The sequence below is a fragment of the Anabrus simplex genome, chromosome 1, assembly GCF_040414725.1.
Source record: "Anabrus simplex isolate iqAnaSimp1 chromosome 1, ASM4041472v1, whole genome shotgun sequence".
Lineage (NCBI taxonomy): Eukaryota > Metazoa > Arthropoda > Insecta > Orthoptera > Tettigoniidae > Anabrus > Anabrus simplex.
Genome location: NC_090265.1, coordinates 61,561,142 through 61,633,230, shown reverse-complemented (window position 1 = coordinate 61,633,230; position 72,089 = coordinate 61,561,142). Strand labels below are relative to the sequence as shown.

Sequence of the window (72,089 nt, the reverse complement as noted above, 5' to 3'; positions counted from 1 at the left end):
TAACTGTCTGTATGTGTGTGTGTGTGTGTGTGTCTGTGTGTGTGTGTATGTGTGGTACGTCTGAGTGGTAATGTTGTAATTGTGTTGGTTGCCTGGCAAATCTCTCATTCAGTGATCATGGCTAGCACAGTTATTGTGTGTACGATGTTGCTCACCCTATTAGTTTAGGGCTTGCGTAGCTGGTGTTGCTTTCGGAGATTTGCAACGCTACATCGTGTTTACGTTCGTAGCGTACTATTTTGTATAATAAAATAGTAGCTATTGCGGATGTTAAGTGAAGAACAGCATCTGGGTGTTAAATTTTGAAAAGTAATTAGCATCTGATATGTGCAGTTATTGGCACACCGCCTCGGCTGTACCCGAGTTCCAGTGCTTAGGAAGTGAGGACTAGTACTTGGCTGGTTCTTCTTGGCGGGAGGGGGGGGGTTAGTTAACGATGAGCTGTCTAGTGGGCATGGGATTTGTAATCTGGTTCTGGGTTGTAAGGAGTTTGAGAAGTAAAAGGCTGATTAAGGTTGAGATGTCCTGGTTTGACTGGATGGGTTGTTGGGTCCTGGGTTCGAGGGAGGAGGGTCTGGTGTGCTGTGAGTGAGTAAGTGTCGTGAGTGTCTGTGGTGTGCCTTAACTGCCCTTTTGATGAAGGGGCATCCAGGGAATGAGGCGGCGTGGCTGCCTTGGCAGTTTGCACACCCCGCCTGGTCCCGTGGTACCGTGCAAGTAGTGTGGCGGTGAGAACCACCACATCTATTACAGCGGGCAGGTTCAGTGCAATTGGCAGCTGAGTGGTGAAGTTTAAGGCAGTTAAAACACCGAGTTACAAGTGTGGGTCTGGGGGGGGGGGGTGACGGGTTCGAGTTCCTGTAGTTGAGTGAGGTGTTGGTGTTTGATTGGACTTGGGAGCAGGTTTTTTACGCCTGTTTCATGTTTGAGTATATCTGTTACTTAAATAGGTACACACTCGCGGTTAAATGCTTAGAATCTACCACTAAGATTCACAATTTGGCACATATAATTCACGTATAGGTAATATTCCACTGATTTAAATTTACTTCAACAAATACTACTAATATTTTAATATAGGAAGCTTATCTCATATCTCGTCTCGCCTCCGGCAGCTGCTGGCTTCTGCTTGCGTGCTATGCAATCTATGTGTAGTTAGATTGCACCTCCGGACACGTCACGGCTTGTTTCTCGTTGTTATAGTATTGGTTCTCGTTATGGTGGCCTGGGCAATATTCCTCCCATCAGTTTAGGCGGCTCTCATCATATTGCAGGTGTCCATGAAAGAAGAAAACGATATTATATGGGCAGAATAAATAACGGATTCCTTCATCTTAAGCCTTTTAACAGATATGAACAAATGCTAGTGTTTTCTCTTATATCTCGAAACTGCGCCTTTATATGTATTCAAACACTGCTTCTTATTATTAAATATATCCTTTTCTTCAGGTTGACTGCTGCTTCTAGTAATTATTTCAGATATTCTTGACTATAATCAGTCACTTATAGTACAAGAATTCGCCCTTTCTTGTTTTCTTGCAACGGCCCGTATATTCCTTTTCTTCAATATTTTTAAATTGAAAGGTACTCGATTATATTTTTACTTTGCAGTTTTCTTCCTGTTCGCTGAATAACAATCTCTTTTTGGTTCCAAGTGGATTATTTTTTTAAAAGCGATATTCTTTCTCAAGGTATTAAGAATTAAATGATTTCAATTATTTTTCAAAACAATAGTTGTTCCATCTTGAAACTCCTTTTCGATAGTCTTTTATGAATCTCGTCTTCTATCTGGAATTGATTTGCACCTTGGTGATACTTCCTATGTGTTTGTGCCGCGCGCCATTTTGTCCGCTACTTTTGTGTGCGTACGATCGCCTCGACTGTAACGTAATTGTACAGTACGCATCGACAATCGAAAAATTTCGTGATAAGTTTATTTTTTACCAGTGTGCGCAACAATCGCCTGTTAATGCGTGCGAATTACCCTTCATCCTGCTCGCGGATCTGTGCAACCCCCTCCCGCTAGCGATGTTATAAATACAGATGCTCGTCACAGTTACACTTGGTCGCCTCTAGAGAGGCGGCCGTGCCCCTGACATCTTAACCGGAGCAATTTTTGGTAGAGGACTCATCGCCAAGGCGGTGGACCTCTAGGGAGAGCACATCTCTCACTCACCCATCCCCTATTTTTGGTAAGGGGAGCCGGGAAAAGAAGAATACCTCTCTACCATATTCCCCGAATTCAACAAAGCAAAAAAATCTCTGAGGGTTGCCTTGCACTCTTGCACACCTCAGCACCCGAGTATGTCCGGTCAAGATAATGGGATGTAAGGATAGCTTCGTCCATTTATTCACATTCCGCGCCTCTCACATGTTAAAAAGAATGTGGCTGGGCCTTGTCAAGATGGCAGCAGTAATGTTATCCAAACGTACTTGCTCAAAATCATCCCTAAGACAAGTGCACGAGGTTAGGACCTGTCAAGATGGTAGCAGTGAGGTTAGGATCGCCCACTTGTTCAAATTCCGCGCCAAAACAAGTGCACGAGGTTAGGATCTGTCAAGATAGCAGCAGTGAAGTTAGCTGCGCCGAAGTGCTCAAAAATGTGAGGTTAGGACCCGTAAAGATGACAGCTGTCAAGATGAGAGTTGTCAAGATGACAGCTGTCATGACCACGTGGTCATGTTTGTAACAATAGCACGTGGTCGGTGATGGGGTCTGTACCGGGAGGTACACCCCTACGTCGCACTTTTAAATCATGCGCCAATGAAACCTCCTCTACAGGAGAGACACCGAACTTGGAACTTGACTTACTAAAACTTTTCCTCAGAAGATGTCACTACTGTAAGTTTTTTATGGTGAAGTTTCCTGAACTGTGTGCATTTCAAATTGTTTTGTTTTCCGTTTTTCTAGAAGTGTGGAGATTCTCTCCTAGATGTCTCTGCTAAAAGAACTATGATCATGCACCCTGGTGCGAAGTGAAGGAACTTTTTTGAAGAAATTTTAATGCCTAAGTTTGTTCTTTACTAAATTTCGTTCAGTCATTGGTGGGTTGGCAATATTTAACTTTTCATTCCGCCAGTTTTGAATTTAGCCAATCCAGAATTTCTGTAATTAATTTCCTACCAATCACAGGCTTCTTCTTCGATTTGGTGTGTAACTTTAAGGTAGCCAATAAACGTGAGGGGGTGTGGCTGTTTTATTCATGAAAGGTCTCGAACTTTCCCCGAGGGTTTATAAATTGCTGATTTTCACGTCTCTTCGCCACTTGATCAACATCTAACCTATTGTGTGGACGTGTAGCAGGAGGCGGGAGGTGCATCTTTCTTCAGGCAGCAGGTCTTCAGTAAGGTAATGGCCGTTTAACATCTTTATTTCTTGCTAGCTCAGCAGTTTAACCCGCGGAAAATGTCCGAAACCTTTAAAATATAACCTACCTTTCTATACATGTAATTTTCTGCCGTTTATGTAAAAACTTCATAAATCTGTTACTGTAATTCGGGTATAGAGAGTGATTTACCCTCGCGAGCTCCCCTACATTTTTGTTTGAGGTGACTACGTTATGGTATCTGATTTTCTTCTCTTCCTTATTGTTTTAAAATTTCTTGTACGTGTCAGCTCCATAGTTTGGGAATAGCCTCTGTGTCATCGGCCTAGTGCCTTTTAGGTTTTAAGAATGCAGGTGTAGGAGTGCAAATACACGCCTCCATTCCTTTTGATATTTCGGACAATTTACTTAACCTGTTCTTTTTCTGCTAAGGCCCAATAGGTTGAGTACGAGATACCCCCGTTTCCTTTTGTAAGTTGTGCCTTGATGGCAATTGCCTTGAAGAGGCTTGAAAACTGAGAGTGTGTCAGCTCTTTTCTTGTATTGTAAAAGTGCCTCTGGGAGGCTTAATATTGTAACTGAGAGCAAGTGCGCCATATATTAGAGGTTTTCTGCCCTTTTGAACAAATTGTTGCTTGATTAAAGTTGAACTAGGAGCTCCGAATTGTAAAAGAGGGCTTAAAGGTTGAAATCTTGGATCCTTTCAAGTCTTGGTTCTAAATTGCCATTCCGTTGTTATATCACCTAGTGAAAAGTTGTTAAAATTTTGTTATTCTTGCTTGTTAAAACTCAGAAAATATAACCTTGTTGAAGTTTTATATTAACTTTGATTTGATGGTTAGACCCATTCACCCCGGCACCTTCTTTCACCTCTGCGTTCCACAGATAATCCCGGAACAGGGTCAATGACATTGGCCGGGGTGATTGACCTTGGGTGCTGACTCAGCACAAAATATGTTGACAAGGTGTTTTAGAACATACATTGCTCATACTACTCTGGAGCATGTTCAATTCAAGTTAGAAACTGACAATCAGGCTTTAAGTTGTGTCTTAGCTAGCCCCGTCGTACTGGACGTTTCGCCCAGTGGACTATTCGTATTTCAGCTTTTCAATTCAACGTGCGGGATTAGAGAATGTGGTCACAGATGGGTTAAGTCGTATGTTTTCCGGTGACGCCGAGTCCATAGAACAGGAGGACAGTTCTTCTCCTTACATTTCCGAACCTGCTTGTGTTAGTGCCATGTTGTTTCGCGATATCGAAAAATATCAACGGGAAGATCCAGTGCTGACTCCTATAACGGAAATACTTTCTTCTGGGGAACGTGCTGTCCCTTGTGTGCTGAGGAATGGGGTTTTGTGTTGCCCTTCGAGGCATAATCAGGAGATTAAGGTAGTTGTTCCAGCTGTTCTTTTGCCTATGATCTTTAAGTACTATCATGAGACCCCATTAAGGGGATATTTAGGCATCTTCAAAACCAGAGAGAAAATCAGAGAAATGTTCATCTGGAAGAGTATGGACGGTGAAATCAAGGTAATGGCGAAAGCCTGTAAAACTTGCATGCTTAGTAAGCCCACCTCGTCTACTCGTCATCTCATCAAGCATCTCGCCCTATCGAGAGTTTGTATATAGATTACTTCGGAACCTTTCCTCAATCTAAGGGGGACGGGAACAATTCATCCTTGTATATGTAGATGGTTTCATCCAATTTTCGTGGTTATTTCCGACTAAGTTGGCTACCGCTCAGTCGACCATTTCTTGCCTTAATACTATTTTTGCTTCTTTAGGTCCTTGTCAGGATAAGTCTCCGATAACGCTAAGGCATTCATACCTAATTTATTCCGAAAATGCTGTTTTGATATATCTAAATCCCATATCACTACTTCTGCTTATTATTCACATCCATCTCTGGTTGAGCGTGTTAATCGTAATCTCCGATCTGCTTTGATAGCCTTTCATCATGAAGATCATACTAAGTGGGATACGTCTCTGCATAGGTTATCTTTTGCTCTAAATTCGGCTGTTCATTGAATTACACAAATTTACTCCTGCCTCCCTCGTGTGTAAGTTTGTTACCAACACGTCATTTTCCAATCTTTGGTTCATCAATGAGATATTGCCGGAGACAATAGATCCTGATAGTATTAGGGACCTGTGGAAGAAGGCTAAAAGTAACCTTAAAGCTTCTCATGAGAAGATTAAAGAAAGATACGATCGTTGACGGAGACCCACCAATTTAAAGGTCGGAGATCAGGTTATTTATTTATTTATTTATTTATTATGCCTTGGTAGGGGGCGAAGTTAGGGCTCTTGGCCCTCTCTTACACTTAATCAATGTAGTGATACATCATTGGGAGCAGAGTTTGAGTACATCATATTATATAGTAATTAATAACCTACACAAAAATGCATTACACTTTTATGATTATGGTGAAAAATTTCGTACCTGCAGGCAAGCTTGCCACAGATTTCACGGGCCGTGTATTATTTTGGATTTATTAACACCGGTCACGCTTTTGATGAACAATCCAGCTACTGAAAGAAATTTTAGGGTTGATTTGTCACAAGTAAAACCCGTATGAAGTCTCAGCGTAGGCTGCTAAGTCATTGCAGTGAGAAAATAGTCATTTTTCTTTCTTGAACAGTTTAGAATCTTATAGTTCATATTGAAAATTGTAAATTGGTAAGTGGAGGTATTCTGTCCCGCTAAGATACATCTAGAGTATTTTCTGTTCATGTAATACTTGTGTAAAAACCTTCCGCTCTAGAGAAATATTGCTTTTCCTCCTTTGGCCTTCCACCATTACATATCTTGCCTCCAAAACCGAGCCTGCATTTCACACACACATATCCTGGATTTCGCCCGTCTTATCTGCACCTTCAACATAAATTTAAAGAAAATTCTATCTCCATAAAAACAGTCACAGTCGCCCAGGTGGCAGATACCCTGTCAGTTATTTTCCTAGACTTTTTTTAAATGATTGCAAAGAAATTGGAAATTTATTGATTATCTCCCTTGGTAAGTTATTCCAGTCACTAAGCCCCTTTCCCATAAACGAATATTTGGCCCTATTTGTCCTCTTGGATTCCAACTTTATCTTCATATTTTGATCTTTCCTACTTTCAAAGACACCACTCAAATTTATTCTTCCACTGATATCATTCCACGCATCACTCCACTGACAGCTCGGAACATACCACTTAGTCGAGCAGCTCGTCTCCTTTCTCCTAAGTCTTCCCAGTCCAAACTTTGCAACATTATTGTAACTCTACTCATTTGTCGGAAATCACCCAGAACAAATCGAGCTGCTTTCATTTGGATTTTTTCCACTTCTTCAATCAAGTAATCGTGGTGAGGGTCCCATACATTGGAACCTTACTCTAATTGGGGTCTTACCAGAGACTTAATTGCATTCTCCTTTACATCCTTACTACAACCCCTAAATACCCTCATAACCATGTGCAGAGATCTGTACCCTTATTTACAATCCCATTTATGTGATTACCCCAATGGAGATCTTTCCTTATATGAACACCTATGTACTTACAATGATCCCCAAAAGGAACTTTCACCCCATCAACGTAGTAATTGAAACTGACAGGACTTTTCCTACTTGTGAAACTCACGACGTGACTTTTTACCCCTTTTGTCAGTAAACCATTGCGCACTGTCCATCTCACAACGTAATAGAGGTCTTTTTCAGATGCTCACAATTATGCAACTTATTTATTACTCTGTAGAGAATAACATCATCCGAAAAAGCCTTATCTCTGATTCCACTTCTTTACACATATCATTCATATATAGGAGAAAATATAGAGGTCCAATAATACTGCCTTGAGGAATTCCCCTCTTAATAATTACAGGAACAGAAAAAACTTCGCCTACTTTAATTCTCTGTGTTCTATTTTCTAGAAACATAGACACCCATTTAGTCACTCTTCTGACAATTCCAATTGCACTTTATTTTGCCAATAGTCTCCCATGATCTACCCTATCAAATGCCTTAGTTAGGCCAATCGCGGTACAGTCCAATTGACCTCCTAATCCAGGATATCTGCTATATCTTGCCGGAATCGTACATGGTGAGCTTCAGTGGAATAACCTTTCCTAAAAACAAACTGCCTTCTATCAAACCTGTTATTAATTTCGCAAACATGTCTAATATAATCCGGAAGGAAGTTTTCCCAAAGCTTACATGCAATGCGTGTCAATCTGACCGGTCTGCAATTTTCAGCTTTATGTCTATCACCCTTTCCTTTATACACAGGGGCTACTATAGCGACTCTCCATTCATTTGGTATAACTCCTCCATGCAAACAATAATCATATAAGTACTTCAGATATGGTACTATAACCCAACCCATTGTCTTTAGTACACCCCCTGCAACCTTATCAATTCCAGCTGCTTGTTTAGATTTCAACTTTTTATCTTACTCTAAATGCCGTTGTTTTCAAAGGTAAATTTTAATACTCCTTTAGTATCAGTTATCTCCTCTATCTGGACATTATCCTTGTATTCAACAATCTTTACATACTTCTGACTGAATACTTCTGCGTTTTGAACTTCCTCGCATGCACACTCCCCTTGTTCATTAATGATTCCTGGAATGTTCTCCTTGGAACCTGTTTCTACCTTGAAGTACCTATACATACTCTTAAAGTTTTCACTAAAATTTGTATGACCGTCGGTTATGCTTGCATTCATGTTATACTTATCTGCCTTCTTTGCAAGATTCAGTTTCCTAAAAGTTCCTTCAATTTCTCCTTACTTCCACAGCAATTTCTACCTCTATTTCCTTCCAACCCGCGCCTCCTTCTTAGTCTCTTTACTTCTCTGTTATAATAAAGTGTATCTTTATCATTCCTTACCACCTTTAAAGGTACAAACTTATTTTCACATTCCTCATCAGTTGCTTTAAACTCATACCGGGGTCTGTTTACATTTTTATTTGCCGTTTTCCACCGATCATAGTTACTTTTTCTGAATCAGTTGCCCTTCCCATATAAAGTTATTTGCCATTAGTTGGTCATGCTTTCTGTCGTTCGCATCACCTTCCCAATTGACGTTTGATAAATCGAGATCACCCGCTACACTCACGTTCCTTTCCTTATCGTTTCCCACATAGCTGATTATTTCATCAAATAATTCTGAATCAGCGTCAGCGCTACCTTTTCCCGGTCTGTACACTCCAAAGACATCAAGTTGCCTATTATATTTAGAGATGAGCCTTACAGCTAGTATTTCATGTTGTCATCTTTAACTTTTTCGTAGCTTACAAATTCTTCTTTCACTAGAATGATTACTGACCCCACTACCATTCTTATCCTATCTCTACGATACACACTCCAGTTCCGCGAGAACATTTCTGCATCCATTATATCATATATCAGCCATGATTCAACTCTTATTACAATATCTTGTATGTATATATCTATTACATTAATTAATTCTATTCCTTTATTTACAATACTTCTACAGTTCAGTGCTAACATTTTATGTCATCCCTATTTGACTTTCAGTTCCCTGTCCCCTTATCACAGCTCCATAGGCCTCCCCGTTTCCCTGAATGTACCTCCCTATAACCCTTGTAAACAAATTTCCTAACTTATATGTACTACTGAGGTTTAAGTGACGGTCATCTGAGAGCAGATCCCTATCACCTATCCGGCCATTAGGATCTAGAAATCCCTCTCCCAGTTTCCCACATACCCACTCCATAGTCTCATTTAAATCCACAATCACCTTGCAGTCAGTATCCCTCCGACACAGTAGAACGTTAAATTATCCCTAAAGGTAATTTTGCAGTTACCCACGGATACACCTGATGCTGCTCTGTATTCTAATTTAAGATTCAAAGGCCTCGGAATTTTACAGCATCCTGGGAAGTGCATCTGCAACAGATAAACGCATTTAACGCTCTTCAACGCGCTAGCAATAGCTACGTTTTAAAGATGCGTGACCTGTCATCAAAACGACGCATTGTTTACAGACCCTAAACATCACAGATATTAACAGTTCTTCTGAAATGGCACGACCTTCCACAAACAAGAAAAATCCGCCAAGAACTAAGAAGTCGTGAAATGATCATTTGATGCTCTTTGCTCAGTAAGGGATCGGTGTAGAGCTCTATAAAGAGTACACTCTGGCCAAGAATTGGATTAATAATCACCAAGAACTTTCTTGTTGCGCAGGGGTTCCCAATTAGTACGGGCTCCAGGGCCACATTAGAAACCTCGGCATGATCGCGGGGCGCATTTTAATAATACTCCAATTTTTGCAAATTCCGAAATCAGAACAGAGATACCAGTATAAAATAATGTGCTTTGTTCAACTGAAATTAAAGGTTGATTATTTTAATTGCTTTAAACACTATTTTACAATTGCATGAACGAGCGAAATATGGATTTTACATTCTTTAAATAAGTAGTATGTATTCAGATCAAGTGAATACTTAAACATACATACATACATACATACATACATACATACATACATACATACATACATACATACATACATACATACATTTTCATTATAGACTGTTATGCCTTTCAGCGTTCAGTCTGCAAGCCTCTGTGAATTTATTAAACGTCGCCACAATCCTCGATCTGCAACTAGTATTGTGGCCTCATTTAGTTCCATACCTCTTATCTTTAAATTGTTACAAACCGAGTCTAACCATCGTCGTCTTGGTCTGCCTCTACTTCTCTTACCCTCCACAGCAGAGTCCATTATTCTCCTAGGTAACCTATCCTCCTCCATTCGTCTCACATGGCCCCACCACCGAAGCCGGTTTATGCGTACAGCTTCATCCATCAAGTTCATTCCTAATTTATCCTTTATCTCCTCATTCCGAGTACCCATCTGCCATTGTTCCCACCTGTTTGTACCAGCAATCATTCTTGCTACTTCCATGTCTGTTACTTCTAACTTATGAGTAAGATATCCTGAGTCCACCCAGCTTTCGCTCCAGTAAAGCAAAGTTGGTCTGAAAACAGACCGATGTAAAGATAGTTTCGTCTGCGAGCTCACTTCCTTCTTACAGAATACTGTTGATCGCAACTGCGAGCTCACTGCATTAGCTTTACTACACCTTGTTTCAATCTCACTATATTACCATCCTGGGAGAACACATAACCTAAATACTTGAAATTATCGACCTGTTCTAGCTTTGTATCACCAATCTGACTTTCAATTCTGTTCAATTTCTTACCTACTGACATCAATTTGGTCTTTGAGAGGCTAATTTTCATACCACACTCATTGCACCTCTTTTCAAGTTCCAGGACATTAGACTGGAGGCTTTCGGCACAATCTGCCATTAAGACCAAGTCGTCAGCATAGGCCAGACTGCTTACTACATTACCACCTAACTGAATCCCTCCCTGACATTTTATACCTTTCAGCAGATGATCCATGTAAACTACGAACAGCAAAGGTGAAAGATTACAGCCATGTCTAACCCCTGTAAGTACCCTGAACAAAGAACTCATTCTACCATCAATTCTCACTGAAGCCCAATTGTCAACATAAATGCCTTTGATTGCTCTTAATAATCTACCTTTAATTCTATAGTCCCCCAGTATGGCGAACATCTTTTCCCTCGGTACCCTGTCATAGGCTTTCTCTAGATCTACGAAACACAAACACAACTGCCTATTCCTCTCGTAGCATTTTTCAATTACCTGGCGCATACTGAAAATCTGATCCTGACAGCCTCTCTGTGGTCTGAAACCACCCTGGTTTTCATCCAACTTCCTCTCAACGACTGATCGCACCCTCCCTTCCAAGATGCCAGTGAATACTTTGCCTGGTATACTAATCAATGAGATACCTCGATAGTTGTTGCAATCCTTCCTGTTTCCTTGCTTATAGATAGGTGCAATTACTGCTTTTGCCCAATCTGAAGGTATCTTACCAACACTCCACGCTAATTTTACTACTGTATGAAGCCATTTCATCCCTGCCTTCCCACTATATTTCACTATTTCAGGTCTAATATCATCTATTCCTGCTGCCTTATGACAATGGAGTTTATTTACTATCCTTTACATTTCCTCAAGCATAATTTCACCAACATAATTTTCCTCCTCCCCATGAGCTTGGTTGTTCACAACACCACCAGGATGATTTCCTTTTACATTGAGAAGATGTTCAAAATATTCCCTCCACCTCTCCAGTGATTCCCTAGGATCTATTATGAGTTCACCTGAATTACTCAAAACACTGTTCATTTCCTTTCTCCCTCCCTTCCTAAGATTCCTTATTACTGTCCAGAAAGGTTTCCCTGCTGCTTGACCTAGCCTTTCCAGGTTGTTACCAAAATCTTCCCATGACTTCCTTTTTGGATTCAACAACTATTTGTTTCGCTCTGTTTCTTTCATTTACATACAAATCCCTGTCTGCCTCGACCCTTGTTTGGAGCCATTTCTTATAAGCCTTCTTTTTACGTTTACAAGCTGCTCTCACTTCATCATTCCACCAAGATGTTCGCCTTTTTCCATCTTTACACACAGTTGTTCCTAGGCATTCCCTTGCTGTTTCTACTACAGCATCCCTGTATGCCACCCATTCACTTTCTACATCCTAAAACTGCTTACTGTCTACTGTTCGAAACTTCTCATTAATCATATCCATGTACTTCTGTCTAATTTCCTCGTCCTGGAGATTTTCTACCCTTATTCGTTTGCAGACAGATTTCACTTTCTCTACCCTAGGCCTAGAGATACTTAGTTCACTACAGATCAGATAGTGGTCTGTATCATCGAAAAATCCGCGGAAAACTCGTACATTCCTAACAGATTTCCTGAATTCGAAGTCTGTTAAGATATAGTCTATTATGGATCTGGTACCCCTAGCCTCCCATGTGTAGCGGTGAATAGCCTTATGCTTGAAGAATGTATTCGTAACAGCTAAACCCATACTGGCACAGAAGTCCAGCAAATGCTTCCCATTCCCATTAGCTTCCATATCTTCCCCATATTTACCAATCACCCTTTCGTATCCTTCAGTTCTATTCCCAACTCTCGCATTGAAATCGCCCATTTTAGCACTATTCTATCCTTGACCCTGACCACGATGTCACTCAATGCTTCATAAAACTTGTCAACTTCATCCTCATCTGCACCCTCACATGGTGAATACACGGACACAATTCTAGTCCTAATTGCTCCAACTGACAAATCTACCCACATCATTCGCTCATTTACGTGTCTAATAGAAACTATGTTGCGTGCAATGGTATTCCTGATAAAGAGCCCTACCCCAGATTCTGCCCTTCCCTTTCTAACACCCGTCAAGTACACTTTATAATCTCCTATCTCTTCCTCCTTATCTCCCCTTACCCGAACATCACTTACTCCTAGCACATCCAGATGCATCCTCTTTGCTGACTCAGCCAGTTCTACTTTCTTTCTTCCATAAGCCCCATTAATATTGATAGCTCCCCATCGAATTCCATTTCGTTCGCCAAGTTTTTTCCAAGGAATCCTTCGCCTGTCAAATGGGAGTGGGACTCCATTACTCCCATAGGTCCGAGACTTGCTTAAAATGTTCTGACCTCGGTAAATTCATGAAGCAGGATGCTACCCTACTTACACATAGTCCAAGTGAGGATCTCTCCTCTAACGGGTTATGGACCACCGGTGGATTGTATAGTCCTAGCCGCCTGAGCACAAGGAGGGCCAGGACTCAGAATATGTCCGAGATGCCCACTCCCATTCCATAGCAACTGGTATCCCGACTGTCAGGACCACTTACTAGGCCACTCAGCCGTTGCCCATGGTTCACGAACTAGGACGTGACTACAGTAACCCACAAACATGAACCATTGAATACTTAAAAGGAGGAAATAATATTTTTTGCTACTAGCTTTATGTCGCACCGACACAGATAGGTCTTATGGGAACAATGGGAAAGGAAAGGGCTAGGAGTGAAAGGACGCGGGACTGCCTTAATTAGGGTACAGCCCCAGCATATGCGTGGTGTGAAAATGGGAAACCACGGACTACTATCTTCAGGGCTGCCGCCAGTGGGATTCGAACCCACTGTCTCCCGGAGGAAAAATATGAAATGATTAATTAGTTCTGACTTGGGACTATTAGGGGTGTAAAATTAATACATTTTGAATGAGCTAAGAAATATTCTATTGTAAATTTTCTTTATATTACTGTATTTCTTAAAATTCCCTCGGGGGAACAAATTATGGCTCGTGGGTCACATGCGGCCCGCGGGCCGCCATTTGGAAACCCCTGTTGTAGTGAATGGCGAGAGGCAATAAAGATGACATCAAATGTTTCAGCAATACGAACTATTACGGGCAGAACTAAGGACGGAAACCTATGTCGCAGATGTGTCCGAGAGGAGGGCGCACTGGTTCACGTTCTGGATTCATACCCCTACGGTGAAGAACATCGAAACTCACGTCACTACAAGATTATATCATTGACTGCAGAAGAACTCCTCAGTAAAATCTTCCGTTTACGTGAAGAAGTCCACGGTTTGTCTATGACAGGCAGTTCAAGACGAATTAACATAATTTTCTTTAAGGAAAGATTTCATTTTCCCCTGACCATCTGATTCGAAAACCATGCCGGCCATCCTACTGAAGTCCACCTTGAGAAGCTAAACATTTACTCACCCACCATACCGTTCTACAAAAATAAATGCCAGCTGAATGAAGTATAGATTATCGGCCTAATGGTTAGTGCTCGTGGCACAATACCTGCCTTGTTCATAGAATTCTGGAAGAATAACGAGCTGCCTATAAACAGCATTGAAAGAATAGTTACCACCATCATACTGTGTCATATCAGAGCCAGTGATCTAGGCACATATATTTAAAATTTTATTCAACAAATTCTGTATTGGCACTTGTGGATATGAGAGGGGGATGCGTGAGGATTGATTTTATTGAAATTTCCACGCAAGGAGCGAATGTGATGAAGATAATTGTGCGACGGAAACAGAGGGGGCAGGTCTTGAACGTGTTCGACGTGATAATGTCCTGGTTGTGTAAGTCGCAGGGAGTCAACACCCCGCACAGAAATTTTATATGGATACCCAGCCTAGAGTGACAAAAATTGAAGTTGAATTATATTTGCACCTCCATTTAGGTTGTAATCAGACAACAAGTGACACTATATGACCCTTTAGAATTTAAAAACAAAAATTGACCGGAAGGGATGTGCTATACATTCCCATGTAATGTAAATTACGCAGTTGTGATATTATCACATAAAGGAAGCTTCCCCACGCGATACACAAAACTCATGGTCTTCTATGGGAATTCCTCCGATTGCTCCAAATGCAGGGATGATGCTTTGGGCGATTGCAAGAATTCATTTTCGCATACAATCAAGACTATTGAGATCACCTTAGCAACGTCTCGAACGCACTCCTTGATTGTTATTCGTGATATCAATCGAATAAATAGGGCAGTAAAACCCGCACCCGAGCCAGTCTGGCGATAGTTACAGGGCTCACACACCACGTGACTTGTCGTGAAAGTCAGTCTCTTTGTGTGGTGAGGGGAAATACTTTACACAAATATATAAAGTCTTATCAAAAAGAGTTCGCGATGTATTTGTTTGATAGCGCCCGAATTTAGAATAATTCCTTTGACATTTAGGCGGATTTGTGATTATAATTATATAACAATCGTGCATAAATTCATTGCGGTACGATAGACTTCATATAACTGTAGAGTGTGATTTGAAGTTACGTGAATGTGTGGCTGATATTCTGTGTTGATGCAACAGCTTTCTTCAGTGGAGAACGAGATTATAACCATGGACCAGAAAACAGAGACTCAGTTCTGGACCCATGATGTTCCTAGGACGATCGTCGGTGTGATGGAATTTAAGTCTTCTTATCATGGGCCTTCCCGAGGTTCGAACGGAAAACACAATGCAGTAATAAGATAAGTGCATAATCCCATTATAAGTAATTATGAACGTGTGGCTTGTAAATAATTCATTATTAAATTAGGATGTCTATTTATCTTATTTAGGGATTTCGTATAGGAAGCTTTAGAGTGAGTTAATTTAGTTAAATTTGATGTTAAAAATTAAATAATTGAAAAGGAGGTTCAACCTATTCAATACTTAAAAGAAAGAAATGCAGTAATCACATTCCTATTTAAATGGGAGCGGTTTCGACCTTAGTCCAGGTCATCATCAGCCGTAAAAACATGTACAATGTTTATAAATATTGGAGGTCAGTTTCACACTCTGATAGGCACAAAGACACGACACCACATTCTGTCATGCACAAAGTCACAACACTATCAACTAATATACGAAGATCAAAAATAAATTTGAAGTCGCAGACGAACAGATTTGTAGTAGAAAGCCGCCAGCTCCTGGTGATCAGCGCGGCACATTCAAGGTCATGCGCTGCGGTCGAACGCCAAAGTAGAGTGGAGAATGTTTTGAAGGTCCAGAATTTGTCACGGTTGCGGGAAGTTAAGTACGTATATAAAAATATACGACGCAAATCAGTATAATTGAATGAGTACTTGTACTCCTGCTAAGTTCTTGGAAAACAGTTTTTCTGGACGTTCAAAACATTCTCCACTCTACTTTGGCGTTCGACCGCAGCGCATGATCTTGAATGTGCCGCGCTGATCACCAGGAGCTGGCGGCTTTCTACTACAAATCTATTCGTCTGCGACTTCAAATTTATTTTTGATCTTCGTATATTAGTTGATAGTGTTGTGACTTTGTGCATGATAGAATGTGGTGTCGTGTCTTTGTGCCTATCAGAGTGTGAAACTGACCTCCAATATTCATAAACATTGTACATGTTTTTACGGCTGATGATGACCTGGACTAAGGCCGAAACCGCTCCCATTTAAATAGGAATGTGATTACTGCATTTCTTTCTTTTAAGTATTGAATAGGTTGAACCTCCTTTTCAATTATTTAATTTTTAACATCAATAATTTCAATACGGAACAATGAAATTTTTATCTTTAGTTAAATTTATCGAGAAATCATGAAGGGATCTTTGTAATTACGCAACTTTAATTATTCGTTCACAGTTATCATGTAGTTAAAATTTTGGGAACGTATAAGATATAAAGTTCCAGAATAGGAATTTTTAATTTATTTTGTGAGTGCATTAGTTTAATGCTTAAGGTGTTGGTAAATAATGGTATAATGACTGCAAGTAAATAGTGCCTAATTAATGCATGTCTTTCAAGTCTGTTGGTTGGATCAGTAATGCTCTCGATAGTCTTGTTTGTGTAAATTAGTAGGCGTTTCGTAGCACAAGGTCTATGACTGCAGATTTGGCTTCTCCCCTGAATGTTAAAGAAGTTTTATGTCACAGGTAATTTGAGTTTAAGAGTGTTGTTTTTCCTTGGGCGTGATCAGGTCATGAACTCCGGTCTACATTTCTTGAGACTGTGTCAGCAGGAATTGGATAGCGATAAAGTCCCTTTTAACGATATGATTATTTCAAATTGTGATTTGACATTTATGCGAGATGGGATTTAAGAGATTATGCTCTCAATAGAATGAGATGTTTTATGTATTGTATGAGGTTTTCATCCAGAGGTGATATTTTAAAAGGGATATGTGTGGTGAAGGACTGCGCCTGCAATACCAAGGGTGGAATATGTCTGTTATGTGTCAACCCTCAACTGTCAGTGTTAATGAATGAGCATCTTTAGGGGCATGAAGTGCCGGTGAGAGAAAGGAAACATATTTGAGCAAGTCTGTATTTAGATTCCACAAGGGAGATTTAAATAATTTTATGGTTTGTTTGTTTTAAATACTAGGAAAGAGATCGGCCTTAAGGCCAGGTAATTAATTAATGTAGGTGGTAGGAAACCTTTTCTGAAATATAGTATTTTGGTTTCTTCCAGCGACCCACCATAACGACAGAAGATCTATGATTCTAATTCCGGAAAGATCAACGTGAATTCGCCCGGGTTTTTCCTTGACCTGGAGAGAAATGTACACATAGCCAGTGGTAGATTTTGTATTGTTTAATTGTCTTTATGTTTCTTGTTTGTTTATAGTGAGTAAGTTCTGGCTTTACTCACGTAATGATTCTGGGTTCGTATTTTCTCGGGCCCAAGTATTGGATCATTCTATTTAAGTGTATAATTTCATTTGATTTGTTTTATGGTGTGGGCATCAACCACTCAAATATGTTCAGTTATTATTCTTGTTTAGTTTCAACTTTGTTCCCAGTGCCGAAGGAAATGTTATATAGGGTTCGCTGAAGCATTCATGATTACAATACTTTACTAGATCAATCATGGGGATATACTTGTCTGAAGCCAATTGAAAATCATTTCGTTATGTGAGTTTTTATTCCTAAATATGATCCTGATGACCTACAGTATATAAACATATTCATTAGCTTAGGTTACAGTTTTTCTATTTGTCACCAACGCCATTGTATATTAGTTTGCTCATATTGGGAGAATTTAATTTGCCGTAGCGTAGAATGCCCTAAAGTTTCCTTCACTTGTAGCCTGTAAGCTAGGTATAAGTTTCTGGACTCGAATAAACTAATTCAAAAGTTCCTGTAATCAATTTAAGGGGTGCGGGTAACTGTGCGTTCGAATCCTGCACAAGAATTGGGCGTTGACACGTCCTTTGTCGAGGATACTTGGCTTTTGCTTTTGTGGTGGCATGTTATCCCAGGCCAGACAATGTTCAACACGTGGATCTGTACACGTCCTGAGATCTCATTTGTTCGGACCTCCATAATTAAAAATAGCTGCCTCTGTGGGTCCGTGGTAGAGTGTCGGCCTTCGGATCCCAAGATAGCGGGTTCAAACCCGGCAGAGGTAGTCGGATTTTTGAAGGGCGGAAAAAAATCCATTCGACACTCCATGTCGTACGATGTCGGCATGTAAAAGATCTCTGGTGATACATTTGGTATTTACCCGACAAAATTAATTAAATCTCAGCCATAGACGCCCAAGAGAGATCCGGTTTACTCTAGGCCCGCTAGATGGCAGAGTAAACCGGAACGTCGAAATTGACGAGCAGACAGCCAGATGGCGTCAAATCGAAATGTCTGCAAACGGTAGCTGAGGCCATACGATTATTATTATTATTATTATTATTATTAATTAAAAATATTTATTACCGCAATATTTCTATATGATAGAAATGTCTGTATCATGATACGCTTTGCTTTCTCCGTTGTGGCAACTCGTAATTTCGAGAAGTCGTTGATTCGTTCAATAAATATATTTTGTATATACCATATGACGCAATTTTATTGGCTATGTTAAACATTCTTTTTCATGGGATATTTAGTCCAGTGAATAGTATAATAAATCATAATTGAAGGCACTATTTACACCCTAAGATAGTTGTGGAAAAACCGCAGGGAAAAGTACAATACAAGGCACATGCAACATATTAATGTTGGGGTATGGTATTACTTTTAAGGAATTACTTCTTTCTGGTCTGGATTGTTCAAGGAATTCGATAGTATTCAGTTACTTCAATGCATGTGGACGAAAAGCTAAAAGAAATGGAGTGAAAATAACACCTTTTGTACAGACACTTCTGGAATTCTTACCTTATAGTTTAAGGAAAGTATTTGAAATTCGGGATATTCCGCGTATTTGAAGTCACCCTTTATTGACATCATGTCAACATTCTCCTTAAGGTTGGAATTCACTCTAAAAGTCCCAGGACGTGTATTTTTCTCACTAAATTTAACATCCCATTTTCCCTTGAAGAACACAGCATTCGCTAAGATAACTGTGTCTGGTATCAAGCCACCTAGAACAGAGAGTTGAGTGCAAATATTATGCTCTCATGACCTGTATTTACAGAGCCATTCGCAATGAGAATGACATATACAGGTTACAGTCAGATGTGGATAATGTGGCTCTGTGGTGCGAAATAAATAGAATGTATAATAAATGTACAGAAATGTAAATATATCCGCTTAACTAGAGCTAGATCACAGTTACAACACAAAATTTCACTGTATGGTAAAAACCTGATGCCTTACACCTCAATAAATTTGCTTGGCATTCACATTTGCAGCAATATAAAATGATAGGGAATATGTCACCTTGGGTGGCAGTCCTAAGTGCTGATCAGTGGTGATTTATTTATTTCCTGTTTATTTATTTTATTTATTTGTCTTTAGTGGTTTCGAAGTTGGGACTCATGGTCCTTTCTTACACTTAACCACATCATGGTACAGGAAAATTATAGAGAATAGATATTTTAAAGGAAATTAATTTGTAAGTTAATGTAAGTTCAAAATAAATGCAACATAATAATTATACTAATATATTGTACCCGCTCAAAGCCTGAGTCCCAACCAGCATTTATCTCAGGGAGTGTTACGGTCCGAATCCATCGCAACTAATACTCAATGAAAAAAATATTTTGAGATATAAGATCTCAAACTAAATGTAAGGGCGCCATCCAATCAGTACTACAGGGTTGAACGGGACACCCTAATCTTTATCTTTACGGCTCATCATAAAACACACAAATTATATATATTCATATCAAAGGGAAATTATGAAGGCTCCGTCCTAGGAATGGGGACGGATATTTAAACGGTCACCAAGGGTTTACTATTCTACAAGAACAAGAACCTGGAACTGTTTCCTTGCAAATGCTAAAGGAGCATTTTATTTAAGTAAACAAATGAAATTTTACACACAATCAAAATCTGTTGACCCTTGATTTGCCGGTAATTTGGCAAATTATTCCTGAAAAATGATTACATAATATTTGTCACTTCTGACCACCCTTCCATTTGGGTGGTGGAACCGTTGATATCTGAAGGTATCAGATTTACCTTCGTTAACACCATGACCCTATTTGATCATGGACCAATTACCTGTTGGCTAAGTAGGCGCGATCACATGGACCATGTTATCGCCTCCACCTTGATTGAGATGAGACCAACCCGGGAAACTACAAACTCTCCCCGGGTTCCTAACCAAGATATGCTAATCTGAAGGAATTCGACAAAGGGACTCTAACCTAATGGTCCAGATGTAGGGATTTGCCTTCATTGTACACATATTAACTTAACTTATTATTTACAACCAATTGACATTATTACGTTAATTCGCCAGCTGACTTCCCTAGTATCATCCATCATCAGCATCCGAAATAATAAGAGAAATAAATAAAATAAAATAAAATAAAATATTTTATTAAATATTATTATTATTATTATTATTATTATTATTATTATTATTATTATTATTATTATTATTATTATTATTATTATTTGTGGAGATCATGATTATCGTAACCCGTAATCATCCTCGGAATAATATTTCAACTTTTCGCGATTTTTATTTTCATCTGAAATAAATAAAAGTAGCTTCTTTGATTATTCTTCTTCTCCTCCTTCAAATATTCTCATTATTATTATTATTATTATTATTATTATTATTAGTTAAAAATCTCGAATTTTTCATTTCAACTCCCAACATCATTATTATGTCCAAATTATAAAAAAGTATATTCTTCTTCAAAAAAAGTAGTTTTTATATATTTATTATTATTATTAACTTAAAAAAATTAATTTCGCCTGTTACACGGTAGTCCACTCTTAATATGTTTAACGCATAACCCCTTTTACAATTCCGATTTATTTTGGCACTAATCAATCCAGATATGATTTACTTGGAATATTATTATTATCATTATTAATAGTATTATTATTCTTTCGAGAATCTTCATTTTTATTCCCCATCTTTATAATTTAGTCACATACGTTCTCTCCCAAACAGAAATCACCAAGATCCGAATTCACATCGGTCGGGACATAATAGTGTTCGAACCCGCAACCTTATTTTCGTACTGTCGTTAATTCATGGAGACCATATGCTCCTAAGACAATTCTCAGATCCCATAACACCTCGCAGGTGGGCAAATACCTCCAATCTCTGCAAGTGTTAAATTATTCCTTCCTTTTCCATTTTGAAGTCCATTTATCCATTGGAACTCTTCAAAACATTTTCACAAATTAACCCTCGGTGTGTGGACTCTATTCTGCAGGTCAATACACCGGTATATAAATACAACCTCTATGTGGGCCTTAAGATCCATCTATTTCTTCATCAACATCAGTACAATTCACTTTCATTTCGGGCCGGATTTCTGTCCCACAAACTCCAAATCTCAATTTTTGGCTCAAATCACTCTGGGCCTCAAACATAGCGTGACCATATTATAAAAGTACCTATCTCGTTTCTACCAAATTTATTTATGATTATTATGGAGTCCAAAAACGTTAAATCAACAATTAGTGTTAAAATCGGATTCACTGCACAAATTATAATTATTCACGGCACATGTGATCTCCACATTTAAATTACTTTAATTTGCAATCATTCTATCCAACTAGGCCCGTGCCTTTATTCTCAAAGATTATTATTAAACACGCCTTTACACATTACCAAATTTTAATGTACTACTTCGACACTTGTACAGATTATTATTATTTTGTCCACTGGCGAACTTCGCGATATTTACAAACAAATCAATGGACTTCATTCCGTCCCACAACAATTTAAATCACTTGGCAATCATACCTCTGGATTATCTTAACAACATGCCTTAATATCTATAAAAGTTCCGATAACGGAAAAACACTTTGGAAGCACTTCTAAATGAATATTAACATTATCTTTACGTGAAACGTGCTCCATATCATATCAAACAACTCAAGCACTTGAATGAACAACTCAACCCTACTATACTCTATTTAATAATCAAAATTATGATGAGTGCTCGATCTAATGTACATATTAATTTGTCCCTTTGTCTATCTATCTTTGAATTTATAAGAGCCGTAAACGGCTCGTTTCACAATCAAGTTACCATGATAAATTAATATGATTTCCTCCCCCTAACGATAGCAATCTACAAATATGTTAAAAGGTTACTCAACTCTGCCATTGTAGTCTGCTAAAACCGGACGAGAAGCCATAGCCCCTCCGGTTTTTAGCAATGCATTCCACTGGTATTCATGCCAGCTTGAAGAATTAATCCTTGACCCTTTTCAACTGTACACATTTTGAATAAAAACAAATAAATTAACTGTTGCACTTTGGAATAATTTCCACCCTAAATTCTATTCATAAATTTTACACTCTCGGCCTTGTATCTAGCCCACTTAATGCAAATATACATTCTTCATTCCTTTCCCGGACACTAGGAACATGGGATACCTCGGGATTCCCTTTACAACGGCCCGTGCGCGCACTTGAATTTCCCGTCTCACGTTCGTGTAGCTGACCAGGTATCAGTTTAGAATCGACTGTTTAATAGGTGACATAAACACTCGTGACCGTTCTCATGTAACGCACTTCCTAATCGGTTGGTAGAATCTCACACTCCGTAAGTCCTGTCTATTTGAAACACTTCATACTAGTAGACTGCTCAAGACTGTAATATGAGATACATCACGTCATGAATCACTGTACTGTGTAACAATATAATACTTCGAACTCTACTCCACGAGTAAGTACACACTCGCACCCCTGGCGTAGTCACGGCTCGAACGCTTTGTCAAAAGTAGTTACGCACCACTGGCGTGGTGACCGCCCGAACACACTGTCAAAAGTAGTTGTCAGTCCTTGTCCACGACTTCATATTTATACTTGTATCCCCTCTCTTCCGAGTTCAACGGAGTTCATTTTGGGACGACACTTTGCGGTTTGGCCCGTGGCTTTAATATATGATCCAATGATATAATCATTTTCTCAAATGCTCTATACCAATTCTCAACTATTATCGTTCGCTGGCAATGGATATACTCGCGAATTTAGCTGCCGTATCCCGGCTCGGGGTTTCGCGCTCTTTTGTGGCTTCCTTTGCCTTCAGCCAATCAACGAATAGCGTCCATGAATTCTCAGAATTACACCATGCAATCTCCCGCAGTTATTAAATTTTTATAAGTTTTATGGTATAGTAAGGCTCCTAAATTACACTTTATTCTGAATCGATACTTCACTTCCTTCTATCAGTTTAATCCACGGAGTTAGCCTCGCTAGTGCTTCTTACAATACGAAGTTGTCGCCTTGCTTTGGTCAAGTGAATTTTTCCATTGGTCCACCTTAACCACGTGACCGGCAAGGCTCATATTTTTTCTTCCAGTGCCAACCCCGCGTTCAACTCCCGCTAGTTACATGGAGATACCCCTACGTCATTTCTCAGAAATTTGCACTCGGCTCTCTGCGCTGTTGCTACTACCAAGACTGCCCGGGGCTATGAAAACTTTGGCAACAAGTTATCCTCTCTCTTTCCTCGTTGCCACAATTTCTGAGAAATCTAATTCTGTCACTCATTGTGTTTGTTAATCTCAATGGAGACAACAGTCTGTGGTATGGTGAAACCTGCCATCTCGGCCTGGCCTGTTCTTACTGTATGTACAGTAAGATACTATTTATTCTGAAAATGAAATATATATTCCTCAATAATTCATCATAATTATAATTGCATGACGCTTATCACACCCCCACCAGGGCGCAATATACATATCAATTTACAAACTACTAAATGAAATTTAACTAAATTACATATAAACACTCACCATCATTCACTAATCAATATTCACACAGTTGGTTTTTGCATTTAAGAGGTACTTTCTGTAGGAATACTTGATAGACTCTAATGAGTTACTGCTGCGGATGTTACTTGGAATTGAGTTCCATAATCTAGCCCCGTCGCAATAAATGAGCGATTACAGGCAGCTAACCTGCTAAAGGGAACGGCAAGTGTAATAACAGAGCGTATATTCTGCTGGTGAAAGCGGGAAAGGTATGTAAAGTTAGATGACAGCTAGTGGGGAGTTCTTTCAGTTAGCGATCTGAACACCAACACGGCTACATGAAGATGTCTGAGTTCTTCAAATTTCAGGAGGGAAAGTTGCTTGTAATAAGGTGTGACATGTGTGTCACAGCGTATGGAGTATATAAACCTTATACAGCAATTCATGGTTCTTTGTATCTTTCTAATTTGTTCTTTCGGTGCAACTTTGTATACAGCATCACAGTGATAGAATATAGGGAGAACTAACGATGACTTTCATATTTAAAGGTAGAATATTTTGGTGGTACTTGAGAGGATGGAGTGAGGCATATACACTCTTACAGATACGAGTGACATTTACATTTAAAACACCTGAATTGAATATATGAAACTTTTTACAATTTCAGTAACGGTGCTTTTATGTTGCGTGGCTTACTTGCAGTACTGAAGTGATTTATAGCTCTAAGTCGCAAAGATACTTCTGAATAATATAATATTATATTTTGAAGCTCACTACGGTCACATTAATAATAATGATAATAATATATAATAAATAAATAATAGCAACATAAATTTAGTTACGTGTATTTACTTACCTTGGGGTACTACATTGTGGATCCTGTTTATTGTCTGTCTTTCCACCCATTCAATGATAGTTTGTATAGACTTAAAAGGCTCTCCTTTGAAGTCCAGCTCCACAGCATCGGCCAAGAAATTATCCGTTAAAAGTTTCTTGAAACGCTCCTTCACTTTTCTGCTTTTGTCAAGAAACACTCTATTAGCCAGAAGTACGGAGGCCCCACCTGCTGACTCCTGCAAGAAAAAGTTGAAAATTGAACATATTGAATATTGTACAGAGATGTAGGTGAAGAAAATTATTTAGAAACCTGCATGGATGTTTACTTTATAAATGTTATTACTTAGTTTTAGTAAGTTTATGGCTTAAAGAAGTAAAAAAATGCATGCAATTATGCCCTACAGCTAGGTAAAAATGACCTAAAAAGTAAAATATGACTTCATTTTTGGAATGAGTAACAAATATTAGATTATGACTAACATTAAACATGTCAAAAAGTGATTAGCGATAATACATCAGACATTTAACCATGCGATCTGACAGAGCCACTGTAGGTAAATGCGCTGATGACACCATCATTTACAGAGCTATTCGCAAAGAGAACGACGTAAATAGGTTAGCCAGATCTGGATAATGTGGCTCTGTGGTACAAAATAAATATAATGCATATAAATGTACAGAAATGTAAATATATCCGCTTAACTAGAGCAAGATCACAGTTACAAAACCAAATTTCACAGTGTGGTAAAAACCTGATGCCTTGCACCTCAATAAATTTGCTTGACATTCACATTTGCAGCAATATAAAATGGAACATTCATGTTTGGGAAATAAGGTGCAAAGCATACGGAGTCTTGGGATTCATCCGCAGGTCTCCACTGGGAGTCAGGAAGAAAGCAGTTCAGACAGCCTGTTTGTCATTAGTAGGGCCAATACAGTTGTACGGGCTTCCTTCCTGGAACCCTACTACAGTGGAGAACGTGATAAAACTAGAGGAAGTTCAACGCCTAGCAAGACGTCTACGGTAATTACTCAACACGGTCATTTAATACAGCCAGGTCACTGCCCCCCATAACAAGACTCTGTAAACAAATAGATATTGTTTTTCTGAGAAAATCCCTCGCAGGTAACATTCACATAAACGATAAACCCTTTCAACCGCTTACAGCTGAACTATATTTCAGCCTAAAGGGGTCGAGGTGTGTCCCTTTTCCCTCCATTTGCTAGAACAGTATCACATCAAAGTGGCTTCTTTATTCGTTCTGCTCGACTGTGGAATGAACTCTCACCACAGATAAAAGAACTACCTACAGAAAATGTTTGTAAAGAGGTAAAAGGAAAGTATATATAATGAAACCTTCTGTACATAACATAATGTTTCTACTGTGTGAATGTTCAGTACGCGAGGGAGCAAGGATGAAAGTTTATGGGATCCCGAGTGAGTGAGGCTGTATGTGGGTATGAGTGAGCCGGCCTAGGTGAAGTATACAGTATGTGGCAATTCCAGTGAGTGTGTGTGTGCGTGTATAGAATTATTTGAATGTTGAATAAGTCTTATGAATATCATGTATACATGTCTATGTAAATAGGTAACTGTATATAAGCACATTATGTAGAATATAATTGTATATTTTAATATTTCATTTTAAGTGCGGATGGAAGCACGTTCGTGTATGTGGAGCTATGCGCTTCCTCCACTGACTACTCTTAAATTGCACCTACAGTTTGTGGAAAATAATAATAATAATAATAATAATCATGCACGTCTGTTTTTGTTTATCATTATGTTTATCTCTAGAATAGGAGTAACATGAGCGACCACCACCGCAATGCCTGGACACCCAAGGGATGAAGAAAGGAAGACGTTTAAAACGTAGACTTGGCACCAGGGAACACTGGCAGCTGCACAGTGGTACTTTTCCTGTCGTCCAACATCCCAGACACCAAGAAGGAATCCTGCAGTGCCAAGAATGCTGATCCGCTATAACAAACGAGCATTGCAGGAAAATGAACATACTTGTGATTGATACATACTCCTCACTAACATAACCTAGAAACTTGCATGCACTGTCTACAAAATGTCAGATGTTGTATACAGGCACCTATTTCCACCCATGTCATTTTGTCCTGACCTTTATTACCCGATTACACCGCTATTGATACCAATCACTACGTCTGGCCTGGTAACAAGCTGAGCATGGAGACAGACAGATATTTCTATAGTATCACACTCCCATTCCCGTGCTATATTTTTTTTCTTAGAACTATTATCATGTCGGAGGCGATGTAGATTAGAGTAGATCGCCACGCGGGGGGAGCGGATTTCGGGGTTCCTCTCCCGAAAAATACTGTTCCTCAGTCAAGGTTCGATTGTGATGTGTGTGGAGGGCTGAGGATGCAGTTACGTTACGTGCTAGTCATGCGCTATTTCTATCTTTAATATTGGACTTCAGAGGAAGACATTCGGTGAGTAGAAGACCACCGAGACTTGGATTCCTGTGGCTGAGGATCCAGTTACGTTGCATGGTGGTCAAGCGCTATTTCTATCTTTATTATTGGTCTTGACTGGAAGACATTAGGTGAGCAAAAGTTTGACGGGACTTGGATTCCTGTGGCTGAGGATCCGGTTACGCTGCTTGTCGGTCACGCGCTGTTTCTTTCTTTATTTTTGGACTTCACAGGAAGACATTCGGTAAATAAAAGATATCCGGGACTTGGATTCTGATGGTGAGGATCCAGTCCCAGAATTTCGGGCCAGGCGTATAAACGCCTTTATGAAATTATTCCCATTATGCGCTTAATTTAGAAAACAGGCTCCAGCTGTAGAAAATCTCCGTTCGGCCAATCGTCGAATATTCCAGTCCCGTCTGGGGGATCGAATCCAAAACGCACCTGAATCAAGTCCAGCGTTTTCAAAATCATGCGTAGCGCATGATTACAGCTGGAAAATGGTATAAACGGAATCGAGAAATTCATAACGACCTTCAATCTGGTGAAATCTATACTAAAATAATGAGGCCCGTCAAGAAATTTTACTGTAGTATAGATTCCAACACTCTCATTTCAAACTTGGGTAAACATTGTGACCGTTCATGACACTGTAAATAGCGTAGCGGGACACCCTGTAACAATAATATGCCGTTTTCCACGTCATTCTATGATGATTAGTCTCATAACTAGCAGATTCTAGCACTATACGGGACATGAACGACTCGCCGCTGTTTCAACGGACGAAAGCCTCATTGCGCGTAATGACCAAAGTGAGTCATACGCTAGTTAGCAATTAGAAATTTTATCTCTCTTGTGGGAGTGAGCAAGATGAGGCAAATACCACGTGACAGCCAGTGGGCTGTACTTAATTATGTCGGGTTAACCTAGGGAAACGTAATTCCCTGAGTATTTGTTAGTGTACTCAGTAATGCCAGCCAAAAACCTTCACTTGTTTCGAAAATTATACAACGGTGAGAATAGTAATATTAATCACGTGAATCCTGACTTACGCAACGAATATTTATAAGTAAGAGCTCGTCATAATCAGAGAATGTTCTAGTTAATTATGACAGCCAAACATATTCCACTTACCGGTACTTAACATATCAATTACTCGATGTGTAATTACGAAAAGACGTCATGAGTCTGGCCAGGCGGGCCTAAGCTCGACTTTTACAAGGCGTAGTGTCAACTATCAGAAAGGTACTAGGTGACGCTTTGATGATTATGATCAAACCCATGATCCGAAAAGGATGAAATTCGATCAGTGGGATATAGATGGTCAGAGCTATCTTTGGATATGCTAATTAATTTCGACAAATGATTATTAGTGGAACGATGTTCGGGAAGTGGGCGTGTTTATCCCCCACCCTCGATTTTAACCATCTTCAGCATAAAAGAAGTTGGATTGAGGACTATCCATCTATTATCTACTGTGTTCTCAGACCATTCAGACGTGTCGTTGTTCGCACGGTCAGTGGAGTTGTGCAACATTTTCATTTGTGGTGCAGTGCTACGCTTGTACCACATAAGTGGTGAAATACCATGTAAATTGTTAGTTTGAATATATTAATTACTCATATGCCACAGATTGTGAAGAGTTTATCTATTCGCGATATTCCGTACTATGTTGCAATCACCGAAGTGAGTGAATCAGGAATAATCTACCTACTGGGAGCTGCGTGGCATCTAGAACTACTTTTATGTATGTGTAGATAAATGTGTGCGTGACGCAATTAAAGTACAATTGGTCAAATAAAGTGAAGTTCCGTGAAAACGTAATCAACATTACGACTATAGAGTTGAAAGGAGAATTGAATAAGAAACATAATGGTTTACCTATAATAATAATAAATGGGCAACGTCTGCCAAAAATATAAACGTAATGAGTCAGTTGTCTTACATGTTGAGGTGTTCTAAAGTAGACAGACTTCAGGTCCTTAACATCAAGTCACAGTGCTAGTGTGTGTACGCTATACTTAAACAAAATTTGAGTGTTAATAACTGTATATGCAAATGAGAAGATCAGGGTAACGAAACAGCAGACCATTATCGTTAGCGGGTTGGGATACTTAAGTACATGAGTAATTCTAACCGTAACCGATTGTAGTGCGTATCACATAATTAACGCAACTATAATCACATTGTTTCCTCATTGCATATGTGAACAGGTGCTCGTCGATCTTGAGGGGAGAATCTACGAGTTGTCTACCTACCCTTCGTCCTAGTGCATCAGGTGTTTTCAAGACCATCCAACCCCTGGTCAAAATCTACAACACGGAGGACTTCATCATAGAGACGAACCCAAGACTCCACCACATCGAAGACGTCGAGATGATAGTTTAAGTTCATATGGATGTGCCCATCCTGAGGAAGAATGATCACAATAGATAAGTACATTTCAAAATTTTATGTTTGAAAGTCATTTCCCACCTGTAAATAAGTAAATTTTGCATGTTAATTAGGTAAAATATAAATAATGATCGCAAGCTATTTCAAAGGGATTATAGTTTCTTAGTTTAATATAGTAAGGAATTTCTTTACTGGTATGGAAACCAGCATTTTGTTTAACCCCCTGGGAAGATAAATGCATGATAATTATAAGATTTTAGTATTGATATTTTCTTTCTGTAGAGTATTATAATGAATGGGAGTAGTATTCATTTAAATAATTTCAATTATTATCATGAGATGGGACGTTATGTGTCCTCAGAAAGTTCTTAGACTACTTTATACTTCACACGTAAGACAGGATATTTTAGAAGTTATAGCTGGAACACCGGATGCAAATATGATTTTCTAGATCTTGGATATAATAGGTAAATTTTAAAAATTTCTCGAAAAATAGATTCTTCTGTAAATATGTGTGTGTTTGGAATGTCGACGTGAGAACTATGGTCAGATAAGACGTCGCCATTTGATAGTTTGAAGCGAAATGGAAATGTTCAGAGATAATTTATGTAAAGTGTGAGGAATCATGCCACACCAATGACGATGATATGAGGTTGAATAAATCCATATAGGAATAAAGTATGTTAGAGTTGTACTATGAGAGGCTGCATTAAGCCACATTTAATGTCGAAGCGGCTGAGGGAAGAGAGATATCCTTCCTTAAGAGAGTTGAAAACGGACAGTGCGTATTACGTTATGTTTAGTGAAAGTGCCGACTGAATATGCCTCGAAGATTTACGGTTGGGTGTCTGAGGAGAACGGACTGAAAGGCTTCACAATTCTTGGGACGTTCATTGGCTGTTCATTTCTGGTAAAATACGACATAATACTCAAGCGCAGAATAATAAATTGTCATCTCTGTAATAGAATCAACATATTAGGAGACGGAAGAATTCCTCCCAACTTTTATTTCATTTATTTGATTCGATTTAGGTATTTAAATATGCATCCGGTCGTAAGAAGACTACGAGTTCGACCCCATCTGAGGGCGATGAATATCGTCACCGTCACCTTGATGATGGAAGAACCACACCTTCCATATATTTGTGTATATATTAAAAGTGCTATTATGTGTGTTATTTTCAAATAAGTGTGTTATCATATGTGATATCGTGGTATTATTGTCAATGTGTTGTCCATAGGTTCAGCGTTGTATTATTCTATGGCATTATTCATAATCCCGGCGAAATACGCTCATGCGGTTATTTACATCATTGTAAATAATATTCGAATAAGGTTAATTAGTAGGTATTATAATATGACTTTCAAATATAATTTAAGTATCTAGGACTGACCATGCAAACAACAGCAACAACCTATAGGATTCACATAAAGTCTAGAGTAACGGCGGCCACCAAAGCTATACATGATATTAAGACAATTACCAAGCTTTCACTAGAAACTGCTATGAAACTATTCGATGCGAAAATTGCGCCAATTGCCACATATGGACTGGACATTATATGGAATAAACTGGGTCTGGCTGAGCTGAAGACAATTGAAGCAGTCAAGTCGCGCTTCCTGAAAGCTACACTGGGAATATGAAAATACACAAAATCAAGGCTTGCATATGAGCTTGCAAAGGAAACCTTCTTCATCGAGGACCTCCGAATGAAGCGAGGGTTTCCATCCACAGATGCTTGGGAAAAATTAATGCAGGACAGAGTGAAGAAGAGGGAAGAAATCTGGCTCGATTTCTACTCAACGGAGGCGATGATGAATAGAACATGGACAAAGACCAATCAAGACATGCGGCATTTCGTTAACTCGATGGCGGTCCATGGGTATCATCATAAACTTTGCAACACTGAGTACTTCCATGACCCCGACGAAATCTGTGTTTGCAAGCTGTGCAATGAGCATTGCAGTCGATATCACGTAATCACGTGCAAAAACCGGGGATTATCTATTGTGAACTTTTTTAATAGTGAGAAGTGACAGTACATATGACAAACTTTGTTTATACAATGCACAATTTGTGTGCTGTATCTTCATTAATTATGATGATTAATAAAGTGTTTATTATTATTAATATAATGGGATGTGCTTATCACAATTAAAATATTGCTTAAATCACGTGAATATATTACATGATCATTGATGATCATGTTGCATCGTACTTTAACTCATGAATGCGAAGTCATGATGATTACACAACGTGTAATTATAAATGTGCCTTTTACTGTGTATAATTAACTAATCAATCAATTAATTAATGTGTGCTTTTAATAATGTGTGTGAACAGTTTAAATTATAATGAGCGGAATGTCTCTCAAATATTATGGAATTATTTGGAGCATAATGAAAATTCTGAACGGACAGATGATCATTAATGCCGATGATCGAAGTCCCACATATCTTTGATTAATGTTAAATTTCATGGCACATTTTATATTAGTATTTGTGTGTGCTCTTTTCTCAGTTCAATAACATTTATATTCGTAAAAACTTAGAATATAATTCTTCTAATTTAGTAGTGACGTTGTATTGCATTTATATTTGCAACCCCTACTTACAAATGTTTCGTTTAATGCTCATTGATAGGGAGGTTCCATCGGCCCACTTGCTCTAAAGTCTAGTCGCGGTTACTATGCAGTAGGGGTGATGGGACTTAGATTCTAGGGTCGTTCTTCGAAGATTTCATCATGTATATTCCGTTCAGTTAACGCACTTACGTATTATTATTATTATTATTATTATTATTATTATTATTATTATTATTATTATTATTATTATTATTATGCACTGAAGCCCTGGACAGGTGCAATATATTATTGAAGGCTTCGTTATACAAGATTCTAAACTAATCACCCTTCAGGGTGCCGGTCATACCCTGACCAGCCCGATTCCGTTCACAAAGTACCACCACATCTACATCTATGCAGTCTAGCTAAAGAAGTGTCGCAAGGCCGAAGGGCTAAAATTGCTCATTGGATATGGGCTCCGTCCATATTCCGTCGAGACGCATTGTCTCTCTGTTAAAACGAGCGAGGAAATGAGATTGGCTGACTATAAAATACCGGACATCATGCAAATATTTTAATGAAATATACATTGAAGTAATGTGCAATAAACAGTGAGATCAACTGGTCTCGTTAGTTGACATGGAACATTAAATATACTGTCTTCACCACCGTCACACCGGGCGAGTTGGCCGTGCGGTTATACGAGCTCCTTTTGTCACTAACAAAATTAACAGTTGAACTGAAATTTCTTTCACTTGCCTCATGGGAGGCTGGAATAGATACTCGGTAGCAGAGCAAGTCTTGGATATTTTGTGCTGTTATTTCTCAACTATGCGAGGGGAGATCTTCATCAAAAGTAAATAAATTGTGATAAGAATATCGGCAAAGTTTATTCGTCCTTAGTCTGCGCCAACATTAACTCGTTTTGACATAGACCTAAGAACATATTTCCGAAACAACCATAAAGGGACGATTATCTGTTGTTCACATTTTGACGCACTTCCTGTGTAACGTTTTGTTTAAACGGCACGTGGTGTTCCCGAGCTGTCACCCATCAAAGTACTGACCACGCCCAAAGTTGCTTAACTGCGGTGATCGGACAAGAACCGGTGTAGGCTATTCAACATGGTATTGTCATTGCCAAAAATGTGGAACGTTTCACGATTTTGGGTGTCATCCTTGAGCAGGGGCCATGCAATCTTCACTGTATCGTTTCAATTGCAGTACATGTACCGCCCAAGCGAGTACAAGAAAAAAAGGATTGAGGCAATGACACTCGGTACTCCCAAGCAGTCTCTTCTCCAAATACTGACCACGTCCAATGTTGCTTAACTGCGGCGATCGTACGAGCACCGCTGTGTTAACATGGTTCGGCCGTTGGCAAAAGGTGAATTGAGCCAACGGCATGTGGTGTTCCCAAGCGGTCACTCATCCAATTACTGACCACGTCCAATGTTGCGTATTAATAATGTTATTTATTTTACGTTCACTAACTACTTTTACGGTTTCCGGAAATGCCGGCATTTAGTCCCGCAGGAGTTCTTTTACGTGCCAGTAAATCTACTAACCCGATGCTGACATTTATGTGCACCTTAAAATACCACCGGACTGAGCCACGTTCGAACCTGCCAAGTTGGGGTCAGAAGTCCAGCTCCTCAACCGTCTGAGCCACTCAGCGCGGCCAATGTTGCCAAACTACGGGTATCGGACGCGCAACGGTGTATTCAACATTGTACGGCCGTTGGCGAAAAGGGAACTGAGCCAACGGCGTGTTGTGTTCCCGAGTGGTCATTCATCCAAGTACTGACCACGTCCACTGTTGCTTAACTACGGTGATCGGACGAGAACCGGTGCATTCAACATGGTATGGCCACTGGCAAATGAATAAATTGCTCTAATGAGAATATCGGGAGAATATCTGTCAATAATCTTGCTATTATTTTACATGTATGGAATACTAATCTAATGTTTTAAAAATATACTTACCAATACTTTTACTTTATTCAAGAACTCAGCGTACCCGCGTGTACTGTTACTAGGTCTTCCAGACTTTAGCAACAGTGCGGATCTCATCTCCTTTGCTGTTTCATTGCAAGATCCACTGTAAGCCATTGATAAGACGCTGTGCGCGCCTAGAGGGGAGAAGAGCACGTTGCCTTCTCTAGATCTCAGTTTCTGAGAAACCAAGAACACATTAAGTTTAGTAAAGTAGAATAGCAAACGATAGAGTGGCATTTATTCAGTGATTAAGACCCAAATATACAAACGTCAGTAACATATTCTGTTATCTTAGATTTCTAAAACTGGGATAATATCATTATCTCGGATAACGCTCATTTCTGTATTCAGCATATAATTTATTATCTCGGTCTACCAAAACTAAGTTTACGTCTCAATCTGAATTGGAACCCTAAATTTCTCATACTGATGCTCGGAAAGCAAATGACAACGTGCTGCTACCACTATCGGCAAATAAACAAGTTTTAAATTCTATTCGGGGTTTGCAAACAATTTATCAAAAATTTTGCCCTCTATTGATCAGAAACGAAGAAAGAAACTTAGTATGACTTTCAAACAGAAGGAATTATTATAGAATTTGGTGGCAGAAAACATTAACATCATGGAGAATAATGAAATAAATTATGGCCTTCACATTGTATAATTCACTCAAGAAAGAAGCCAGTATTGCTTAGTTCTTTATTAAACAGTCATCCAGTCGTGTACCATACAAGATATAAGCTTTAATCGATAATTCATCTTAAGCCTACCTATTTGTTGGGAATTCCAGGTTATGTTCGATCGTGGATAACACTAACAGTGCCGAAGCTTTAGATAACGTAAAACGTACTGTCATTTAGACTTTTAAGGCCCGTGTAACTATTTATGATGTACATTTTGTGATTATGCCGTGTAATATGCTATAAAAGACACTCAACGCGCGTTTCGAAAGGTATTTAGCCTTTCTTTATCACGAGAAAACAGAAAACGGAAACATGACGCATCAATGGTTGCTAAGAGAAAGCAACAAGGAACTTAGAATGCTGCCCTAACATGTAACAGAACGCAATTTTATGCCCAAGCTAAGGACAAGGAATGGCAACAGTAAGCATCACTCTCTGATGGTTCCCATAGTAGGTGGCCATGATTCACTGAGGTTGTAGCCTGTATTGCGGTTGAAATTATCTGGTTGTTCACGTATTTCAACCGTCTCCCTGATGATTTTGGGGTGATATTGTTCTCTGTCTTCTCCTGATGAAGAAAGGCAAGGTGCCTTTCGAAACGCGCGTTGAGTGTGTTTAATAGTGTACTAGCTGATGTACCCGTGCTTCTCTACGGAATTCAGCATTGTATACAGAATTCTGGTTAACTCCATCATTGCCGGTTCCAAGACCGGGGCCCCATCTCGCAAGTGATGGGGAAGGAGGAGGGGGAGGAGTAACACCTCGTTTAAAAAACCTGGGTCCATCTGGCTCCGGATGGTAGTACCCTGTAAGGGCCTCTGCCTAGGGTTACTAGGTGAAACCTGGCCAACGGTCTCAAAGACGGAAGAGGAGTTTCAGATTCCCAACGGCGGAGAGAGCGGAAGAGCTGCCTCCAGGACTCACAATCCTGGTTGTATTTTCGTGGTCTTCGGACCACACTAGAAATAACTTTCATCAGTGATGGAAGTGTGTCAAAGTCCTTAATGGCAACTCCGGCGGAGATGGAGACCATCGGTACAGTGTAGTTGGCAGATGAGCACTCTATCTTTCTGGGAGTTAATGCATAGAGGAACGTAGCGTTTGTTTTCCAGAGGAGCGGCTGCAAAAGGCGTCTGTTCTCCAGGTCAGGAGCGGCCTAACTACCTGCTGGCAGCAGCTCTAAAATGCTTGGCGACAGGCTCCGTGACAATCCGGCCGTAAAATCATATCGTCGCATCTTTATGGAAATGTTGTCTCATGGAATCGGAACCACGGCTAGGGCCTCCCCCGCTAAAAGCGACGCGTGTTGGCAGGGCCCACCCAGCACGAAAAGTATGCGAGGCTTACCGTCGCACGGGCGCGACGGCTAAACAAGCGAGCCCCCACATTCTGTATAGCATCACTGAACGTCGGGACTATGTCTGGTCGAAGCAGTGAACTGGCCACAGCACTTGAAAGAAGGCATATAGACATCTGTGCGGTGCAGGAGACAAGATGGAGTGGAGAAAAGTCACGCGACATTGGGTGTGGATACAAACTCATATACTACGGAACCCGAAGACAACTAACTGCGTTGGTATTGTTATATCCACAAAATTTGATGGTTCTCTCTCTGAGGTGCAACGCTACGATGATCGATTGATGAAAATCGTATATATCGCGGATAGAAGGAAGGCCCATTTTTTCAGTGCCTATATTCCACAAATCGGCCTAGACGCGGAAACAAAAGATACCTTCTGCGAACTGCTTGATGAGAAGACTGTTGAAGTGCCATCAGAAGACTACCTTATCGTTGCCGGTGATTTGAATGGACACGTTTGTTGTATGTCCGGCGCTCCCTTCTCGCTCCACCAGCCAGCTGCACGCGCGCCTGTGTATCATTCTGCTAGCTTCGACGCGCAGCCCTCAGTGCGCGTGCCTGACCATCGAGTGTACTATAAATAGGAGCTCCCGGCCTGCTCACTTGCCCACTTGCCCCGGTGTCCAGCTCCAGAATACACCCTACGTCGAGCACGGAGGCTACTCCTCTTGAAAATGTGCTTCGACCAGGTGGACTGAATTTCTGGCAGTACGAGGTCTCACCTCTGGTCACCGCTCCCTTACCTGTTTCCGCTGCCTATGTTCCGTAATTCTTTTACAAGCCATTTTCATTCCCTAATTTATGCAAGCTCCCTTAGTTTCGCTAAGTGGAATTTCTTCAATCAATTGAACTTGCTTTTTAGGAATTCAGGCACTTCAACAAACAAGGACTCTCATGAACATTTATGTTAGTGTGCCAGATAGTTCTCGACTATCAACGTGTCAATTCACGAAGACTATCTTTTCAAGATAGAAGTGTATATAAAGACTGCAAACCTGTACATATTGTATAAAGACAGACTTTTCTCAAGATTCAATATTCCTTTTTGCTTCAAAATACATTTCAGTTATTTGTGTAAATATCATAAAGTGAAGCAAATAAAGTTGTGTTCTGTAAACTTCAACCTTGGTTACAACACAACTCTATGGCGACGAGGTAAAAAAGCGATACTACAATTCTTCGGCCCCAGTTGCCAACTCTATGGCGACGAGGTAAAAAAGCAACAAACTACAATTCTTCGGTCCCAATTGCCAACTCTATAGTGACGAGGTACACACGAAACCAACACTACAATTCAACGGGCCCAGTTGTCAACTCTACGGCGACGTGCTAAACAGCAACGACACTCCAACCAGTTCTGACACACAGCTTACCTTACTATTCTTGCACGCATCTCGCAATGGCTACTGCGGAACAACTTGCTACGGTATTCCAAGCCTTACAGCAGCAACAACAACAGTTTATGCAACAACAACAGGCAGCATTAATTCAGGCTATTCAAGCTCTTTCTGTCTCTACACAGCCATCAGCTATTCCTCCGTTCTCTGCTTTTGATCCGGCTAAGGAAGAATGGTCAGTTTATTTAGCCCGCTTGCAACAGCATTTCATCTGCCATTCTGTCACAGATGATCAACGCCGCCGCGCACTATTTCTTAGTTCGGTTGGCAATGCTACGTGTGAATTACTACGTAAATTAAGTCCAGAAGAACACTTATCTGAGGTACCCTTCACGCAGCTCTTAGCCCGTCTCACGGAACACTATGCCAAAGCTCCTCACATAGTGGCTGCTCGCTATAAATTTTTTCAGAGCAGAAAACAACCCCATCAGACACATACTGAATGGATAACTGAATTGCGTGGTCTAGCTAAACCCTGCCAGTTCATCTGCTCCAAGGACGGTTGTGGTTCATCCTACACTGATTCTCTCATTCGGGACATGATAATTTTACATACTCCTGAAGACAAAATACGTTTTGACGCTGTCAAGCAGAGCAACCCTTCTTTAGAAGACGTCCAGCGTATTGCTACGGTTTATGAGCTTACTACCAAGACTGCCGCAGCCATAGCTTCTCCACACGAAGTTGCACAAGTCTCGCCTCAGGCCCGCAAGTCCTCTGCTACAGTGAACCGTACGGATAAGGCGCTCTCCACCAAGCATTCTCGCCAGGTTCCCTCTCGTAATGCTACACGGAAGCCCAATTTTAAAAACACCTCGAAACTCCTGCCTTCCTGCCGAGGCTGTTTCAAGCATCATGAACGTCGTGCCTGTCGTTTTTTCAAAGCTACTTGTCAACGATGTAATAAACTTGGACACATTCAGACTGTCTGTCAAAGTTCGCCCCGCCCTGCTAAGACTACTGCAGCGCGCCGGAAGCATATACAGCCCCGCCAAGACATGGAAGTTGATCAGATCAATCTTATTCTTCCCACAAAGGATTCTCACAAAATCATCATTCCTCTCTCATTCTCTGATCGATCTGTCGATTTTCAATTAGACACTGGATCACCTGTCTCTATTATTAACCTGACTACCTACCACGACTTAGGTTCACCTTCATGCTCTCCAGCTGACATCCAGCTCGTGACATTTAACAAGAAGAAAATTGACATCAAAGGTCAAATTAAGCTTCAGGCTAGTTATAAAGGAATTCAGAAGGCCATTCCTCTTCTCGTAGTTAACAACTACACTGCATCAAACATTATGGGCATGGATCTATTTAACTTATTTGGTTTCCAGATACATGACAACATTAACGTCGTATCTACATTGCATCCTACTTCTGACGTTACCGCTCTCCTAGCGCAGTTTCCTGAAGTCTTCGACTCTCAGCTCGGAACAGCAAAAGACTATACAGCTCACATACAGCTGCAATCCGGAGCTAAGCCTCGCTTCCTCAAAACACGTCCAGTACCCCTAGCACTTCAAGACCAGGTCACGAAAGAATTAGAAAGATGGATACAAACTGGAATTGTAGTACCAGTTACCTCTAGTCAATGGGCTACTCCACTCGTGGTAATCAAGAAACCTGATGGTAATGTTCGACTTTGTGGCGATTTTCGATCTACAGTCAACGCACAACTCGAAACCGATATCTTTCCTATTCCACGTCCAGAAGACTTATTCCGTCGTCTCTCTGGTGGACAATTCTTCTCTCGAGTTGATCTTAAAGAAGCATATCTCCAGCTACTTTTAGACGAAGAATCTAAGAAATTTCTCACACTCAACACTCATCTAGGACTGCTCCAGCTCCAGCGGCTCCCATTCGGTGTTTCATCCTCAGCGGCTATTTTTCAGCGCTATTTGGCTCAACTCACCGCCTCAATTCCCGGTTGTGCTAACTACCTGGATGATATTATTGTTACTGGAAAATATCATCAGGAACATCTAACCAATCTCCGCCTTCTTCTCCAGAAATTGAAAGACAATGGACTACGAGCAAATCTCGCTAAATGTACCTTCTTTCAGCCTCAAGTTCACTACCTCGGACATATACTTGATAAGAATGGAATTCGTCCTAGTATGCAGAATGTCTCCGCGATAGTAAACATGCCAGCACCTCAGAACCTCAAGCAGCTTCAGTCCTTCATAGGCAAAGCGAACTATTATAATAAGTTCATTCCACGCTTCGCTACAGTGGCAGCTCCATTAAACGCTCTACGTAAAAAAGGTGTTAAGTTTCAGTGGACTCCGCAATGCCAACAGGCATGGAAAACAATCAACAACGCCTTAATTCAAGCTATACAACTCACTCATTTTCAGCCCGACAAGATCATCACGCTCGCTACTGACGCTTCAGACTACGGTGTCGGTGCCGTTCTCTCCCAGAAGGATCGTCATGGACAAGAACGCCCCATCGCCTTCGCTTCGAAAACACTTAATGACCATCAACGTCGATACTCACAGATAGAGAAAGAAGCTTTAGCCATCATCTTTGGTATTCGCCGTTTCAATGAATATCTTTATGGCAACCATTTCCTGATCATTACCGATCATAAGCCTCTCGTACACTTATTCCATCCTGGTAATAAGATCCCAGAGAATTCCCTCAGAAAGCTTCAAAGATGGTCCATGTTCCTTTCTGATTATTCCTATCAGATTGTCTATCGAGCCACATCCCAGCATTGTAATGCTGATGCCCTCTCCCGCTTACCCGTTGGTCCTGATACTGCCTTCGATTCTCAAGAATCTGAATGTCTTCAGTTGGACATAGAACTTGAAGATACTGTATCCAGTTTTCCTATTGATGCTACCTGCATAGCTAAAGCTACGGATAAGGACAGTACCCTTGCTACTGTACGTACTTACATCCGCAACGGTTGGCCTCTTCAGAGCACACTTCCTGCCCACCTGGCACCTTATCATCGTATGCAGCATCGTCTCACGACTCGTGCCGGAGTTGTACTACTAGAAGCAGGCACCATCTTCCGAGTGGTTATCCCACTTAGCCTCCAGAAACAAGTTCTCGAATTATTACACCAAAGCCATTGGGGTATCTCCAGAACAAAGCAACTCGCCCGTCAACACTGCTACTGGCCCGGTATTGATGCCGCCATCGAAAAGCTAATACGTCATTGTGAGCAATGTCAAATGAATCAGAACGCCCCGTCTTCTGATCTTGCTTCATGGCCTCCTGCTACTACTCCATGGGAACGAGTTCACATCGATTTCGCAGGTCCTTTCCTCAATTCCATGTGGTTAATAGTCATCGATTCACTATCAAACTTTCCATATGTCGTGGATATGCATTCGACTACTACAACCGAAGCTACCATTCGTGCTCTCCAGAAAATCTTTACTACAGAAGGTTTACCGCAAGTACTCATTTCGGACAACGGACCTCAATTTACAGCTACTGCTTTTCAGAACTTTTGTACACATAATGGCATTCGTCATATCCTAGCACCACCTTTTCACCCTCAATCTAATGGTGAAGCTGAACGCTTCGTACAAACATTTAAAAGAAGTATGAAGAAAGCTGTCTCTTCAGGCTTAACTAAAGACCAAGCCTTGCTCCAACTCTTAAACACCTACAGAACTCTACCAGGCGCTGATAATATCACTCCTGCACAGAAGCTCCATGGACGACCTCACAGAACTTTACTTTCTCTGTTACAGCCTCTTCCGACCCAGCATAAGACCTCACCAACGAAGTTCTCCCTCAACGACAAGGTCTACACCAGGACATTCAAATCCAACCCACTCTGGATACCTGGAGTCATCTGCAGATCTTTGGGTCATCGTCTCTACGAGATACAGACTACGGAGAAACGTATCTGCCGCCATCAAGATCAGATACGTCTGCGCTACCGCCCCTGTCCTGCTATTGATGCTATTGCTAAACCAGATAAATCTATTGCTGAAAGAGCTTTAGATCATTTAATAACAATGGGTTCCTTTCAGGACGAGACAGCGCCACTCCGCCCAGTTCCAGCTCCGGACAATACAACAGCGATATCAGCAGCTCCGCCCCAGCATCGCAGTCGCCGCCAGCGCCGCCGCCGTTTCACGCCGTACCGGCGCATTTAGGAGGGGAGGGTGTTGTATGTCCGGCGCTCCCTTCTCGCTCCACCAGCCAGCTGCACGCGCGCCTGTGTATCATTCTGCTAGCTTCGACGCGCAGCCCTCAGTGCGCGTGCCTGACCATCGAGTGTACTATAAATAGGAGCTCCCGGCCTGCTCACTTGCCCACTTGCCCCGGTGTCCAGCTCCAGAATACACCCTACGTCGAGCACGGAGGCTACTCCTCTTGAAAATGTGCTTCGACCAGGTGGACTGAATTTCTGGCAGTACGAGGTCTCACCTCTGGTCACCGCTCCCTTACCTGTTTCCGCTGCCTATGTTCCGTAATTCTTTTACAAGCCATTTTCATTCCCTAATTTATGCAAGCTCCCTTAGTTTCGCTAAGTGGAATTTCTTCAATCAATTGAACTTGCTTTTTAGGAATTCAGGCACTTCAACAAACAAGGACTCTCATGAACATTTATGTTAGTGTGCCAGATAGTTCTCGACTATCAACGTGTCAATTCACGAAGACTATCTTTTCAAGATAGAAGTGTATATAAAGACTGCAAACCTGTACATATTGTATAAAGACAGACTTTTCTCAAGATTCAATATTCCTTTTTGCTTCAAAATACATTTCAGTTATTTGTGTAAATATCATAAAGTGAAGCAAATAAAGTTGTGTTCTGTAAACTTCAACCTTGGTTACAACAACGTTGGACAGAGGAAAAAAGACCACACTGCCCATGGTGGACATGGATATGGAGAGGAGAATGGCTACGGCCAACGAATTCTTGATTATGCAGAAACTCATGATTTGATCATCACGAACACCTGGTTCAAAAAGCGTGATACTCATCTAATCACGTACTACAGTGGCTCCAATGCAACTCAGATTGACTACATCCTTGTGAGACGACTGAATTTCAAAGACGTTCTAGATACAAAAGTTGTTCCTTACGAAACCGTCGCGATGCAACACCGACCTTTCATCTGTAAGCTACGGACGAAGTCGCCAAGAGCCGAATACTTACCCAGAAATGGGCCTAAAAGAATCAAATGGTGGCACTACAAGGAGAAGGAGGCCGACATTGTTACAAAAATTACAGTGCCACCAATCACCACGATAAAAGAGAGCTGGACTAAACTGAAAGACGCCGTTCATGAAGCCGCACGCTCTATTCTTGGAACAACTAAACCAGGACGACGTAGGATTGACAAAGACACGTGGCTTTGGAATGACTTTGTTAAAGATGCAGTGCAGAAGAGTTTCTTACAGATAAAACACCATCTAGATGGAATGCCTACAAAACAGCCCGTAGTGAGGCAAAGAAGGTCATTGCTGTAACAAAAGCAAACCGATATGCAGACCTATATACAAAACTTGACACACGCGAAGGCGAGCGGCACATTTGCCGGCTACTCAGATCGAGGCACCGCAAAACGGAAGACATCCAACGTTTTTACGGCATCAATGACGAAAAAGGTAACCTGCTGGTCGACTGGAAGAAAGCGCGAGAACGCTGGCGAAGCTATTTTGAGAAACTTTCAACCGAAGAATTTCCTTACCCACCAATCCCAACCGCCCCCGCTATCGTAGGCCCAGTGAAGGAAAATGGCATCACGGAAGTTCAGGCTGCTGAAGGAGATGAAACCATGGAAAGCCACCGGCCCCGATGATCTTCCGGCAGAGTTCTGGTGCTCTGAACGGTGGGATGTGGCAATATGGCTAACACAGCTTTTCAATCAGATCATCAAAGAAGGTCAAATACCATCAGATTAGCGACGGAGCATTACCGTACCTATCTTCAAGAAGAAGGGAAGTCATGCCGATTGTTCTAATTATCGCCCGATCAGACTTCTGAGCCACGCGATGAAGATCTTCCAACGTATTCTTGACAAAAGGATTCGCCAGATAGCGAAACCTACAATGAACCAAGCTGTATTTGTGAAAAATTGTGGCACGACAGATGCAATCCACGCTGCACGGCTGTTAGTTGAGAAACACCATGAAAAACATAAGCCTCTTCATCTCGCTTTTCTGGATCTTGAGAAGGCCTTTGATCGGGTGCCACATGACCTAATCTGGTTAGCACTACGAGAACATAGCATTCCAGAGCACCTTGTTAAGTGGGTACAGATGCTCTACGTAGAACCAAGGAGTTATGTTCAAACTGCCGCAGGAGCATCCGATGATTTCCAAATCACCGTAGGAGTACATCAAGGCTCTGCCTTATCACCACTGCTGTTCATTCTTGTGATGGACACTGTTACATCAGACCTGCACAAGCCAATACCATGGACACTTCTCTATGCTGATGATGTCATGTTGGCTGCTGAGAATACGTCTGATCTCCAGCGCCAAACAGAAGAGTGGAACAACCGACTAGCGTAATACGGCCTGCGCCTCAACAAAAAGAAGACAGAGTACATGACATTAGATCCTCGAGAAGTTGGAACCATCCACGTTGATGGTGAAGATCTACCACGAGTAGAAAAATTTAAATATCTTGGCTCCACACTCTCTGATGATGGCAGACTTACTGATGAGGTCAACACAAGGATACACGCAGCTTGGCTGAAGTGGCGAATGACTACGGGCGTCACCTGCGACCGTCGGATGAAGGACCATCTGAAATCTAAGATCTACCGGACTGTTATCCGTCCCATCGCTCTCTAAGGCACTGAGTGTTGGCCTGCTACGAAGGAGATAGAACGTCGACTAAGCGTCATGGAGACAAAGATGCTTAGGTGGACAGCTGGCATCACTAGACGGGATCATATTTCAAACGACAGTATTAGGAAACGCTTTGGCGTTGCACCGATCCAGAAGAAAATGCAGGAAAACCGTCTGCGCTGGTTTGGACATGTGTTGCGTGCAGAAGACAATACACTGGCAAAGTCAGCGTACACATTGGAAGTCGCTGGAAAGAGGCCCAAAGGGACGACCAAGACAGCGATGGATCGATACAGTGCTCAACGACCTGAAAGCTGTAAGACTACATCCTGACATGGCCCGTGACCGAATTAAATGGAGACAACGAATCCACACAGCGGACCCTTCCACCAGGCGGGACAAACGCTAAAGAAAAAGAAGAATATACAGAATTCTGGTTAAGTTAGTGTACACGTTGTGAGTAAGATTGCAATAAATTGCATTGTTCTTAACGTTACACGGAAGTCACCAAACGTCCGTTTTTGTGTGAAGACTGGGTAAGGGAATTTTCATTTTAATGGTAGACCCTCGTGCCTACCATCAGTCGCATCATGTTGGGGCATTTTCATTATAATGGCAGACTGTCATTCTCCACCTGTCTTTTTATATCCTCAGAAAAAGGTTTTCCCAAATGAAATCAACATAGGTCATTACAAGGTCCGGATTTCCATGCAAATGCATGTTTTTAAATAATAAACATATATTCATTTTACGGCTTAACGATTCCAAATAACCGTTCTTCTTTCCTGCATTTTTCATGTTTTGGACTTTTCAAGAAGAAATTGTTGCATAATGCATATTTTGAAGATTTTAGATTTAATAACGAATATTTGGACGTTTAGTATTGCTTAATATGACTTTTCTTCTGACTTTGGCGCATATATAATGTCAACTTGCATGATAGTGCCTAGGGACCATTTTTCTACGTTATACAGTATGTTTGTTATTGAGAGATGGAGCGATGCATCCTAAAGTCAGTGCATACGGTAGGTGTCGCATCTAGCACTTTATTATCTGTTCCTTGAGTAAACACTAACGTAAGCCGGAGGTCCCCACGTCGATCTCTGTAATTCTTAGGAATAAGGTGTCTCAGTATACATCGCCATAAATTGAACCCTAAATCGTGCATTACCACATTGACGGCTGATTTGTTCGCGTACGTATGTTAAGCGAACAAAACAAAACTTGTGTCACACTTCTGTGACGCCGCGTTACTGAGATGGCAGCTTATAAACTTTGGTTTTGCAATGAATCATTTTCCGTTGTTCTCCTGGAATTTCCCACCCGGAACTCTCTCTCGTCACACGTCTTTGTTATGGCAACAGGCAATCGTTACCAGTTATTGAGGACAATCAAATGTGCCTGCAATCATTGCATGGAGAAGTAGATGCGGCAGCTAGAGATAGGTCAAACAAAGTATTCCGTTGAAATGCTGACTTTGAATTCATCACATTTATATAAGACGTATTCTGGTGAAATGCAAAAGACGTACAATTTGACCTCACTTTGTCACAAATATCTTCATTTAAGTATGCACCTGTTACTTCTTGTGACGCTGAAAGATCATTTACTGTGTTTAAGAACATGCTGACAGATAAAGGGATAAGGGATCAAGAAAATTTGGAGAAATTACGGTAGTCGTTGTACAATGCTTCAAAAAGGACTGAAATTTGATAGTGCATATTTTCCAGTTTATTGTGCATGTTTCTCCATGTGATAGTGCGTGAATGCATGCATATTTTGAGATTTGATAGTGCATGGAAATCCAGGCGATTAAAAGCAATGCAATCATATGAAATACTCGATCAAATGAAAAACCACACATTTTCTCACTTTTAACGAACAGTAGTTCGCTGCCGATCTAACAGTACAAAGTTTCAGAGCTGGAATGACCAGGCCGCAGACAGCCGTGAGCCGTGAACACTCTTTTACTTTCGCGGGGTGAGGGGGCTAAGAGTGGGGAGACCCTGGGCAGAAACTAAGCCCTTTTACTCTTTGTTTCCTTGGAGTACGCGATGAGTTGGAAAAATGCCAATTCATTACACTGGCGGGTGAAAGTATATCTGACTTGGAGGCAAATTTTTCCTCCAAGCCAGGGGAAATACTCCCTCTTGACTGCTAATTTGGAATAATATGAATGAAGGTAGAAATTTGAGTTATTTAGTGAATTGTGATTCTATAATGTGGAATAGGCAGGAATTGTAATTCTAGACCGAGTCATAAATGAGCCTCTGCCATTATTTCATTAATTGTGCACACTGATCTATCCAATCAGCGCGGCAGAATAGGGATCGAATAGCTAGAATACTATAATGAAACAGCGTGTTATGTACCAGCAGTATCAGAAAATGTATGAACCAAAGGAATGACATGATAGAGAAGAAAGTTATCTAACTCCCTGTCTTCTTCCCGCCAATATTCAGGGAGATCATGGGTGCCCATGCCCGGGGCCAAGGTGGGGACGCAGCGCCCCCTTAGCTCTCAGGGAAAGGAAAAAATCTAATATGGTCAGGTATTTTTCTTTCCAGAAAATGATTTACAAATCGGTATTCCGTAGAAGTAGTAGGGGATACCGTGTGTCGTATTCTACCGTGGAATGCAAGTCGCCATTCATCTCATCTTCCAAAGTATTGAAAATACTACATACACCCAGGTATACCCCCTCCCCCCCGCCCCTTCGAACTATCCTGGGCGCCCTTGATGGAGGCTGTTATAATAGGTACGCAGCAGTAATCCCATCTATCGGAGATGAGTGGCAGCTTAATAGACAAAGGACATCACAACAAACAATGGTCAACGTACGGTAATTTTTATTGTCGATCAGTTTAATGAGTTTTCGATATTGTAGACTTTAAAATTTAGTTTACCGAGCTCGATAGCTGCAGTCGTTTAAGTGCGGCCAGTATCCAGTAATCGGGAGATAGTGGGCTTGAGCCCCACTCTCGGCAGCCCTGAAGATGGTTTTCCGTGGTTTACCGTTTTCACACCAGACAAATGCTGGGTCTGTACCTTAATTAAGGCCACGGTTCCTTCCAACTCCTAGACCTTTACCATCCCATCGTCACCATAAGACCTATCGGTGTCGGCGTGACGTCAAGAAAATTGTAATTTCAAAGAAAAATCATCGAAGTCCTACTGGCTGAAGCGGTGGATCACAGGGGATCCCAATTTCACTACGGTTGGAAGGGTAGTCTTCTGCCAAGCTTGCTGTATAGGAGGTAAGTTCATTTGTTCCTTTTATCCTTTTTTATGACTGAACTACGATCTCGTTTAATTGTTGCATTTATAGGCCTATAACTCCCAATAATTTATATTGCTTAAATGTAAAAAATAATTTCATTACTGAACGAGGAGTTAGAACGCCGGTAGTCTCTTGTCACAGAGTGGATGAAAATTAAAAGTCGGTATTTTGAACTCTGATTCATTTCCTGTGAAAATAGAGATTTACAACTGAAATATTTTCTTTCTTTCTTTCCTTCTTTCTTAATCTGCTTACCCCTCAGGGTATGTTTTCCCTCGGACTCAGCGAAGGATCCCACCTCTACCGTATCATGGGTAGTGTCTTGGAGCGTGAGACTTTGGGTCGGGGGACAAAACTGGGGAGGAGGACTAGTACCTCGCCCAGACCGCTTCCCCTTCTATGCAGAACCGGAGCCTTGTGAAGGCATGGGAAGATTGGAAGAGACAGGCAAAGAAGAGGGAAGGAAGTCGCCGCGTCCTTAAGTTATGTACCACCGCGGCATTTTCCTGGAGGAGATGTGGGAAACCATGGAAAACCACTCCGACGATGGCTGAGGTGGGAATCGAACCCAACTCTACTCAGTTGACCTCGCAAGGCTGAGTGGACCCATTTCCAGCCCTCGTGCCTATTTTCAAATCTTGTGGCAGAGTCGGGAATGGAACCTGGGCCTCCGCGGGTGGCGGCTAATCATGCTAAGTACTTCACCACAGAAGCGGACTACAACTGAAATATAATTTTTTAAAATCGTGAGTAACTTTCACCAGCACTATGTGTAGGCTCTAGGGAACTCTATTACGCTTCCGCTAAGCCTTCACGAAACATAGGTTGAAGACCCAATGTGATGCAGCTAGGACGATGTCACAGAGGCTGGACATACAAGATGGCATGGCTTGGACGATGTCACAGTGTGTTTTATGAGGCTGCAAAGACTACTTTTACAAGACCAGGCCAGTGAAAAGACCGTTAGTCTGGACTGGTGAGGTCCGGTTGGTAACCTTTGTGCTGGCGGCTTGGAAAGGGGGGGGGGGGTGCGGGGGCGGGGGCGAGTGCAAGCAAAGAGAGTCTGGGGTGCGTACATTCTAGCATCCCATCTGGAGTCTTGCTAAACTGTGACAAAAAGTAAGGTAAATCACGCGGTTTTCTAATTTTCAACGAGCGTGGCAGCCTTGTGGGCACACATGATGCAGGATCTATTACAGGCAACAAAAAATAGTCTTATGACAGCTGACCAGGCTGACCACAGCCAGCTAATAGCAACATTTAAATGTTAACAAATACGACATTTATAGTGCCTTAGTTTTAATTCTATATAAGTAAGAAAACTGCTGGGGCAGCTTGGTGAGTCCCTGGCATGCATATAGGAAGGATTTCTATTCTACTCTCCTCAGGTATCGTTTCACATCATTTTTATTATGTTTCACCGGGTGAACTCGACAGGACACTGCCAGATTTTATCTGAATTTTTTGAGGACATATTTCCATGTAAGATACGAATTCTCTTCTTCCTACTTTAAAGTTTTGTACTTCTAGAAACATCACCTGTAATAATCTTTTTTTATGAAGCAAATGCATGTTTATACTGTACCGTACCCAAGGGTAAGAACCCTCTAGGACGATGCCTCCATTTCCTGACTAAACATCCGACTAACTCAGGTGGGTAGAGAGTGGGTTAAGTTGTCGCGGGTAAGTCTAAAACTCGAAGTTTAAACTTATCTCTAAGTATCATGCCAGGAATAATGGAGATTTATCTCGAATGAGAAACACTAATATGGGATAAGATAAGTTTATTGCACAAAATAACCCGAACCTTACTACAATTCACAGTGTAAAAATCAAATTTAAAACGGCTTGAGACCGGCACCGAAATGAAATTAAATTCAACCAATAGAAATATGAAAAACAAACATTATCAACGCAAAATTAATAGAACGAGAAAATGAAAATTCCAATTACAACATTAAATACGGAGAGGTTTCATTACGGATCAACGTAATAGTCCAACGTTCCTGTCCACATGAAGTAACACCATTATAAGAATCACAATTTTACGGATTTGTTTAACTTAGAGAATGTTGTCGCGATAAGCGCATCTAAACGTGATTTAAATTCGGACGTAGTGGGACATGACAAAATGAAATTCAAAAATACAAGTGGCATTTCCGTACTCTATATTTACAATAATCAAAATAAGCTAAAATAATCAAAGTATTTACAATGGATCAGGTAGGTGAAAAACATACAAACTACACTGACTCGACGTGAAACGCGGTTCACCAAAGATCTGGTCGGAAATCGATTAGCCTTAATCATCAACTGTTCCCCATTAATCAACAAGACACTAAACCAAAATCACAATAAAATCACAGAAATACAAAATCCTGTAAAAGAAACAAACAATATAATTCAAGAAATACAAGAAAAGCAACAGGCAACAATCCCGTTCACCTTACCGCATCGACACGCAGGTTAGCGAACTTCGTCAATTACAGATTTATTGCTTGACAATCAGCTGAAAAAACATTAAAACTCAAGGCTACTATTGGAACTTGGTCACTGTTTTGACACGATTATATCACGGAAATCGCTCTTCGTTTCACGACTACAGTAAAACCTTGGCTGATAAACTGACCTTCATAGCGAGCTAATATTTCAACAACCGCTTGGAAATTCAAATTCAAACGTACACATTGCTCTCATGCTATTATATTTCTCAACTCACATGTAATAATGTCCGACTCGTTGGCTGAACGGTCAGCGTACTGGCCTTCGGTTCAGAGGGTCCCGGGTTCGATTCCCGGCCGGGTCAGGGATTTTAACCTTAATGGTTCATTCCAATGGCACGGGGGCTGGGTGTCTGTATTGTCTTCATCATCATTTAATCCTCATCACGACACGCAGGTCACCTGCGGGTGTCAAACAGAAAGACCTGCACCTGGAGAGCCGAACCCTTCCTGGGATATCCCGGCACTAAAAGCCATACGACATTTCATTTTTCATGTAATAATCTCTTGGCCTGACATTTATTTCACGGCAACTCTAACTCTCAATAATAATCCACAATACAATCACAGGCCTATTCTCGCTTCACATATTTCTCATAACATTTCCAACATGCACACTGCCCGCATCATTGACTTCACATATATTTCAGCATGCACTAAATTCTCATGTATATTCTGTAATTTTATCAGCCTTTTCATTAAAAATCAGGGTTCGATTCCCTGTCTAATCATTGTTCAAAACAGTTTCCAACCCATATTAAAAGAACCTATTATAATCAACGGTGCTCATACGGTTCCACACGACTTACAGCACCTGAAATTCATGCAGCAAGCATCCTATCTATCGCTAATCTCTTTGTATTGCACCCGTCCACCTCCCGAGTCCCAGACTAGCATTTATCTCAGGGGTGTCGGTTCATTATTTAAGTCATCAAATATAAATATAGCGGCATAAATGAACACGGGAATGAACGGAGCAATTTAAAATTAAAATGGGGAAAGCTCGATTGTAAACTTGAATTTAAGGACTCCATGATAGGACTAGGAAGTGACTGTTAACTTTAAAAAGGGCATCAACTAACTACAATAAAAAGATTATGAGAATGGTTTCCTTTGAAACAATTGCCAGAAAGAGCAGTTTATTACGCCATCCGACGTACGAAACTTTGATACATTTGGCAACGATATTTAAATTTTCCACACATGTTACATAAACAAATCACTTGCTATACCGCAAGTGGTATCAATATCGTGCTGGGTTGCTTCTGAAATAAAATGACATTTTGAGGTATAATTTACGGATCGATTCCATTTGAATCGAACCGTTGTTCAAGGATATAGCTTCCTTCTATCGGGAGCCCGAGCATAACCCATGTTACGGCCGGCTTCTCGATTTAACTAAGATGATGTACTCCGGCTATATACATTTTTCCGAGACCGGTACTCGGACTGGGTAATGTTTCTCGTGAATTACGAAAAATGGATTACACGGACAGTTCCTATCTTACGATGTCCAGCTGATGCCATACCACTGAATTAGCATTTATATTTTATTTACACATGATCTGAAATGTTACAAAGTAGCCTCAGTAGACTACTGCCACAGATGAGATAACGAGAAGCGATGGGAAATACCCTGCGGAAACCGTACGATAACGAGGTCACAAATGACTACAATATTTATCATTCTTATTATTTAAACATAAGAATCGAGGGATGTTGTCACCAATTAATTTAATTAACTATCGTCAGAAATATTCATTTATCCATGAAATTATCATCCCCGAAATTATTATTATTATTATTATTATTATTATTATTATTATTATTATTATTATTATTGTTATTCAACGGTTCCTGGCACTGTCACGTTTGATTAATATCGTCATTATTATGTGGGACGCAAACACAAATGGTTATTAATGTTATTATTATTATATCCCTCTTATGGTTATTATTATTATTATGAAATAGGTGACTCCAGATTTTATTATTATTATTATTCACGTCACTCAAGAGGTTATTATTATTAATGAACCGGTCACTTCCGCCAAAATATATTAAGATATCGGTCGCAATTATAATTATTTCACTGATCAACCAACGGCATCATTACTGTTATTATTATGACAATTATTATTAAGCTGACCGCGATGATTTTACATCGTCCTTACATTGTTATTATTATTATCGGTTGCATATTATCATTTAGACTCCCGTTTAACATCTTTATCAACGCTCATTTAATTAAAGCGGTCCAATCCTTTATCTGCAATATTTATTATTATTTTTATCACGACATCATGATTGTCATCGCTCGTCATTACAATGATTATAATATACGATCATTTATGTGGAATCTGAACTCTCACTATCCTCAGATCCGTAGTATCTCGACGAATAGCTGTGCAGTCTATTTATTTCGTACATGCTGTCACGGGTTCGAATTCTACCCGCTACGTAACTCAGTATTTCTCTGTGACACTGCCCGTACATTTTACACTCATTTCAATATCCTAAGTGTCTCTCGTACGGAATTTAATTTCCTTTTCTATCTCAATATTCCTTGATTCATTTATTTCTCACAGAATTATCAACTGACTTATTTATTCACTTCTGACATCGTACGACCTTTTATTATCTGACTGCAGATTCTTTAACATTTTTCTATCTCATTTTGATCTACGCCTTAGTTCATTCTCCACAAATAATCGTAACATATGGAAATTATATTTACCAAAATTTGACAATCATGGTTTCGTAATATTAGTCCTACGTGTTCCGGCTACTGAATTGCAAATTTAAGACACGACATTTAGACGTAAAAATATATTAGACCGTAATTTAAACCACACGTTCATTAACATGTACGGATTATTAGCACCGATCTACATTTCAATATTATTAATTTATCAAGTTAAATTACCACACACTTTAATTCCGAATTAAAAACGACATCCCGTCATTAAATGATTTCCGACAAACACAACACCTGATCACTTAAATTTTATTATTACGCACTGATCACTAAAAATTCCAATATCTCATGAATTATTATTATATCTAAATTAAATTTTAAAAAAATTCTTCTAAAAAAGTAGTTTGATTTTTATTTATTATTATTATTATTTATTTAAAAAATTAATTTTCGCCTGTTACACGGTAGTCCACTCTTAATATGTTTAACGCATAACCCCTTTTACAATTTCGATTCATTCTGGCACTAATCAACTGCAGATACGATTTACTTGGAATATTATTATTATAATCGCTTCTCACAAATTTGAACAACTTCACTTTGAAAATATGAACATACTAATCACAACAAAACACAACTGGTATGGCGAAGCTGGATTTTCCTTCAGTGTCATTACATAGCTCGTTAAAATGACAAAACAGAAAAGCACATATCGGGTCTATTTAACTATCATAACCAAAATCAAATGAAAGAAAATTATTCTACAAAGAAATATGAATGCATGCATGACTTAACGTACTACCCTATATCTACAAAATTTACATCTACAACAAACTGAATACATAAAAGACCCGATTATTTACATTGTTATATTTACTACTGTCCGTGCTACAAATTTAGGATGTGGTCGTTAAGCGACTCATCTTGTTACAGAAGGTAACCAAGTCTAATCAAATTATTCCCATTTTTCCCATCACGATAACATTTCCCAAATATTATTTACAGTTTAGTACTCATCTTAGTTATCGGTATTCCATTACAGCTTTGCAGATGAGAGGCTCCTTTCGGCCCCTCTCTGCATTTTACTCCTCCATTCTTGATGGCGTAGTTCCACAAAAGATTTCCTGGCACATTACCATTTTACACTAATACCTTAATTATCACAAAACTTTCACCATTGACAACGTTAACACTGAATACTTTAACTTTTATACAACAAATTAATATCCTAGACCCAAAAATTTAATATTTACACTATTTTAATCTTCGTCCAATTACCGCACAATGAACCTGGACACGTACGACGAGGTGTCAAATTTTACGCCCGTCGCGATTTATGTCGTCCGACGCGATACGCCCGTTTCATATGGCACTCTTGAAGTGTTCATGATAGCGGTTCGATATTGCAAAGTACAGGCTATTATTCCCTTAAAGTACTGTTCGTCACACAGTAGGTTATTTACGTACTTATTGTGGTACAATTTATATTACTCTCTTACAGTGCAATTAATTTACTTCACTGATATTTATAACTGACAAACACTGTCCTACGTTAACTATTTCCAGTTCATGTTGCATGAGCGCGATCACATTTTACAAACACTGGCGGATGCTCGCGCCATTAAATGTTGAGTTACTGTATGCCCGTAAAATTCGAAGTTAGCTGCGACCGACAGTTCAGCTCCAGAGATTCAGTTCAAGTGTGCTGGCGATGGTCCCTTGTCCCGTATATATGGATGAATTTTTCTCCCGCGGATTCATTGACGTCATACCCCTTAGGGAGGGGGTGGATTTTTAATATCGGTACTTGCACTCCGAATTGGACGTTAACATTTACATCAAATTAATCCACTCCGCTAGCATATCTGCTGGATTAAATATGAACTCCTGGTGATCACAGATTTAGGAGATACGGGTGGATTTAGCTCCTTACATTTCGCGCCTTCGGAAGCGTCCCTTACAACGTGGTCTTCGTCCAGCCAATGAGATTCAAGCTTTCTGGTTTCCAAGAAATCCAGCCTTCAATTTATTTAATTTGCCAATAATTATTGATTATTTTTCCATGCGTGACATCTAATAAATTCATTACATCGATCCGTGTACTCACAATAATTTATTACTAATTACTTTTGAAGTTACGAGAATATCTCATCCATCATTCCTTAAGATGGTATCCCTGAGTCTTACATCAAATTTTTACGATTGGCCGGCAAGCGGTCATGTGATTTAAATCTCCACCTGCCCGAACCTAGGCTAGCGAATGTACTGGCAGCCGCTGTAGCTTTCCATGACGTCACGGACTTTCCGTCCTGCGAAAAATATCCCAGTGCATTACTCATGTAGCGAGCTTCCTTTGTATCACCTACCCCCTTTCTCTTTCTGACCAAGACTTATTTGTGGACTCTGTATTTCCTTGTTCGCCAACTAATGAGATCCCCTGCTGTGAAGTAGCTAGATTTTGGTGTGTCGAGCTAATCCGTCAGGCTCCAGCCTGTCGTCCTTCCTTCGCTCATTATTTCGACATTACACAGATGAAATATTTTCAACTACACTTTTGTATTTCAATAAATGTACCATATATTACTTTATCAATCAAATCATGATTGACTTTGGGCCTAAGTCACTCGGATTCATCTTCCTCTTGCCCAGGTAAAAAAATCTAGTGAGCATCATGAGATTTTTTTATGATGTGTTCATATCATCACTATCATGATTTGACATCGGATCCTCTGTTCTGCCACGGCTATTGAATTCATCTCTCAACATCTGATTCCTGAACCTTAACTCCTCGGTTTGTCTTTCGATTTGATGGATCGTATTGACAAATTCCTGCACGTCGCTGTCTATCTCTCCACACTCCGGACATGGCCTTGCTTCAATTGGTGTATGGATTACTTGGACTTCTTCTTCCCTTCCGTCTTCTTCTTCATCCTCTTCTTCGTCATCATCTTCTTCCGGCTCGTCATCTGCTTCCTCTCGTTCATCCTCTGCTTCCCTTTGGTCTGCTGGCGTGTGGTAAAGCTTTAAATTCGCAGCATTATAGATGTTCTCTGAACTTCCATCCAAGCTCTGAACTTTGTAAGCATTGTTGTCATAAGTTTGTATAATCTTGAAAGGGCCCACGAACAATTTACAAAACTTGTGGTACACCTTCTGCTCTCAGTCACATCCATCTACCCTTGATTTGTCGTTCGTTGTCGAATCCTTCGCCTTGGCTGACGTCCTGGATCGAAAATTTTTCTTGGCTCTGGTTCAGTAGTTGACCCCTGACTCCTAGCACCTGTCGTCCTCTCTTCCGTCTTCTTCCCGAACTTATTGGTTTGTTGTCTTCTATGCCTGGGGTGTCTCTGGTTATTGTGATGCATAGTCTGCAGCAATGTCTCCACCTGTATTGCCGTAATTTTGTCCTCAATGATATTGTTTGCCTCCCGGCTGAAGCCTGTCGGGTTAACATGTCCTCGGGCTTCGAACCTAGGAGTTTCATCATCCGACATTTTTCCTTCGTGGATCACTGATGATGGGATTGCATTTGGGAATGTAGGAGATCCATCTCCTGTTTCAACTTTCTGTTCCGCCGTATCGAGTTGCGATCTGCCTTCCTCTTTACGGTTTTCATAGTTTTCAACTTCTTGCTCTTGGAGGAGGTAGTCTTGTGCTGATTCTGGTTGATCTACCGTAATTTTGACTACCTCCGTATCCTTCGTAAGCTCTTCTGGCTTCTCGGGATTCCCGTCTGACCTGGGCTCGGTCACTGAAATGTTCTCCGCCTGTACTTCGTTATCACATGCGGTGCGCACTTCATATTTTTGCTCCGCTAACCGAATTTTATCACTATCACCTACGATCGGCCTGTCTTGGATTTTACTCGTTCCAATTTTATTTTCTATTGAGACCCTGGTGGTCAGCAATTGATCAATTTTACGCTCAAGTGAAACATTATTAGCCTTCATTCGTTCAATAATTTCCTGTTTAATTGAAACACTAATGGCCCGCATTTGTTGAATAATTTCCTGTTTATATGAAATCCTATCAGCTCGCATTTGTTCTGCAAGTTCATGTTTCATTGGACAAATACTTGCAGCCAACGCTTGCATTAAGTCCTCTAACGTGAGAGCTTTCACCTCTCCCTGTCCATCTACCACTATGTCCTGGGGTCGCTCCCCACCGTCGTCAGACATTATAACTTTTCTTGAGAAAGCAAAAGGGCCGATCGGCCTCTCACCTTGCTGCACACGAAGGAATACGCTATTGGGTCTAGGCCCTATCCTATGATGTTATACCCCTACACTAACTTTCATTTAACAAAAAAAATTTGACTATAAAACTTGTTTACATTTGCATGTCATTCAACTTGAATGCTGGCTTGCGCCTAAGATTTCACAATAAACTGCTCCAATATAACAACAACAACAACATTAAAAACAACGATGAAGTTGGCAATCTCCTGCCCTGAAATACGTTAATTTTAGTTTATACCATCTCAACCTCTTTTTGAATAGTAACTTGAACTGGTGCTCAGTAATATTTTTACCATTTCAAGCCTTCCTACATAACTGTTTATAATATTCATCTCATGTCCAATGACATTTAAATGGAGTCCTGAATTACCAAAATAATCTTAAATTTCATATGGGAAAAAGAGAAACATCAAATCTTCGAGCTTATTGAATTTTGAATCATTGCCAAACTTGAAGAGATTAGCAATGGATTATATTAATAAACTAGCCAAATCTAGCTCCGTTCGAAACTAACCTTACTCTAGCATGATATTACGTTACAAGTGAACACACACTTTACCGTGATGCGGTCATCAATTAATAAAAATCAAAATTTAAAAATATCAAATTTGAAAAAAAATGATAAAAATTTACAATTGATTAGCAATGATATTGGCCTCTTTATAATGCCATCAAGCTTCCCAGTGGGCACACAGTAAAGTCTCACTTTAAATCAGCCATATTTCTTCTGGCACAACTGTAACATGTCCTACAATTGGTCATCGTTTTACTGATGTCAACCAACATGACTCGTAGTTCTTCCCTTCATTTGTTAGGCCCTCTCTGCCGTTCTTAAAGCACCACTTTGGGCAAGCCATTTTGCACCCGTCCACCTCCCGAGTCCCAGACTAGCATTTATCTCAGGGGTGTCGGTTCATTATTTAAGTCATCAAATATAAATATAGCGGCATAAATGAACACGGGAATGAACGGAGCAATTTAAAATTAAAATGGGGAAGACTCGATTGTAAACTTGAATTTAAGGACTCCATGATAGGACTAGGAAGTGACTGTTAACTTTAAAAAAGGGCATCAACTAACTACAATAAAAAGATTATGAGAATGGTTTCCTTTGAAACAATTGCCAGAAAGAGCAGTTTATTACTCCATCCGACGTACGAAACTTTGATACATTTGGCAACGATATTTAAATTTTCCACACATGTTACATAAACAAATCACTTGCTATACCGCAAGTGGTATCAATATCGTGCTGGGTTGCTTCTGAAATAAAATGACATTTTGAGGTATAATTTACGGATCGATTCCATTTGAATCGAACCGTTGTTCAAGGATATAGCTTCCTTCTATCGGGAGCCCGAGCATAACCCATGTTACGGTCGGCTTCTCGATTTAACTAAGATGATGTACTCCGGCTATATACATTTTTCCGAGACCGGTACTCGGACTGGGTAATGTTTCTCGTGAATTACGAAAAATGGATTACACGGACAGTTCCTATCTTACGATGTCCAGCTGATGCCATACCACTGAATTAGCATTTATATTTTATTTACACATGATCTGAAATGTTACAAAGTAGCCTCAGTAGACTACTGCCACAGATGAGATAACGAGAAGCGATGGGAAATACCGTGCGGAAACCGTACGATAACGAGGTCACAAATGACTACAATATTTATCATTCTTATTATTTAAACATAAGAATCGAGGGATGTTGTCACCAATTAATTTAATTAACTATCGTCAGAAATATTCATTTATCCATGAAATTATCATCCCCGAAATTATTATTATTATTATTATTATTATTATTATTATTATTATTATTATTATTATTATTATTCAACGGTTCCTGGCACTGTCACGTTTGATTAATATCGTCATTATTATGTGGGACGCAAACACAAATGGTTATTAATGTTATTATTATTATATCCCTCTTGTGGTTATTATTATTATTATGAAATAGGTGACTCCAGATTTTATTATTATTATTATTCACGTCACTCAAGAGGTTATTATTATTAATGAACCGGTCACTTCCGCCAAAATATATTAAGATATCGGTCGCAATTATAATTATTTCACTGATCAACCAACGGCATCATTACTGTTATTATTATGACAATTATTATTAAGCTGACCGCGATGATTTTACATCGTCCTTACATTGTTATTATTATTATCGGTTGCATATTATCATTTAAACTCCCGTTTAACATCTTTATCAACGCTCATTTAATTAAAGCGGTCCAATCCTTTATCTGCAATATTTATTATTATTATTATCACGACATCATGATTGTCATCGCTCGTCATTGCAATGATTATAATATACGATCATTTATGTGGAATCTGAACTCTCACTATCCTCAGATCCGTAGTATCTCGACGAATAGCTGTGCAGTCTATTTATTTCGTACATGCTGTCACGGGTTCGAATTCTACCCGCTACGTAACTCAGTATTTCTCTGTGACACTGCCCGTACATTTTACACTCATTTCAATATCCTAAGTGTCTCTCGTACGGAATTTAATTTCCTTTTCTATCTCAATATTCCTTGATTCATTTATTTCTCACAGAATTATCAACTGACTTATTTATTCACTTCTGACATCGTACGACCTTTTATTATCTGACTGCAGATTCTTTAACATTTTTCTATCTCATTTTGATCTACGCCTTAGTTCATTCTCCACAAATAATCGTAACATATGGAAATTATATTTACCAAAATTTGACAATCATGGTTTCGTAATATTAGTCCTACGTGTTCCGGCTACTGAATTGCAAATTTAAGACACGACATTTAGACGTAAAAATATATTAGACCGTAATTTAAACCACACGTTCATTAACATGTACGGATTATTAGCACCGATCTACATTTCAATATTATTAATTTATCACGTTAAATTACCACACACTTTAATTCCGAATTAAAAACGACATCCCGTCATTAAATGATTTCCGACAAACACAACACCTGATCACTTAAATTTTATTATTACGCACTGATCACTAAAAATTCCAATATCTCATGAATTATTATTATATCTAAATTAAATTTTATAAAAATTTCTTCTAAAAAAGTAGTTTGATTTTTATTTATTATTATTATTATTTATTTAAAAAATTAATTTTCGCCTGTTACACGGTAGTCCACTCTTAATATGTTTAACGCATAACCCCTTTTACAATTTCGATTCATTCTGGCACTAATCAACTGCAGATACGATTTACTTGGAATATTATTATTATAATCGCTTCTCACAAATTTGAACAACTTCACTTTGAAAATATGAACATACTAATCACAACAAAACACAACTGGTATGGCGAAGCTGGATTTTCCTTCAGTGTCATTACATAGCTCGTTAAAATGACAAAACAGAAAAGCACATATCGGGTCTATTTAACTATCATAACCAAAATCAAATGAAAGAAAATTATTCTACAAAGAAATATGAATGCATGCATGACTTAACGTACTACCCTATATCTACAAAATTTACATCTACAACAAACTGAATACATAAAAGACCCGATTATTTACATTGTTATATTTACTACTGTCCGTGCTACAAATTTAGGATGTGGTCGTTAAGCGACTCATCTTGTTACAGAAGGTAACCAAGTCTAATCAAATTATTCCCATTTTTCCCATCACGATAACATTTCCCAAATATTATTTACAGTTTAGTACTCATCTTAGTTATCGGTATTCCATTACAGCTTTGCAGATGAGAGGCTCCTTTCGGCCCCTCTCTGCATTTTACTCCTCCATTCTTGATGGCGCAGTTCCACAAAAGATTTCCTGGCACATTGCCATTTTACATTAATACCTTAATTATCACAAAACTTTCACCATTGACAACATTAACACTGAATACTTTAACTTTTATACAACAAATTAATATCCTAGACCCAAAAATTTAATATTTACACTATTTTAATCTTCGTCCAATTACCGCACAATGGACCTGGACACGTACGACGAGGTGTCAAATTTTACGCCCGTCGCGATTTATGTCGTCCGACGCGATACGCCCGTTTCATATGGCACTCTTGAAGTGTTCATGATAGCGGTTCGATATTGCAAAGTACAGGCTATTATTCCCTTAAAGTACTGTTCGTCACACAGTAGGTTATTTACGTACTTATTGTGGTACAATTTATATTACTCTCTTACAGTGCAATTAATTTACTTCACTGATATTTATAACTGACAAACACTGTCCTACGTTAACTATTTCCAGTTCATGTTGCATGAGCGCGATCACATTTTACAAACACTGGCGGATGCTCGCGTCATTAAATGTTGAGTTACTGTATGCCCGTAAAATTCGAAGTTAGCTGCGACCGACAGTTCAGCTCCAGAGATTCAGTTCAAGTGTGCTGGCGATGATCCCTTGTCCCGTATATATGGATGAATTTTTCTCCCGCGGATTCATTGACGTCATACCCCTTAGGGAGGGGGTGGATTTTTAATATCGGTACTTGCACTCCGAATTGGACGTTAACATTTACATCAAATTAATCCACTCCGCTAGCATATCTGCTGGATTAAATATGAACTCCTGGTGATCACAGATTTAGGAGATACGGGTGGATTTAGCTCCTTACATTTCGCGCCTTCGGAAGCGTCCCTTACAACGTGGTCTTCGCCCAGCCAATGAGATTCAAGCTGTCTGGTTTCCAAGAAATCCAGCCTGCAATTTATTTAATTTGCCAATAATTATTTGTATATTTTTCCATGCGTGACATCTAATAAATTCATTACATCGATCCGTGTACTCACAATAATTTATTACTAATTACTTTTGAAGTTACGAGAATATCTCATCCACCGGGCGAGTTGGCCGTGCGCGTAGAGGCGCGCGGCTGTGAGCTTGCATCCGGGAGATAGTAGGTTCGAATCCCACTATCGGCAGCCCTGAAAATGGTTTTCCGTGGTTTCCCATTTTCACACCAGGCAAATGCTGGGGCTGTACCTTAATTAAGGCCACGGCCGCTTCCTTCGAACTCCTAGGCCTTTCCTATCCCATCGTCGCCATAAGACCTATCTGTGTCGGTGCGACGTAAAGCCCCTAGCAAAAAAAATATCTCATCCATCATTCCTTAAGATGGTATCCCTGAGTCTTGCATCAAATTTTTACGATTGGCCGGCAAGCGGTCACGTGATTTAAATCTCCACCTGCCCCAACCTAGGCTAGCGAATGTACTGGCAGCCGCTGTAGCTTTCCATGACGTCACGGACTTTCCGTCCTGCCACAATATCCCAGTGCATTACTCATGTAGCGAGCTTCCTTTGTATCACCTACCCCCTTTCTCTTTCTGACCAAGACTTATTTGTGGACTCTGTATTTCCTTGTTCGCTAACTAATGAGATCTCCTGCTGTGAAGTAGCTAGATTTTGGTGTGTCGAGCTAATCCGTCAGGCTCCAGCCTGTCGTCCTTCCTTCGCTCATTATTTCGACATTACACAGATGAAATATTTTCAACTACACTTTTGTATTTCAATAAATGTACCATATATTACTTTATCAATCAAATCATGATTGACTTTGGGCCTAAGTCACTCGGGTTCAGTATAAATAAATAAAATTTTAGTCTCCACGCTGCGAGTGTGTATCTCGGAATGTTGATGATTTCAGATATCTAATCCTTCTATCTGTATCCCATCTAAGTAATTATAATGTAAGAGAATGAACAAGAAAACATGCAACCCCGACGTGTCTGTATTTACAATAGCACAAATATTAAATGAACACATGCCGTCAGGTTGAAATTATACTAAAGAAAATCCCTAATCTAAGCCTTTCTAGTATTAATAGTAATTCACAAAGCATACCATTAAAAAATACTTGCGTCTTATCTTGACATCTCCAGCAGGTCACATCCCCGCTATCAAAGAAAGTTACTCCATGATCAGCAGAGTTTCAACACGTGGATCCAATCTTCTATCTTCTATAGAGGATGCCAGCTTCTTGAAGCTAGTTTCTGTATAACAGCGACGCACAAATTTCTGGTCATTAATTCTTCAGCAATCTCTGTGCACGTTGCAGCGAACAACCACCTGTCGGCTGTAATTACACGGATAAATGGTTAGCGTGTTGGGATTTGGTCACAGGGGTCCGGATTCGATTCCCGGCAGCGTCGGGAATTTTAACCAGGATTGGTTAATTTCTCTCCCACGGGGTCTGGGTGCATGTGTCGCCTTCATCATTATTTGGTCCTCATCACGTCGCGCAGGTCGCCTACGGGAGTCAAATCGAAAGACCTGCACCTGGCGAGCCGAAGATGTCCTCGGACATTTCCGGCACTAAAAGCCATACGCCACTTCATTTCATTTCACAAGCCAACATGAATAAAGTAACATCAACAACACGTTCCAGAAAACAGTAAATGACCTTTAGATCCGATGTGACGACAGTGAACAATTTTCTAGGGTAAATACTCCTGAAATATATGGTGTTCCCGAGGTTCCCAATGAAAACGTTGTTCAGACCGTCGTAAATGTCGGTAGGGTCTTAGATGTCGAGCTTAAAGAGGACATGATTGATGCTTGCCATAGATTAAAAAAAGGTCAACAATCGTCCAACTGCAGGCATTATTGTGAAGTTCGTTCGCAGATGTCATAAGGAACAGCTCCTTGAGAGGCGAAAAATCAAAAGAAACTTATCCACTTCTCACCTGGGAGTGAAATTTCTAGATCCTAATGGGAGGGTAGGAGATAGGGATCTGCGCTCAGAAGGCCTTCATTTAAACCGCAGTGGTACGTATAAGTTAGGAAATTTGTTTGGAAGGGTAATAGGGAGGTACATTCAGGGAAACGGGATGGCCTAGAGAGCGGTGATAAGGGAACAGGGAAGTGGAAATCAAGTAGGGATGACATAAAATTGTTAGTGTTGAACTGTAGAAGTATTGAAAGGAAAGGAATAGAATTAAGCAATTTAATAGATGGTATATATTTACCAGATATTGTAATAGGAGTTGAATCATGGGTGAGAAATGATATAATGGAGGCAGAAATTTTCTCACGGCACTGGAGTGTGTATCGTAGAGATAGGATAGGAAGGGTGGGAGGGGGACTGTTCATTCTGGTGAAAGAAGAATTTGTAAGCTACGAAAAAGTTAAAGATGAGACACATGAAATTCTAGTTGTAAGGCTCATTTCTAAAGATAATAGGCAACTTGATATATTTGGAGTGTACAGACCGGGAAAGGGTAGCACTGACGCGGATTCGGAATTATTTGATAGGATAGTCGGCTATGTGGGAAACGACATGGAAAGAAATGTGATTGTAGCGGGAGATCTGAATTTGCCAGATGCCAATTGGGAAGGAAATGCGAACGACAGGAAGCATGACCAACAAATAAGTTAATATGGGAAGGACAGCTGATTCAGAAAGTGATGGAACCAACCAGAGGGAAAAATATCCTGGATGTGGTGCTGATAAAAACCAGATGAGCTCTATAGGGAAACTGAAGTAATAGATGGTATTAGTGATCATGAAGCTGTTTTTGTGGTAGTTAAAAATAAATGTGATAGAAAGGAAGGTCTTAAAAGTAGGACTGTTAGGCAGTACCATATGGGTGATAAAGCAAGCATGAGGCAGCTTCTAAAAAGTAACTATGATCGGTGGAAAACGGTAAATAAAAATGTAAACAGACTCTGGGATGGGTTCAAAGAAATTGTTGAGGAATGCGAAAACAGGTTTGTACCATTAAGGGTGGTAAGGAATGGTAAAGACCCACCTTATTATAATAGAGAAATAAAGAGACTAAGAAGGAGGTGCAGACTGGAAAGAAATAGAGTTAGAAATGGCTGTGGAAGTAAGGAGAAATTGAAGGAACTTACTAGAAAATTGAATCTAGCAAAGAAGGCAGCTAAGGATAAAATGATGGCAAGCATAATTGGCAGTCATACAAATTTTAGTGAAAAATGGAAGGGTATGTACAGGTATTTTAAGGCAGAAACAGGTTCCAAGAAGGACATTCCAGAAATAATTAATGAACAAGGGGAGTGTGTATGTGAGGATCTTCAAAAGGCAGAAGTATTCAGTCAGCAGTATGTAAAGATTGTTGGTTACAAGGATAATGTCGAGATAGAGGAAGAGACTAAGGCCAAAGAAGTAATAAAATTTACATATGATAACAATGACATTTACAATAAGATACAGAAGTTGAAAACTAGAAAAGCGGCTGGAATTGATCAGATTTCTGGGGATATACTAAAGACAATGGGTTGGGATATAGTACCATATCTGAAGTACTTATTTGATTATTGTTTGGCCGAAGGAGCTATACCAGATGAATGGAGAGTTGCTATAGAAGCCCCTGTGTATAAAGGAAAGGGTGATAGAAATAAAGCTGAAAATTACAGGCCAGTAAGTTTGACATGCATTGTATGTAAACTTTGGGAAGGCATTCTTTCTGATTATGTTAGACATGTTTGTGAAATTAATAACTGGTTCGATAGTAGGCAATTCGGTTTTAGGAAAGGTTATTCCACTGAAGCTCAACTTGTAGGATTCCAGCAAGATATAGCAGATATCTTGGATTCTGGTGGTCAAATGGACTGTATTGCGATTGAACTGTCTAAAGCATTTGATAGGGTGGATCATGGGAGACTACTGGCAAAAATGAGTGCAATTGGACTAGACAAAAGAGTGACTGAATGGGTTGCTATATTTCTAGAAAATAGATCTCAGAGAATTAGAGTAGGTGAAGCTTTATCTGACCCTGTAAAAATTAAGAGGGGAATTACTCAAGGCAGTATTATCGGACCTTTATGTTTTCTTATATATATAAATGATATGAGTAAAGGAGTGGAATCGGAGGTAAGGCTTTTTGCGGATGATGTTATTCTCTACAGAGTGATAAATAAGTTACAAGATTGTGAGCAACTGCAACGTGACCTCGAAAATGTTGTGAGATGGACAGCAGGCAATGGTATGTTGATAAACGGGGTTAAAAGTCAGGTTGTGTGTTTCACAAATAGGAAAAGTCCTCTCAGTTTTAATTACTGCATTGATGGGGTGAAAGTTCCTTTTGGGGATCATTGTAAGTATCTGGGTGTTAATATACGGAAAGATCTTCATTGGGGTAATCACATAAATGTTATTGTAATTAAAGGGTACAGATCTCTGCACATGGTTATGAGGGTGTTCAGGGGATGTAGTAAGGATGTAGAAGAGAGTGCATATAAGTCTCTGGTAAGACCCCAACTAGAGTATGGTTCCAGTGTATGGGACCCTCACCAGGATTACCTGATTCAAGAACTGGAGAAAATCCAATGAAAAGCAGCTCGATGTGTTCTGGGTGATTTTCGACAAAAGAGTAGCGTTACAAAAATGTTGCAATGTTTGGGTTGGGAAGAATTGAGAGAAAGAAGAAGAGCTGCTCAATTAAGTGGTATGTTGCGAGCTGTCAGCGGAGAGATGGCGTGGAATGACACTAGTAGACGAATAAGTTTGAATGGCGTTTATAAAAGTAGGAAAGATCACAATATGAAGATAAAGTTGGAATTCAAGAGGACAAACTGGGGCAAATATTCATTTATAGGAAGGGGAGTTAGGGATTGGAATAACTTACCAAGGGAGATGTTCAATAAATTTCCAATTTCTTTGAAATCATTTAGGAAAAGGCTAGGAAAGCAACAGATAGGGAATCTGCCACCTGGGCGACTGCCCTAAATGCGGATCAGTATTGATTGATTGATTGATTGATTCATTGATTGATTGATACAGTTGCTAATCCTGTGTACATTAATCAGTCCTTATCGCCAGCGAGGAGAATTCTGTTTGCTAAAGCAAAACAGCTGCAGCACGACAAAGATTATAAATATCTATGGGTTAATAATAGTGGAAAAATAATGATCAGAAAAAAAGACGGTAGTTCTGTTCATGTCCTTAGTAGCGTCAAAGATTTAGGTGAACTGTAATGCGTTTTGGTTTCCTTTTTTTTTTTGCTATGGGCTTTACGTCGCACCGACACAGATGGGTCTTATGGCGACGATGGGATAGGAAAGGCCTAGGAGTTGGAAGGAAGTGGCCGTGGCCTTAATTAAGGTACAGCCCCAGCATTTGCCTGGTGTGAAAATGGGGAAACCACGGAAAACCATTTTCAGGGCTGCCGATAGTGGGATTCGAACCTACTATCTCCCGGATGCAAGCTCACAGCCACGCGCCTCTACGCGCACGTGATGTGAGTATAATGGTGTGTCAGTAACAGAGACGAAAACGCGTTGCTTCTGCGCAGGTGACGTCACGCGGGGAGCACTGCGAGAAACTGGCTCTGCGTCTACATGGCTTGTCGCTGTTGTATTTTTAATGTGTTAAACATGCGTTATATATTAAATACGTGCCGTACATAATTTGTAGCTCTTTTATTCTTTTCATTAATCTGCACAGATCACACTTTTGAAAATGCCGGGCTGTGCAGTAGCAGACTGTTTAAGCTACTACAGGAAAACCAAGGAACATACACAAAGTATTTTTCATTCCCGAAAAATGAACATCTTGCCAGACTGTGGGAAAACGCTTGTCGGCGCAATGATAAATCTAGTGTGAAACACTGTACGTATGTATAATACACGAAAAATTATAATTCTCTTTATTTAATACATGCCGCGTTAAGTTAATACAAGGTTTGTTATTACGTTATTACTTTAGGTCAAGTTTGCTCGCTTTATTTCACTGTGACGTGCTTTGAAATCCCTTTAAGACAACAACTTCTAAATCATCGGAATAAAAGCAGCCGTGAATTAAAACCGGATGTATGAGACTATACCACTAGGAGGAAATATATTAACTCGTAATAGTGGCAGAGGGTTGAGAGGGAAAAACAGAGAAATCGACATAAGTATGTAGCTGAACTTCTAAGATCGCCGGCTGCTGATTTCAATAGGTGAGTGAAGAAACACAATAAATATATGTTTAAATGTTATTATAACATTCCATTTTTTCAGCTGAACGAATAAATAACTCGTCTAGGTTAATTTTAGGGAAGATGAAACTGAAGAGAAAGTGGACTATAACGGAGAAAATGGAACTAACGAACTGGATGATTTTAGAAGAAAGATCGTACTGTTGGAAAGAGAAAAGAGTGTCTTAAGGAAAAATATGAACAGCTATTGAAGAATAAATGGGAATTACTACAACAACTAAAAAAGGCAAATGTCATTTCTGAGAAAATTACTTCAATGTTCGAGCATATTCTTTTTCCAGGGCAAATCAAATTTTAATGACCCATGAAAATAAAATCAAGTCCGCCTCTGTGGTGTAGTGGTTAGTGTGATTAGCTGCGCCTCCCCCCCGGGAGTTCCGGGTTCGATTTTCGGCTCTGCCACGAAATTTGAAAAGTGATACGAGGGCTGGAACCGGGTCCACTCAGCCTCGGGAGGTCAAATGATTAGAGATGGGTTCGATTCCCACCTCAGCCTTCCTGGAAGTGGTTTTTCGTGGTTTCCCACTTCTCATCAAGGCAAATGCCGGGATCGTACCTAACTTAAGGCCACGGCCGCATCGTTCTCTCTCCCTTGTCTATCCCTTCCAATCTTCCCATCCCCCCACAAGGCCCCTGTTCAGCATAGCAGGTGAGGCCGCCTGGGCGACGACTGGTCATCCTCCCCAGTTGTATTTCCCGACCCAATGTCTCACGCTCCAGGACACTGCCCTTGAGGCGGTAGAGGTGGAATCCCTCGCTGAGTCCGAGGGAAAAATCAACCCTGGAGGGTAAACAGATTAAGAAAGAAAGAAAGAAAGGTACAACTGTACGGCAGCCACAAACAAACAAACAAACAAACAAACAAACAAACAAACAAACAAACAAACAAACAAACAAACAAACAAACAAACAAACAAACAAACAAACAAACAAACAAACAAACTGGCTCCAATGTGTCTCAAGAGGAAATTTAATTAGACCCTGTTACGAGTTGCTGAAAGTTACAAATATAATGGAGAAAGAATTTAATGACATTCACGGTAACTACCTTTGCGGGGAACCCTACATATTTGACAAACTAACAGAGAGAGCTATGAAACAATTATCGCCAACGGTGAAAATTCCTCGAGAAGTGAGTTTAACCTTAGCGCGCACAAGATCTTGTATTCGCTTGAAACAGTTAAACAGGAAGAAAATTAGATAAACGTCCAAGAAAATGTCAAACATTATAAACTACTAGAGCTACCGTATAAGGCTTATGTGTAAGGCATTCATTACATGAATGTAAGAGTAAAATACTTAGAATATTAATGACATAATAATAAACAGACTGTAGTAATATATTAGTCGTCTCTCGATTGTAAACGAATACATTTTGAACGATGCGCTCTCTTCACAGAGCGAGAAATGTTACCGCCTTCCTTGCTTTGGTACCAGCGTGACGTCACTGCGGTAGACTGGATGCGCACTGACACACCATTATACTTGCATCATGCTACGCGCACGGCCAACTCGCCCGGTGGTTGCCTTTATTACCCTTAATGTTTGAATATTTTCCAATGATCAGTCATTTCTTAACTTCTACATTTTATTGAACATTTTTATTGCCTTTTAAATGTCTGTGAACAATTTGTCAATTTACTACCAAAACGTTAGAAGACTTCGAACCAAGTGTGAGTTATTTCTTCAAAATCTCCTGTGCTGTTCATTTGATGTACTAGTGTTAACTGAAACGTTCTTGGCGAATGATGTATTTGATAGTGAATTATTCGATGATCGATATGTAGTGTATAGAAATGATAGGGACACATCACTAACAGGAAAGTCACGTGGAGGTGGAGTGTTAATAGCTAATAAAAAGGATACCGTGTAAAGCTATCCTCTGTTCACAATAGTCAATAATGTGAATCTCTTACTCTTCAAATTCTCGGTAACAAGCGAAAGTTATTTATAAATGTTGTCTATATAACTCCCTCTTCCGGCTACTCTGTATATCAGGATTACGTTAACTGTGTCGAAAACATTGATCACCTTATAATGACGGATTGCATCATTATGGGTGTTAATTTAGCTGAAATTAATGATGTGAATTATAATTTTACTGAAGGATCAACAGCCAGTCATAGTCTAGCAAATTTCATGTCGTATTTAGGATTGAAATCATATAACAATCTTCTCAATTTTAACTCTAGAACACTAGACTTGGTTTTGGCCAACATACCAATTAATATAAAACATGAAGAATTCGTACTGGTATCAGAAAATTTGCATCATCCCGCACTCTCTTTATTATCGTTACCAACCAGGAAACTTCCCATTTTTAAGAACATATGCCGTGAATATTATGACTTCAAAAATGCAGATTTTATGAAACTTTACTGTGAAGTGCGTGGCTTTGACTGGAACCCGTTGTATTCCTTTGAGAACGTTGACCTTGCAGTAGATTTCTTTTACACCTCACTCTACAAATGTTTTGATGCATGCATTCCCAAGAGGAATCTCATTCAAAAATCCAAATATCCCGTATGGTTTACACATGATATTATCCAAACTCTAAAGCGAAAAAAGAAATGTGGCAGGAAGAGAAACTTTTCAAAATATTATGACGATCGATTTAGGCTGCTTAGAAGTGAACTAAAATCTAAAATAAACATTGCATATAAAATATATATTCACAACTTAGAAAATGGAATAAAACACAATATTAATAATTTCTGGACGTTGTCTAGTAGTAAAAGAGAAACGCGAATAGGTGATAATGCCTATTTCTATAACGACAACAGGTATGAAACTGGAATATTGCGCACGATTTGCGCAATATTTCTCATCGGTGTATACCATCCCGGACTTTAATTATAATATCGATAACATGGACTTGGATGAGATTTCTGTATTACCAACTATGGATGTGCTCAATATTACTTCTATATCAGAAGAGGAGGTAAAACGAGTCATAATGGAAAACTAAAACCTAAAAAGGCAAGCGGTCCAGATAACATCCCACCTTATATAATTAAAGGATGTGCTAAAATACTGGTTCCACAGCTAACCTTCATTTTCAACCTTTCATTAAAAAAGTCTTGCTTCCCTGAAAGGTGGAAAATATAAAAATTACACCAGTTCCGAAGGCAGGCGTTCATGAAAATATATCTAACTACCGCCCTGTTTCCATTATTGACGCCTTTGCAAAAGTATACGAACATATACTATATTTTAAGATCTATAATCACATTAAGGCAGGTATTTCAGAATTTCAGCATGGATTTTTGCCTAATAGATCTGTTATTACAAATCTTGTAGGATTTACTCAGACACTGTATGATGTTTTGGACAACAACGGAAAAACGGATGTTGTCTACACAGACTTCGAAAAAGCATTCGACAAGGTAGATAATAAAATTCTTGTCCAAAAAATGCACCACTTTGGGTTCTCGAAACCACTACTTCGAATGTTATGTACTTACCTGAAAGATCGACGTCAGTTTGTGTCTTTTAAAGGCGAAATCTCAGATAACTTCATTAGCTACTCCGGTGTTCCTCAAGGATCTAATTTGGGTCCCCTTCTATTTTTAATTTTGATTAACGACTTGCCGAATAATCTTCGTCATGCCAGTTGTTCGCTGTTTGCTGACGATGTAAAACTATTTAAAGTTAGACGTCACAAGAAGGATGAGGATGAACTACAGCAGGACATTGATCGTGTTGAACAATGGTGCGATATGAATCATATGTCTCTTAATGTAAAGAAATGTAAATCAGTAACTTTTACCAGGAAAAAGAAAGGTACGATTGCGTCGTGCTATATAAAAGATACCAATACCAAACAAAAACAGTTTCGGCAATAAGAGAGGAGTAATATTTGATGAAAAATTAACATTCAATGCCCATATTACAAAAATAACGAACGATGCCAACCGTATGCTCGGGTTTATAATAAGGAGTTCTAAATTATTTACTCAATCATCGATTGTTATTCAGTTATTTACTAGCCTTGTTAAGAGTGAATTAGAATATGCATCTGTAATTTGGGACCCGTGTTCTAACAGCCAAACACATACTATTGAAGTTGTTCAAAACAAGTATTTGCGGTATCTGTATTATAAAACAA

The 72,089-nt window shown here is 39.9% G+C and overlaps 1 non-coding gene and 2 pseudogenes across 1 annotated transcript; 1 reads left to right on the top strand and 2 right to left on the bottom strand.

The window, feature by feature from the left end:
- Window positions 1–33,228: 33,228 nt before the first annotated feature.
- Window positions 33,229–33,334, bottom strand: LOC136859316 (U6 spliceosomal RNA). The gene has a single exon (XR_010858961.2). It is a non-coding gene; the product is annotated as a U6 spliceosomal RNA (small nuclear RNA).
- Window positions 33,335–33,845: 511 nt separating this feature from the next.
- LOC136859368 (5S ribosomal RNA) lies at window positions 33,846–33,964 on the bottom strand (annotated as a pseudogene).
- Window positions 33,965–36,184: 2,220 nt separating this feature from the next.
- LOC137501272 (uncharacterized) lies at window positions 36,185–44,466 on the top strand (annotated as a pseudogene).
- The last annotated feature ends 27,623 nt before the right edge of the window (window positions 44,467–72,089 follow it).